The sequence below is a fragment of the Cibotium barometz genome, chromosome 3 (assembly GCF_041138505.1).
Source record: "Cibotium barometz isolate CiBa-2024 chromosome 3, ASM4113850v1, whole genome shotgun sequence".
NCBI classification, from domain to species: Eukaryota; Viridiplantae; Streptophyta; class Polypodiopsida; order Cyatheales; family Cibotiaceae; genus Cibotium; species Cibotium barometz.
In genome coordinates, this window is record NC_141048.1 from 46,638,774 (window position 1) to 46,710,862 (window position 72,089).

General features: G+C 42.3%; 3 protein-coding genes across 3 annotated transcripts; 2 read left to right on the plus strand and 1 right to left on the minus strand.

The window, feature by feature from the left end:
- The first annotated feature begins 5,888 nt into the window (after positions 1-5,888).
- On the plus strand, positions 5,889-32,889 carry LOC147640146 (uncharacterized). Its single transcript, XM_086777690.1, has 9 exons — positions 5,889-6,268; positions 6,710-7,344; positions 7,487-7,530; positions 7,878-7,986; positions 8,074-8,126; positions 8,213-8,256; positions 31,288-31,594; positions 31,875-32,197; positions 32,282-32,889. Exons 1-9 carry the CDS (start codon positions 6,240-6,242, stop codon positions 32,544-32,546), a joined length of 1,809 nt encoding a protein of 602 aa, XP_086633816.1. The 5' UTR covers positions 5,889-6,239; the 3' UTR covers positions 32,547-32,889.
- A 13,265-nt stretch (positions 32,890-46,154) lies between these two features.
- On the minus strand, positions 46,155-46,796 carry LOC147640147 (uncharacterized). The gene is made up of 2 exons (XM_086823206.1): positions 46,666-46,796; positions 46,155-46,520 (listed from the first exon to the last, which is right to left on the minus strand). Exons 1-2 carry the CDS (start codon positions 46,784-46,786, stop codon positions 46,189-46,191), a joined length of 453 nt encoding a protein of 150 aa, XP_086679332.1. The 5' UTR covers positions 46,787-46,796; the 3' UTR covers positions 46,155-46,188.
- A 7,544-nt stretch (positions 46,797-54,340) lies between these two features.
- On the plus strand, positions 54,341-54,982 carry LOC147640148 (uncharacterized). The gene is made up of 2 exons (XM_086823216.1): positions 54,341-54,471; positions 54,617-54,982. Exons 1-2 carry the CDS (start codon positions 54,351-54,353, stop codon positions 54,946-54,948), a joined length of 453 nt encoding a protein of 150 aa, XP_086679342.1. The 5' UTR covers positions 54,341-54,350; the 3' UTR covers positions 54,949-54,982.
- The last annotated feature ends 17,107 nt before the right edge of the window (positions 54,983-72,089 follow it).

Consider the following 72,089-nt stretch of genomic DNA (forward strand, 5'->3'; position numbering starts at 1 on the left):
ATGCTATTCTCAAATGGCCATTGAGGGAACACTGATGGATCTTGAGAAAGTGGATGCTATTCTCAAATGGCCATATTATATCCATTGAGGGAACACAGATGGATCTTGAGAAAGTGGATGCTATTCCCAAACGGCATGAGCCAAAAAACTTTGAAGAACTACAAATTTATCTAGGCTTTTTAGGGTTTTATGGATACTATGTAAAGGACTCCATGAAGATCATAGTCCCATCCATTGGGAGGATCTGCAAGCTATAGTTTTATAAAGGACTATGTAAAGATTGGAGTCTTGTTGACAGATCAACTGAGAACTAAAGGCAAAACTATCCATTGTGGGAGGATCTGCAAACAAGAAACTTAAGAGCTGCATCTACCTTGAGTATAGTGGATCCTAATGAGCCATTTGTCATAGAAACAGATACTATTGGAGAAGCCATTAGGGCAGTTTTAATGCAAGAAGGATGTCCAATTGCATTTGAAAGCAAAAAGCTTGACTTTGCCTAGCATAACTACTCCGCCTATGAGTGAGAGTCAATTGCAAATAGTTCATGCTCTGAAAAAGTGGCAACATTATTCATATGGTGCTACTTTTGAGGTACATATGGACCATGAAATCTTGAAATGTCTTTCAAGTCAAAATGAGTTGAAAGGTAGAAAAGCAAGGTGGGTGGAGATTCTGCAAGAGTTTGACCTTCAATTTTGTTACCAAAAGAGGTAAATTTAACATAATAGCGGATGCACTGAGTCGCATGCCAATGGTTTCAAGAACGCGTCGAGCTTCACCATATTCAAGAATAAATTATTGGATTCACTTCGTGGTTTGTGTGTACCATCATCTACTGGTGACTTTTGACACCAAATTCTTATTAAAAGTCATGATAGTCCAAGTGCTGGTCACCCTGGGCTACAAAAGACCTATGCACTAGTTTGTTCAAGGGCATCCATGACTTTGTGCTGAAACGCAAAAAGTGCTAGGTCAATAACCATGAGTGTCTCAAAGTAGGGGGCTTGCTCCATCCATTGGATATTCCCAAAGGAAAATGGGAGTATTTCCATGGATTCTATCCATTGGGCTACCTAAAACGAATTGAGGATATGATTCAGTATAGGTGGTGGTGGTAGATAGGTTGACTAAAATGGCCAAGTTTTTTCCTACTAGAAAGGAGGTAAAAACTCCTGAGCTAGCTAAATTGTTTATCGAACATCTCTACAGGCTATATGACCTGCTTGTAGATATAGTTTTTGCTGATAGAGATAAGAAGTTTGATAACCACTTTTGGAGGGAAGTCTTCAAAAAGTTGGATACTACTCTGAGTATAAGTACAGTCGACCATCCGCAGTTTGAGTGGTAATTGTTCAAAAAGAGTCAACCAAGTGCTAGAAGACATGCTTTGAGCATATGTCAGTAAAAAGCAATCAAATTGGGAGGAGTACCTGCCAACCAATGTTAGAATTTTCTTATAATAGTTTAGAAAATTATGCCTCCCTGAGACATCATTGTCATACATCTAGGTGGATGTCCAAGAGGCAAGGGAGTGTCACACACAAGAAGTTGGCTATGGAGGGGGTGATTAAGGTTTCTAATCCTAATTAATGGTATTTATACAAGTGAATGGTGTTTTTTTAATTAGTTTTGGTTGATTTTAGATGCTATAGCTATTAATTTCAATAATACATTTAAAAAAATGAAATGCATGAACAAAAGTCACAACTTTCTCACTCTAATCCACAAAATGGAGCTTGTAGCTTCTGTTTACACTTCTCACAAATGGTAAGCTATTTCTTGGGGTAATGAACAAAATCAAAGCCTTTTGGACTTTTCTCACATATGCTAGGCTCATGTCTCCAAAGCCAAGAGATGGTTTGATTGAGTTTTAAAGTTTTTAAATGGTTTCTTAGACTTTTTTGGGGGTGATTAAGATTTCTAATCCTAATTAATGGTGTTTATACAATTGAATACATGTTTTTAATTAATTTTGGTTTATCTTAGATGCCCCTTCTAAGTATGCAAATAGAATGACCTAATGCAAAATCAAATTTTAAACAAAATTAAAAAATAAATAAATCTAACACATCCAAAGATCCAAAACCATATGTTTTTGGAGGGTGACCTCCTAATCAACACCATGTAATATTTATGACCCTAATAGCTTGGAATGGACGGGAAATGGACTCTCCATGCCCACTTCCGCCCCCCCTTCCCCCCCCGATCGTGTTGTTCTTTGGCTTCTACTAAATGTAAGTGTGTGCTTAGGGTGGAAAAGTTAGACGTGTCCATCTCATGCATAGTAGACATGAAGCATGTAGAGAACACACGAGCTTCTCAATAAAGTTGAGCCTCTCCCTCCATGCTACCGCAAAACCAAGGTCTTTTCCTAGCTCTATTGGAGTGTAGAGAAGGACATTCACGTGTTTTTCCCACTAGAGTGTAGAGCGAAACTTCCATGTGATTTTATGGGTAGGCTTTCCGACCGGGTCCACCTTCTCTCTCAGGGATAAGCTTCCTCTCCTTGACTCATTACCACCACAAAATGGGCAGGCTTTCTGATTGGGTCCACCTTCTCTCTTAGGGATGAGCTTCGTCTCCTTGACTCATTACCCACCACAACTAGTAGCTCATTGTCATTGTTGCATTTCCCATAGAAAGCCACCAAGATGAGGGAGGAGAGGAGGGCTCTTATCCACCATCTAGCCATAGAGGTATGTGGATAAGAATCCACACTATCTGGCTTATGTAGTGGCCTACTTGCCCACACCTGCTCGGCTACCCGTGGTCCTCCGACTCGGGTGCTTCACCCGTGAACCCTAGACACCATCACTAATCGCTCTCCGGTGGGCTTCATGTCCAGCCGAGCCCTACATAGCTGGTTAGAAGCTACATGACATTACCTCCCCCTTAAGAAGAGTTTTTGTCCGTGCAAAAACAAATTGAGGATAGTTTTTGGTAAGCGTACTCAAGCATTCCCAAGTGGACGCTTCCTCATCTCTATCCTTTCGCCTCTCGTCGTCGGTACAAAGAATGCCTCATGTTCCGATCCCTAAATCCAAGAATCATCTTGGGTTTATGTTGAAGAGACGGTGGTTCAATAAGTTCTACCAAAATGTCAGGAGTAACTACATTATCCTAATGATCCACTAGTTTTTAAAATTCTACTGACATGAAAAACAGGATGTACTTGAGAGCTCTCTAGAACTTAAGTTTGTATGCTATGCTACTCAACTTCTTAAGGATTTTAAATGAACTGCTTTTGGCACTTTCCTATCTTGAGCGTCTCCGACTTTGCAGAGACTTTGCAGGGACTTTTAAGAAAACAAAGTCACCCTCTTCAAAGGTCACTTCTCGACGGCTCTTATTAGCAACGTTTTTGCACGATCTTGCTATCTCTTGCTTCTTTTAGCATATCTTGCATGTCCTCAAGACAGACTGAATTTTCTCTTTATCTAGCCCTACGGCTATAGGAGATCTCGGCTAGAAACCATACATCAACAGCAAGTCTTGAGTTCAAGTCTAGGTGGGTGTATAGTTGTGAAGATGCAAGTCTTCAGTTCAAATCTTGGTTTTACAATTTTTCTTTTTAAGGTTACCCTAAGGTCTATTAGTAGGGGGTTTTCCTAAAGCATAGGCTACCTTAAATAAATCAAACATTCCTTCCCAAACTCAATTAACCTATAGAAGGGAGCTAGAAATGGAGCCATCACACACACACACACACATCTTTCTACTTGAAGAGTTAGAAGAGAGCTAGAAATGGAGCCATTACACACACATACACACACATCTTTCTACTTGAAGAGTTTTTTGATCTACCACTTAATCTTGTTTATTTTTATGCAAAAAGCATAAAAATAAACCACAGAGCATCCAAGAGAAAAAGGATGTGAAAAAGATAGACGCATCTTCCTCTAGTCGGGAAAAGTTGGATTAATGAAGGAAATTAAATTGTCAAATGACAAAAAAGAGAGGAAAACAACAATGCCAACAAGGTTAGGGTGTATTCGCATGGGTGTGTACACTTAATAATATTCTTTGTGTTCTTTTAACCATGTTGGCTTGACATAAATCATGTAGTAGCCATTGAGAAATCCTAGCTGCCAACATGCTCACCAACAACTGACTCTAGAAAAATGGGGTGCCGACTTCCAAGTATCTATCCACACACAATGGAAAAGGCTATCAAAAAATGATTTATCTCACAATCGCAATAACCTTAATAATATTCAAATTTTGATTTATCTCACAATGGTAATAAATGGGTATATAATCCTTTACTCTCTCTCTTTCAAATAAAAAAACCTGTAATCCTAAAAACCGTAGTATGGTTCTTTAAAGTTTATGTCTCTCTCTCTCTCTCTCTCTCTCTCTCTCACACACACACACACACGCACGCACACGCACACGCACACGCACACGCACACACCCACCCACCCACCCACACACACACACACATTATCAATACTAAGATTTACAAAACCTTAGTATATTTACATAAAAAATTACACTATCCAAGCCTATATTTCCCACATAAATATCAATAATAAGAGGCTCTCAATTTCCCACTCAATTTCTATACATAAAACTCATGCAAAAAACATTACCATAAGCTCTCTAATTACTTTCAGGAGACATATTAAATCATTTGCCCTAGTATAAAGGTCTAATTTCAGCACATGAAATAAGCTATGATACCAAACGAAACACCCCAAAGCAACAAATCACTTACTCTTGTGTGCTCGCCACCAACTCTCTTTACTAAGGCAATCCAAAAACATGTATAATCAAGAATTGTACATGCATAAACATTAAACCAAAGAGCACAATGAAAGGGGTAGGCTAGCTCTTACCACCTAACCACAGGCTCCAACTTATTTTACAATGGGAAGCCACCCAACCATAGGCTCCAACTTATTACAACAAGAAGCCACCCAACAATAGCCTCCAATGGGAAGACATCCCCGAGCAAGAGGCCATGTAGAACCTGCCCATTATTAGCATAGGTCACATACCATCATCATGCACTCCCATCCTTCATGCTTGTCTTGGTCCTCACAACCAATGTAATGATCTAATGGGCTATCTATAGCTAGTAGGCCCTTGGGATGCCCCAATCCTAACTTCCCAAGGTCTAGAGTCCCAACACAAAACTCTTTCTCAAATGAGCCATAAATCCAACTTTATAACACATAACTAAGTTCACACTATGATGAAATATAGGGACATAACACAACCTCTCTTCCCTCATGAATCGATTCAGCCTCACCCCCTAGAAGATGTACCCGATGCTACTCATTAGCCTCCCCCACCCCCACCCCCACCCCCACCACCCCCTCCTCTCCCCCCCCCCCCTTCGGGCCCGTCTCCACCTATGGCTTAGATAGAGGGGAGATCGTCTTGTTTCTTTGAGGGCCAAGTAGCAAGATTATTTTTGGAGCTTTTCTCATCTCGTGGAGACCCTAGAAACCACACTGGCAGCATTAAGTTGTGGAATCCTTGTTAATCATGATAATGTATAGTGGTGTGTGTACCATATTAGTTGGATGAGTTGGTGTAGCCAGTTGGCACTCAAGTAGAGAGCCCGAGTTCAAACGCCACCCCGAACATAAAGAAGTCCTTCAGTGAATTTTTTTTACAAAAAAAATCGAGGAGTCCACAAAAATTAGAAGTGACACACAAGTGCACACCTAATGTACACGAATACAAGTGTGCACACGAATGTATGTGTGCTTTTTTATTCTAAACTAGTTGGAAACTCATGCTTCGCACGTCTTTTGAGGCTTCCAAAATCAAATTCTACCCAAACCTCCTCTTCCCCTTCCAGAACTTCCAAATTCTTGCCACGTGGCAGCTTTGTGGTGAAACTCTTCTTTAGAGAAGAGAAGAAACAGAATTACACCTTTCCCTTTAGTAAATACTCCTCGTTTAAAAACCTCATCTTAAAAAAAAAAAAACATGGAAGCATTCACACTCCGCGTCGTCCAGACAAACAAAGCGGGTAGCAAGAACGGGCCGTAGTTCAGAGATATTTTTCTCTCTCTCTCTCTCTCACACACACACACACACGCGGTCATCTCTCTCTCTCTCTCTCTCTCTCTCTCCCTCCCCCTCTCTCAAGCACGCGCGCGCACTACGCGCACACAATGTTGACAGGAGGATCAAAGGGTGAGAGTAACAGGTGTAGGCCAATGCTGCAATCGCCTTTCGGTCCTTATTGGTAGCAACAGTGGATTAGCGGCTGCACGGAAATGCTTATACCAGCAGCCTCGCAATACAGGTATGTAGCCCTCCCTTTGTGTATGTGTGTGTGTGTTTTGGAAATCTCAATTAGCCTCAAAACAACCATGGTTGTGCTTAAGTATATCGAATTGTGTGAGCATATCAGGGCAAATATCTATAGTTTCCTAAGTTGATATTGCAGAGAAGGCATGAGGCCCTCTTCCCTTGAAACCAAACACTGAGTTGCTACTACTTGCTAGATACCCCACCTTTTGCAGCCCTTTGTTTGGAGCAAATTCATATTGGCCTGAAAACTATCTCTAATTCTCGTCTTTTACTCCTTCTTTTGCAGCTCCCACCCAACATTCACTTGAAGTTTATCATAGATAAATCCTTTGGAAATGCCATCGTTTTAAACGAGTTTTCTTTCGATCATAAATTTGTTATGCCGAGCATCTACAGTTGGCCTCAAATTTTGATTTGTGGTCTTTTTTCGCAGCCCTCATTGTCAATCGGGCCTTTCTCTGAAGCCTACAATTGTTTTAGTGCCCATTAAAGCCTTCCATTTTCAACACTGTGGGGGGCTTTTAAGGCCTTTACATTTGAACTGCAATAAGAAGACAAAGCCATGGATTGAATGGAGATGGGGCAAACTTCTACTATGTGGAAGGAAAATTGAAGGGATGAATAAACAAACAAAATGCATTGTGGCAGCAGTTGCCCTATCAATCATGGAGTTGGGTGCCACTTGCAGCACAAGCAACGCAGTGGACTGTCAAGGTGCAGCTTTCTCAGCAAGCAATTTCGCCAGTAACGACAGTATGTGGGTTGGCATGAGTGCGCCTTCTTCACTCTCTAGTAGTGGCTCATTCAATGTGGCCTTCACTCTATCACCCCAGGAGGAAGGGCCATTACTGAGCTCTCTCAAAAAGCATGATCTTGCATTGCTCATGGGAACAGCCCAAAACAAAGCTTCTTGCACGATTCCAAAGGCAGCGAGAGTTTCCATTGTAATGGGGAAGTTGGTTACAGAGGAAGCTGAGAAGCAGAGACGAGAGGAAATCGAGATGTTGAGAAGGAAGAAAATAAGTGACGCCAATAAGGGAAGAACTCCTTGGAACAAGGGAAGAAAGGGTGAGCTATGATACTTCATCTAATTATTGCTCCTTGTATTGTCAGGTTATGCTCTCTTGATGCTTGAACTTTTGGGTCTTCTCACCATAGTCTGACAGCACTCTTAATGACACATACTACTATGTTGGTCTTAATTACATAGGTGGTCCTAAGGTTCTTGACGGAGGATCTTCCACTCGATTGAAAGTAAGTAATAGTTGGGCAATTCATCTGCACAAGCATTGGATTTTTAGATCTGATTGTGGGTTATATATTATATATTTAGTATATGGCTTGAGATCATGCCCCTGTGGGCAGCATGGAGTGATAGCCACTGGGGTAGCAAGGGCTCGCTAATAGCATTAGAAATATTTTAAGTCGTGTGTGTGTGTGTGTGTGTGTGTGCATGTGTGTGCATGTGTGTGTGCATAATAATAAACAAAAGAAGCCCCGATGTTGGATAGTTTTTAGTCTTGCAATTTTGTTGTCCTGGGGCAACATTGAATATTATTTGAAAACTTTTTCAGTAGCCCTAAATTTGGTTTCTTCTGGAGGATAATGAATTAATCAGCCCCGAGGAAAGAGAACATCTGAGACGGCAGCGGATCAGCAATGCGAATAGGGGAAAAGTTCCTTGGAACAAGGGGAAGCAACACTCTCAAGGTGCTAAATTCATTTTAAAGACCAACTTTTCCGTGCAATGCCGTTTATACAAATTTATGCACTAAAGATCTTCAGGTCTTCTTACAGAGACAAAACAACGCATCCGGGTTAGGGTTATCGAGGCGATGAAAGATCCAAAGGTGAGCACACATGGAAACTTTGGTTTTAACATTATTTGCGAGTAATAACTTGCAGGGGGCTGATTATCCTTCATTGACTTGAATAGATACGTGAGAAGCTACGAATTCAGGCCGAGGTAGTCAAATTTAGGTATGCTTAGTAAAACTCAACTTCTAATAGCATGATGTTTCGTTAGAACATAGGTGCACACGTGTGTGCTATGCATAATGGAGGATTTGAAGTAGATCCTCGCGGGGTCGAGATCCACTTTGCTTTTTGTTAAGTATGGGAAATAACTTGAACTTTCCAGTGGTATATCTTTTTGACATATTAGCGGACATGCAAGCTTCTTTTGAAGTCTTCGTCCAAGTTGCAACCAGCTGGTTGTATTAATTCTTTCTATCCAAGCGGTGCAATTGCCAACCAAGTACGCGTGAGTGTGTGTTCTCACTAATGCTAGCCTTCATATGGCTGAGTGCCCTTCACTTCCGGAGAAGTGATAGAAACTCAGTTCGATGGCTTATCTACTATGAAGATTTGTCTCATACGGTGACATCTTTATGTATGAACCTGCACCAACTCTTGGGCGTTGATGTCTTGAGCAGGGATGTTGTAGCATGTAGTCTATTGGATTCATGACCCTTGCGTCTATCTCTTGCACTTTTGCCCACCCGCCTTTCTTAAAACGCCCTCTCTTGGCCCTTTTTTGTCACTGATGATGTAACATGGAACTGGTATGATCATGTAATGCACAACAAAACCTTCTTTATACCTTTATGTTAGTGAGCATGAAGCAATCCACTTTAATCTTTTATTCACAGGAGGTAGAGCTAAAGAGAGAGAGAATGTAGAGATGACACCAGATTGGGTCCCGATCTACCCACTTAAGGGCCCCCTCCCACAAGCAGCAGTATTTACTTTTATTTTTTTGGAGAACTTCTTTACAATGCAGAAAACTTACTGTAGACGATTGACGAAGGGTTGCCAAACGCAAGGATGATGTGGACCAAGCGTGTGCTGAACTATTGAATGGGTTGAAGACAAGTGTGAAGCCTCTTCGGGGAGCCTTATGCACACCAAGATCTGCCGAGAGAGATGCAATACTGAAGGCTGAATGCTGAAGATAGCTTCGGTCTGCCTTGGAATGAAGCACAAAGAGTGCTTGGCTGAATTGATGTATGCACAAGAACAAAGTCTTAAGCACACATACTTCTGCAATGTATGACTGCTAAATTCTATGAAGAATGAGATGATTTATGCAAGGGCTGAGGGGCTGCTTATATATGCCTAATTGTTGCTAGTCGGTGAGGTTTACTGCTGTCACATGCATGCCCGTGCCATGGCTAATCCTCAACATGAACAGTAGAATCCCTGATTAGGACATTAGTTAGGACAGCATTTAGAGCATCATTAGCATCATCATCATTATTATCAGCAGCATCACCAGCAGCAACATCATAAGCATAGGAGGGCAAGGGAGCCTTGTTGGCAGCCAGCAGGAGACCAAGCAGCAGGCGGCGTAGCATCAGGTGAAGGTCAGTAGGTTTGGTGAAGGCCTTCTTATTTCTGCCGGTCAACTACTGCCCAAGCCCCTGCAGGGCTTCCGATTGGGTCTAAGGCACTTTGTATGCCCCTATTTGGTGTGGCCCATGGTGGCCCACAAGTTGAGGCTCATAGGTTGGCCTATAGCCTTTAATCCCTTTGCTAAACATCTTCTACATGCTTCTAAATGCTTGCTATGCTAGGGTAACCTACATGCACTGACTGTCCTCCAAGTGGGTGAAGTGACATACTCTGATACCTAAGGCTCAAAAGGTGCCTAACATGTCCTTGGACCAGGGCTCACAATGGGGTCACGATGTATGACATTCCTTAAAAAGGTACCACTTTTGTATAAGTATGGCATTGATGATGAACCAATGTGCCACACTGCACCTCAATGCATGGGTGCATGTGACATTCCCTCTTGCTTCGCTTGGCAGTAGTTGCATGGCCTCAAGTAGTCGCCAATATCTGTGGGTACTCTTTGGAAGAATTCCTTGTTGAGCCAAATGGCTTTGTGAGTGCGTAGAACTGTTCGAGACTTTGACCGGAACCATGCTTCTACTTGTGGAGGAGAATTTGCTCAGGCTTGATAATTCTTGATTCGTTGACCACGTCAAGCTGTTGCTCATCCGGAACCGCTCGTAAGGTTGGTCCAACGTAAGGCTTTAACCATGAGATGTGGAAGACATCATGCATAGTTCAATTGTCTAGCAACTTCAACTTCATGGAGACATCTGAAAGAAAGAGCAAACATAGGTTGTAGGCAAAAGCACAAACTGTAGAAGGCTGTGAACAGTTGATTATTGTTGAAAATGAGCACGAGGGAAGCCTGTAGGTGCTTACAAGCATAAGAGACTGTTGCTACAGCCAATGACCTCCAGTAGATATGCAAGAATGAGATCAGAGCTGAAGAGAAGGGAGTGATTCCTTATATATGTCCCATATGAGCTGGTCGGCTAGCTGTAGAGCAGGGCGACAGCTCTCCTGGAGCCTAAATATGCCTAAAAAGGCTCATAAAATGTTGGAAAAATCATAAATAATGTCTGCAAAATATGCTAATGCAGGGCCTCATAAAAATGACCAGTACAAGTACAATCATGAAAAAGTGTAGACCTTCTGGAGATGATATATATTCCAATACCACCTCTTCAGCGCCAGAGGGGCGGTCCAATACCAACACACTGAAGTAACACCTCCAAAGAACTCTCAGAAGTGGGTCGGTGAAGAGATCAACCACATTGTCCTTGGTAGAACAGAAGGCCATCCGAAGAAGTCCCGACTCGATCCAGTCACGTACAGAATGATAATGCACTTCGATATGCTTGGGTCGTTCCCGTATTACAGGATTCTGAGCTAGAGCTATAGCACTCTGAGAATCCAAGAAGATGGTAACCGGGGAAGTGTCGGCAAAGCACAAATGCTCCAGAATCTGATGAATCCAAAGTGTGGAGGATAGAAGGTAGGATTTGTACTCAGCCTTGGTGGAAGAAGCAGAAACAGTCCTCTGCTTTTGAGACTTCCAAGAAACCAATCCAATACCAAGCATGAAGCAATATCTAGATGTAGACCTTCGAGTATCCATGCAGCCTGCCCAATTAGAATCTGTGAAACCAACCAAATCAGCACCACTGGAATAGGTGATGCCATAATTTGAAGTACCTCAAAGATAACGAAGGCTGCTTGCTAATGAGACCTTCGAGTGGTTGATGAGAACTGGCTGAGAACACTCATAGCATAGGAGATATCTGGACGGGTGTTGGTGTTAGCATAGTCATCCCCATATTTTTCCCACATTTGATCCCTTTTATGGCCCTTGGTTGTGGGCTGGCCACCCTATTTTCACCCTATTTTTCCTATTTTTCTTGGTATTTTCCCAAGGTTGGGTGATCATGTTCAGTCGGCCAGCTCCTTGTGCTCCAGTCGGCCAGCCCCATGTGACCTATATATAGGTGGGTTGGCCTCTGCCGCCTCTCCCTTTTTGATTCATTGGTTCATGTGGTGACACACTCTCTCCTTTTGTATCCTTCACTTATGAGACTATTCTGTCTCTTACTCGGGATTTCTTTCATTGCAGTATATTCAGCTTATTACCTTCATCTCTCTCTCTCTCTCTCTCTCTCTCTCTCTCTCTCTCTTGCACTTCTCAGATCAGCACTCTAGTGCTTATCTTACTTCCGCTCTATGCACTCTTTCATGGTATCATCGCTCTAGGTTCAGAGTTTACTCTGCTGCCCCAGTTTCTGCCCTGTTTTCAGCACCTTCTCTCTTGCTTTTTTTCTCAGTTTTGCTGTTGGTCAGTCTGCCCTCTTCTAGGCACTTCAGCATTGCAGATTTGTGGTCAATCTTCATCAGATTTTGACCCTTGGGACTCCTGTACAGCTGTCGGCCTGCTCTGTTTCAGGGCAGCAGTATTGAATGTTCTGCGTTTCATCTTCTACAGGTTTTTTGCAGAAGTTGGTTTGCTAATTTGAGGCTTGGTGGCATCTGGTACCTGTGTGGTGGACACTTTACGTTTTTTGAGATTGTGCGTTTTTTCTTGAGGAGAGCCCGAGTTATCGTGAGGGCTGTCCTAGTTGATGCCTTTTCCTCTTGCACCTTCTTATAGCATATTCCCAGGCCCCCCTGTGTGGCTGTTTTTTCTCTTTATATCAAATCAGCATTTTCTTTTTTTGCTTCCCTTGTCTAGTGGCTTCAAGGTTGTAGGTACAGTCGACAGAAGCTTCTGTGTTTTTTGCTATAGGAGGATTTTTCGGGTGCTGTCTAGCCTGTTAGGGCTGTGTTTTGGCAGGAGGAAGGGACCTACATCAGTATTTTGTTATTTGGGCAGTTTTGAGCTTATGAGGTTTGGTCCTAATGATTGGATCACCAATGACAGTTTCAGATTTGGCTCTCGTACCACTTTCTTGTTATTACCTGGATGAGGCAGACAAGTTGGATGGTGGTAACTTCCAGTCATGGAAGTTGTAGGTTCTTTCTATTCTCAGGGAGTATGGTTTGATGGAGTTTCTCCCTTACAAGAATCGGTGCATACCGGACCTTACCTCCGTGGAGGATGTGTGTTGGTAGAGGAAGATTGACAGACAGATCTATGTCTTTTTTCTCTTGAATTGTCAAGATTCTGTTCTTTGACACTTCATCTATGCTCCTGATGATGCTTCTACTTCTATGTGTGGCAGTTGCTTTGTGACCAGTATGGTGATGCTAGTGATCGGCTAATGGTTTCTGCTTCTGGGTGGTCTGCAGCCAGTGATCTTGTTGAAACTTCTTTTGGAGATGTTCCTGCAGTGGAGGCCAGTGAGCTTGCTTTGCCCACAACTTCTGATGGGGATTTGTCTCTTGTTGCTTTGTCTCCGACTCTTTCTTCGACAACCAGGAGGATGAGGTGTTGGTCCCTTTGCCTGCTATGGAGGAGCCTGCTTCTACGCTGTGTGATGCTATTGAGGAGGCTACTGCTATAGTTACCACTACAGTGAATGCACATGTTTCCCTTTCTCTACGTGAGGAGTCTACTTTCGCTTTGAGTGATGCTATTGATGAGACCACTCGGCTCCATAGATTTGCTTCTTTGATGTTGCAGGATGTTGGATTGGTTTGGAGGTGGTGCTTACAGACTTGGTGGTATTTTGGATTATGGTCAAGTGTGTTTGTGACCGTGCCTAGGGCACAATGGTGCTTCCAGAGTTTGAAGGATTGGGATTTGGATTTGGTTGGGCTTGTGGAGTCCGGACATCAGTTTTTAGAGGGGGCAGTTGAGTAAAGAGTTGCAGAACCCACCGAGGTAGGCCAGCCCTCCTCTCAACGCATGAAGACGAAGAAGATCCAACTGCAGTAGAGGACTCATGCGATGCTGCCGGGAGAGGTGATGAAGTAAGCACTGGTGTGGGTAACCTTGGAGCCAAAGCAGGACTTGTAGAGGGACTAGGAGGTGCAGAAGTTGGTGCAACAGGAACTGGTGGTTGTAAAGTACGAGCTGTCATCGGAGTTGCAGGAGGAGGAGGAGCTGGACATGGAAGAGGTATAAGATTACTAAAATCCGTCGAGAATGGATCATCCAGAAAATTTGTAGATGCATCAGGTGGAGAGGAGTCGATGCCAAACAAGCTCTCATCAAACCAGGCATCACGGGAAATGATGATGTCATCAACCTTTGGATCCTAGAAGCGGTGCCCTTTGGATCTCATACTGTAGTTTGTGAAGATTATCCTCTTTGACTTCTATGCAAGTGTGGTCCTCTTTTGATCCGGGACATGCACATAAGAAACACAACGAAGACACGTAGGTGAGATACAAAAGGCTTGTGTCCTGTAAAAGCCTCCTTCGGAGTCACCCCTCAACTGCTTTTGTGAGAGAGTGGTTAATGAGATAAAATGAGGTAGCCACAGCTTCACCCCAGAAAGCAGGAGGGAGACCTGCATGATGCAACAAAGAACAAGCCATCTCTTTTACGGTCCGGTTCTTTTGTTCCACAACTCCATTCTGCTGAGGAGTGTAAGGAACTGTGTTCTATCGGTGAATGCCCTTCGATGCAAGGAAGTCATCAAATGGTACAAACTCGCCACCGTTATAAGTCTGGAGAAAAGAAACTGTATCCCCAAACTGATTTTCCACCATCGCGATCCTCCTCTGGAAGTGCATCTCAATGATGCTTGCCCATCATGCAGGATGAGCAGATGTGTGAAAGAGACCTGAGCTGAGATAGTCTGCTGACAACTTGCTGAGAATGGAACTTCTAGCAATGGGTACATGACCAAAGCGAGAATGCCACAGAGAAGTATCTGCCTCAAAAACCAAAGCCATTAAGGGGGAGAAAAGCTGATGAATATGTGAGTCAGTGTGAGGGATTGGGGAAAAAAAGTTGGTGATCTTGTCCCTTCTGAGAAGCTTTGTAAACTGAAAAGAGATTTTTGGAAATCCGTGGTACATATAAAACATCATGTAAGCTGGCAGAGGAACCCATAGATACATTACCAACACTAGTGACAGGAAGCCAGGAGTTGTCATCGATGCGAATGGAAGAAGAGAGAGTCGGTAGTCCTCCAAGATATGGGCTTGATTGCTCATGTGGGCAGAAGCACCACTATCACCAACCTATTCCACCGCTTCAGGTGTGTCACTAACCTCTTCTGAAGAAGTCATCTTTGTGATCACGAGGAGTGAATCCTGTGAAGAAGTCGATGAATATGTGACTGCCATGTATGCAACTTTGGTAGATCCCTCCTCTGAAACTTTGTCCTTGCCCTTGTCTTTGGCGTTGTCCTTGTTAGATGCTTTGGAAGCATCCTGGGCTTTATACTTGGCTTTGGCTCCTTGAGAGCTATCGCGACGAGCAAAGCAGCAAGCCTCAATATGACCTATGCTGCCACAGTAATCACATTCATTGCTTTTGTCCTTGGACTCCTTTGAATCCTGTTTACCCTTGCCTTGGCCTTTGTTTTTGTTGTTGTTGTTGGAGGTTCCTTTTCTGCCTTTGCCTTTGCCCTTGTCAGAGGCAACAAAAGCAGACTCTGACTTGCCTTTTCCGTGAAGCATGCACTTGTCATGGAGATAACTCATGACTTCCTTAGAAGGGAGAAGAGGATCACAGAAGTAAATATTATCCTTAAAAGAATCAAAGGAAGTAGGCAATTTACCAAGAAGTTTATGGATAGGATTGTTGATTGTGCTCCCGTACTCCTCAAGCTGCAACTTGATACGGGTGAACTCTCTAATCTTCTCAACCATGTTATCGGACTCATTGATTGTGAGCTTCTCCAGATCTGACTCTAGCTTGGCAATCTTCACTGTCGAAACTCTCCTATACCTCTGGATCTTCGTCCACATCTGATGAGCATTACTCCGTGTAGAGATAAACTATGCTTGGATAGATGGAGTTATGTAATGGATGATGATAAGACGGGCCCGAGCATCCAATATGCTTCTCAAAGCAGGGTCCACCAAGTGAGGTGTGGAGATGGACATCCACACCGGCTCTTTCTAGCAATAACTAAGTGTAGAAAGACCAAGTATGATAGTTGGTTGCTGTAAGCTTCATGGAGTCACTAATTTGGGGAGGATTGTAGGATGGTATATGGGTAGGGGTGGGAGCAAGACCTAGATGAGAGAAACTTAGAGAAGAAGGATTGGGTAGAGGAACCACCTTGGGAGCGGGATAGGGGATCCAGGCAGTGAATGTGCTAGAGTATCAACTCAAGAAGGAGCAGCATAGAGAAATCTCTTGAAGCCATGTCCTCGGACAAGAAACCTTCTCTAAATCAAGATGGCTGTAAAAAAATTAGCAAATAGCCTCCTCTGAAGCTGTGCACAACAAGAGGAGAGAAATAAGAACGGGAGGGAGGGTGGGAAAAGAGAAATAGAGAAAGCAAATCTCTTAGGAACCCTGTTCTCAACACCTAGAATCCTTAACACCTAAAAGAGAGCTTCAGCCTCCAACAGCAAAAACGCAGCAGTCCTCCCAGGGTATTGATGCAGAATACGCAGCAAAGTTGATGAAGCCTTTGCTCCAATCAACACTTTCTTGCCTGTAGATCATCGTTTGGCTCTGATACCATGAAAGAAAGAGCAAACACAGGTTGTAGGCAAAAGCACAAACTGTAGAAGGCTGTGATCATTTGATTATTGCTGAAAATGAGCACGAGGGAAGCCCGTACTGTTGCTACAGCCAATGACCTCCAACAGATATGTAAGAATGAGATGTGAACTGAAGAGCATGGAGTGATCCCTTATATATGTCCCATATGAGCTAGTTGGCCAGCTGTAACAAGCCGACAGCTGTCTTGGTGTCACCATTTGGTCCATCTCCATTTCTGGAGCCTTTTCTATGGGACTGTCACTCCATAGAGCGACCAGATTTGTGCCATGTTCACATGGGGCCAAGCTAGTGTCCCATGTGAAAGGGCCATTCTTTTAGTGTCACATGGACAGGAGCCAGATTAGTGCCACCCTTGTGTGACCAGTGCTGGGTCACATGAACGGAACCAGTTTCATGCCACCCGTGTGTGACTTGCTTCGTGCTGTATGGACGGGAGCCTGTTGGTGCCACCCGTGTATGGCCAGGATGGCGTCTTACCTATGGGATTGTCACTCCATAGGAAGACCAGGACATATCTTTATATTTCTGTCACGCCAGTTTTGTGCCCGACAGGAACTCTTCTTGTAAGAGTACTGAAACCAGCTCATCAAATGCAAGGGCATTTGGATTTCCCTTCATCATTAGTCTAAGAGTAGAGGCAAAACTCTAATAAGAATCCGGCAATGCATTGAGAACTGTGGGCACCAATGTCCTATTAGGATATAAGCAAGCTGCTCCTTAAAATCTTTGATCTTGGTCTAGAAGCTGTCCATTGAGTCTCCCTCATTCATGTGCTCAAACTCCAACTGTTTGCGCAGATATGCAATACGTGCTTCATTGCGCACCTGATATAATGTAGCAAGTGCATCCCATGCCTGTTTTGAAGTCTTACATGACCGAATATGAGGAATAATGTTTCGCTTCAAAGAAAGTGCAAGCAATGCATGTGCCTGTGCATCTCTTCCATCCCATCTCGTTTGAGCAGCAAGGGAGGTAGTGGTGGTGCATGTGGAGGAGCCATATCTGTATCAGATTCTATTTCAGATGTACCTGCAGCACCTGGTTGCTTTGGTAGTTGTGAAACAAGATGAGTTTCACTACCACTGACCACATTCCAAAGGCCTTTAGCAACCAGTACATGCCTTATCATATAGGACCACAATGGGTAGTTAGTCCCATCAAGTTTGTCCTCAGTAGCCAACATGTTGAATACATCACTACTGCCAGCCATGACTTTCTACCAAAAACAAAAAATTTATCAACACACTGCAAGTACTGAGTATTCACTGAATGCAATCCTGGATGGCTGCCAACTGACTGAATTGACTGCAAAGTGTATGAAAAATAACATAGAGTAGAGAATAGAGTGTTACCGGCAAAAGTATGATGGTCGATGTTGTTGAAGACACTGTAGATGCTGTTGCACACCAAATCTTTGCCCAAAATCGAGCAGAACCAGTCCGGAATGATGCCTCTTCAGAATGTTTGCAGAAACCTTGCGGTGCCCAAAACGCGCCCAAATTGCACCGTGGACCCCGAAAACTTTGTATATTGTGTATACATCACAGTACAATATATAACTTCTTCTCCTAAGAAGGTATTTCAATTGGAGACAGAAAAACAGGGTCGTGAGGAGGGAGGCAGACTACTAGATCAAGTGTCAAGGAAGCTAGCTCTGATACTAATTGTTGGAATTAGGGTTAGGGTTGCAACAATGCACACACAAAAGATGGAGAAGCTTGAGAGCACACAAACTCACTAGATTAGAATAAACAAATGTGTGCCAGATACAAAAGATAAAGTACACATTCCAAAATGAGTAGATAAGAGGGTGTACATACGCAAGGGGGAAAAAACCTCCTAGTAAGGGAAAAAGTCACCCGGCAGTCCTAAGTATGTTCACACACATCACTACCATATAATGCTACATTTCTGAACTTGGCTAGTGCCCTAAACCTAATGTTTATCTCTGTAACTCAGGAATTAGCCTTCGATTAGGCATGTCCATGTGCATGCACATGGCATCCCCTCGTGCTAAACTTTGACCTTTGACCCTGGATGACTGTCATCATCCCCTATCTCCACATATGGTCCCCCATACTTGGTCATCCTTCCCTTCTTGGCAACCTTTTCACTGAAAACTGTACCTTATGTCTCTGAATCTACTCCAAATCTGATGTAGAGATGTGTGCACCTGTTCCACTTTGTCCCCTTGCCTTTTTGCCCTGTCCCTAAACACAAACATGAATCCTTTTTCTTGAAACTTATCGTGGCATCCTTGGCTCCATCCCTTGGATGAACTTCATCCTGTGAAGTGTTCCATAAAACCTTTTGGGGCAGCCCCAACTTGCTACCAACTCTCATGAAACCCTCTCCTTGGGTTTGCTTGACACCAACCAGCTTCTGGGGGTCTTGACACATGTTGAGTTTCTCTCCTTGGACTTGTGCACTTCTTCTGGGACACCAACAACACTTAGCATAGCTGAGCCTGATTCTGTTACAATGTTGCATGGTCACCACACCATCTTAAGATCAAGACACGGGCGATGGTTTCATCCATGTGCGATGTAGTAAGGGTGGGTAGAACATGGACAATAACACTATCTTAGTGTCGGTTTCAAGCTCTGATACCAATGTCACATGTGGAAGCTCTGGGAGTCTTCTTTCGGCCCTAAGCAATGCATAGGAACACTTGAACAATCAACATAGATAGACAATAGAGACATGGTTGTATATTCAATATATTCATAGAGTACAAAAAGGCACATCATATGTGGCCTCTGGCCTTCCCAAAAAGGGTAACAAAAAGCCTAATCTATGACCTAACTCCATAGGGGAGTGAGATGTCTCAACAATGAACTCCCAACTGGTGTCGGCTAGCTCCAGTGGACAAATAAATCACATAAATATTTCCAACTTGAGGTAAACCTTTGCAAAGCTTGGCAATGTCAATTGTGTCCAACTTGAGCCTGTCTAGTTCCCTAAACGTAGTGATTATTTTGCTGCAACTCAGGGATTAGCGTTGGATTAGGCATGTCCATGTGCATGCACATGACACAATACTAGATGAATGAGTGTCATTTAGGATAGCTTGCACCCCCATTTCGACTTCTTGTCATGGCAATAGAACATCAAAGGCGAGCTGATTCTATATTTCTGTTTGACCATATATTTGTGGATAAAATACACTAGACAATTGCAACTTAGTCTCAACGTTATCAAATGATACTCTCCAAAAATGGGAAGTAAACTTGGGATTTGTGTCTGAAGTAATTATCCGTGGTAAGCCACAAACGGGGTACCAAAGTCGAATAAACAAGCGAGCGATGTCTTCTAATGTGGCTGTGTGCTTGCATAGAATGAGCATGCAAAACTTATTGAACTGGTGAACAATAATCAAATGCTGTGTATTTGTGGTACCCATAAGTGTTGGAAGAGGGCCTACGAAGTCCATACTAATATCCTAAAAAGGTCCCTCGGGAATAGGCAAAGGCTGTAGCAACTCGCTGCTTTGAGTATGGAACCTTCACTTTCCGGAAAATATGGCATGCATGAACATACTCGTAGATTTTTACCAACAGAACAACTACTCCAACTTCTCCAAGGTACTGTTGATACCTCAATGGTCCCCAACAAGAGAATCATGGGCATCATGAAGAAGTGCCCGTCTTTTCTCCCTTACACACAGCCAGTTCTTGTAGAACAAGTAGCCAGCGTGAACTATATAATGACCTGATCTTGAACTAAGGTTCAAATTGTATGGAGTCCGGAATTCTACCGAATCCGCATATTGTGCCTTCATACTATTGAAACCTTTGCCTAGAATTTCTAGTGGATTTTTGGAATGTTTGTATGGTGGACTTCCGACTAAGAGCATTAGCAACAAGGTTATTCGTGCTAGGGACATATTCAATCATGCCTCCAAACTGTTGGAAGCTTTGACTCCATGTGGCTTGCCTATCACTCCATCGGGCACTAGGCATGGTTTGCAACCATTTAAGTGCCTGGTGATCAATCTTCACTATGAATTTCATCCCATAAAGGAAAAGTTTCCAATGCTTGAGAGCTATGAGCACCCCTAAAAGCTCCTTGTCATACACTGAATAATATTCTTGCTAGTATTAAGCTTGCGGCTCTATAAGCCATTGGTCTACCCCCTTGCTTTAAAATAGCGCCTATGGCAAGGTTGCTAGTGTGGACGATAACCGCAAACGGGTCATCCCATGATGCGAGCTTGTCTTGATTGTGAATTCCCTCTCATAAAGGAAAGGTTTCCAATGCTTTGAGTGTTGTGATCACCCTCAATAGTTCCTTGTTATTTACCAAATAGTTGTTTTCAGCAGCATTCAGCTTACGGCTGTAATAAGCCACTGGTCTTCCATCTTGCTTTAAAAGGGGGTTTTTCTGGCATCTTCACTCCCTTGAGCATAAAACTTGTCCATGTGTGTACTGAAGGCTTGGCAAAGACCCACAAATGGCTTGATTTCGTGAGTAGTCTTGGGAATTTCCTAGTTCTATATAGCTTGCACCTAAGACTTTCTCCACATTTATTCTGCTTTGCAGGGGCAAAATAGTTAAGTATATCATCCAAAGAGACGAATAAGCACTGTCCAATGAGCTTCATGAACACTTGATACATCATCTTATTGAACATTGCCGGTGCATTGGTGAGTCCAAACGGCATCACCACGAACTCATAATGGCCACACTCGGTCCTGACTTTGCAATGTTGGCCTCAAAGATCCAACACTCGTTGATATGGTAGCCATTCTTGAGATCTATCTTGGAAAAATACTTTGCACCATTGAGACGCTCTTGAATGTACTGAACACTGGGCTTTGGGAACTTATTCTTGATAGTAAGCTTAATAAGTGCCCTATAGTCCATATAAATGTGCGGTCTTATCTTTCTACTTTGGACAAATAATATGGCGCAACGAATGGCGAGGATGATTGTAGGATAAATCCACTCTGGAGTAACTGGGACAGTAGGTGTTCCAGCTCGGTGAATGTACTCAATCTTGGGCATTGGGAACTTATTCTTGATAGTAAGCTTAATAAGTGTCTTGTAGTCCACCCATAACGTGCAATCTTATCTTTCTTATGGACAAATAATATGGGTGCAACAAATGGCGAGGATGATGGTAGGATAAATCCAGCCCGCGGAGTAACGGGGACACTAGTTGTTCCAGCTCGCCTTCCAATGCCTCGGACAAGCGATAGGGGAACTTACTGCGAGGCTTTGCCCTAGGGACCAACTCAATCCGACAATTCTTAGGGCAAATGGGTGGAAGCTTGGGCGGGAGGTCGTCCCTTAACATGATGTCTTGAAATCGTGGAATGAGACCTGCCATTCATTGCTCTGAAGGTTTTGTTGTTTGAACAATGGACTATTGAGTGCAAGCATAGATCAGTGCACACTCAACTCCTTTTTTGATTGCTCGTTGAGCCTGGACATGAGAAATGAGTGGGATTCCAGGGAATGCTCCTATTCCGCGAATTGTGACAACCTCACGTAGAGTGTCAATAATAGGGAAGGTGTCCTTCCACCAATCGGGAATGGGCGCAAACTTCGAAACCAATGGATGCTGAGAATCATGTCACACCCAAAAGTGGTGAAACAATGAAATCCCATTGAAATGAACATGGAATTGAAACTGCTGAACTTTGTGAGTGATATGCGTTTGGAGATCTAGTCTAACCTTGTCCACAACTAGATGGTATCTGTATGATACTAAGGCACATCTTAGCAGCCAATAGTGGAGAGATGGCATCAGAGCTTCCCATGTCGAAGAGGACAATAAACTACTATCCCTTTGCTATGCCATAGGCACAAATTTGAGCTTTCGTCTGCCTCTCAGCCTTGCTCTCTTGTTTATCACCAAATACCACTAGGGACATTGTATTCAAAGTGGGCAAAGGCTGAATGGGATTAGAGATTGAGATTGGAGGTGTAGGTGTAGCTGGCAGTGTGTCCACTGTAGAGGATAGTGGCTTGGTGCCCTTCTCGGTCTGCCACTTGGTAGAGTCCTTACCATGCCCCACATGATGGCAGAAGAAACATTAGTTCTCTGCCTGGTATCGCTTGTGCTCGTTTGGTTGGAGATAACCTCCTATAATACCCTCCTTGACCTTCTCCTCAGGCATCTTCTTAGGTTCTGTATCTCTATTTTTCTTACTGCGTGAGTTGCTTTGAGTCTTGGTATTAGGGTGTCAAGGGAGAGACTATGGAGGGTCAAAGAACTCCATGGCTTGTGTTGGGAGAGAGAGAGAGAGAGAGAGAGAGAGAGAGAGAGAGAGAGAGAGATGTGATAACACTTGAGAGATGAGGATTGCACGACTCAATGATGTGTCTCTTGTATTAGCTTCAATAGAGTACAATGCTTTTGTAGCCTTCGAGGCTTATCTTTTGACCCAATCAAACACACTAGGTGAGTGACACATGACATGGCCATTGACATCACTGCTTACTTCACATACACATAATATCTTATCCACCTAAGCGTGGGTTCACACACATAAGTGAGTGTTCACACTCCTTTAGGGCCATAGTTTATATCATACGTTTCGTATTGCCATATGTTAGGGAGAATGATAGGTATGATAAAGTATGATTCAGCTCTTGGTTGAGTTTCATACGTGGCCTTAAATTTGGGGCTATATATGCATGTGGGAGTTGGGACTTAAAAATATTGACAATTTGACACTTGAAACTTGAAAGTTGAAGGCTAAAACTTGAAACTTGAAAGTCGATGGCTGAAAACTTGAATGTACATAGTACACACTATGTACTATATGTGCTAATAAGTATGTGCAATACATTGGTACAGTGTAGGGCTTTTTATAGTATAGTGCCCACTGCCCAACATGAGGCCCATGTTCTGAGCCTAGTAGCTACAGGGTGCAGACCAGCCTCGGTGTCACTTTCAAGAACGATAGGCTAGTTTCATATACCGTTTTACCATACGCTAACAAACGTTTGCTTCACCAATCATATAAGTATGATATGAACTATGAACAAGGCTACATGCACACGTATGCGAGGCCCCGAATACCCAACTAACCCCCCGAAGGTTGAAGTGTGATGAGGAACTTTCACTAGGCAGGAATACACATGCTCCAACTTTGGTAGAACTTGGCTTGTTCTAGTTGCAGGCTTAGAGGCACATGTAACTTGGCTTAGAGGCTGGTGAGCTTGGCCTCAACAGGCTCAGAGGCTCAACACTAGCATGGCTCAAAGGTTCATGTAGCTTGTCCCCAACAGAGACTCAGAAACCAAGGTTACACTGGGAGTTAGTGGTCCATGTCCTATATTGGTTTCGATCACAATATCTTCCCCCCCCTCCTTTGTTTTAAACAGTGGTAAACTGGAATAAAGGAGCATTACAAACATATAAGAGAAAAAACACACATGGGAATTATTCAATTCAGATTTCGGGGACATCTTGGGCAGGGAACCCTTGACATGAAACACACATAGATTAAGGGTCGAGGTAGAATCCCCCTTGATGCCGGTGATGTTACCTTTCTTGCAGCGTCCTTTCCATGGTACTAGGTCTTGCGGCCCGTGCACGGATGATGATGATGATGAAAAGATTGGTGTAGAAGCCTGTGTTGGTGTCGTGGAAGAAAGCATTATAACAATGTATGAAGCCCAAAAATACTTTCCCCATGTGAACAGCCTTTAAATCTAAAAGGCTTTTTACATTGATTTTTAAACCACTAAGGCTAATAACCGTAAGGGTTTAGGAAAGACTGCTCAACTTTTGCCTTAAAAGCACAGGCTGCTCCCTGTCAGATAGCCCTCAACTAGTGAGCTATGGTGATGGCTGCTACTACTCTTATCCGATCTTGTTCACAACCGTATTTCAGCTGATTTTTCTGCTCCAGCTTCAATCAAGATTGATTGACGTGTTAAATCTTTTGATTTTTGGGGCTTTGCCATAAGCTTCAGGCATGGTAGCTTTAGGTGCCAAAGTTTAGGTTGGCAGTCGTGATGGGTGGTGCAGCTGAGCAGGATGCAGGTGGTGCAGCAATCTAGCGTAGCAATATATCTGGCGGAAGCACTTGAGTGGGTGTTGCAAGGTTCCAGCCTGGTTGGCAACTCCAAGATAATGACTATGTAGGAAAGTGCTCAGCTGCAAACATGCCGTCCAGCAAGATCAGAGGGAGGAGTAAGGGTTGGTTCTGATACCGTTTCTTGGTATTAGGATGTACATGGAGAGAGACTATGGAGGGTCAAAGAACTCCATGGCTTGTGTTTGGGGGGGAGAGAGAGAGAGAGAGATGTGATAACGCTCAAGAGAGATAAGGATTGCACGACTCAATGATGTGTCTCTTGTATTAGCATCAATAGAGTACAATGCTTTTGTAGCCTTAGAGGCTTATCTTTTGACTCAATCAAACACTCTAGGTGAGTGACACATGGCATGGCTATTGACATCACTGCTTACTTCACACACATAATATCTTTTTTCTTTTCTTTTTTTTTTTCCAAGAAAAGATCCTTTCATTAGTTATAAAAAACGCCCACTGGGCTACAAAACCCTCTCCTGCTCATAAGAAGGCAGAGCAGAGATCCAATCAAGTCTGCTAGGGAGACTCTCCCTAGGTGCAGAAAAATACAAATGAAGTACAAATAACTGAGAGGCTATATCATACAATAGGAGGGGGGAAAATCCAAACAGGTGGCCTATAGTGCCAGCGGGGGTACCCGCGTGTAGAGTATAGAAAGGGCCGCTGTGCCAAGTGGTGTGGAAGGCCTGGTGCCGCAAGATCGCTCAATCCGAGTCGCCCTGGATGCGGTCATACTGTCCTTGCAGGGTGTGGATCAACTCCTGCCAGATAGCCCGAACAGTCTCTGCTGGTGGCTCCAGTCTCCCCTCAAAGGCCCTGAAACAACGGGCTCTTCGGGTGAACCATATGGTGAGGCTGCTGAGGAGCTCCCATCGTAAATCCCTCTCTTGTGTCCAGCCGGCTGTCGAGAAATCCGGTGAAGGAACAAGGCGAGGCTGGCCCCTAATGAATCTGATGGCGTGGCTGTCGTGCTCCGTCTCGTATCCCAGAGCTGGCCCTGACGAAGTCGACCAAGCAGCGGCTCCCCACGTATACATGCCCTCTGGAGAGAGGGGGGCCAAAATGCGCAGCATCCTCAGCCAAATCTGCTGCGCCTGTGGACAATCCCATAGGCAATGTCTCTGTGTCTCAAATGGGTGGCCGCATCGGACGCAGGCCGGCGGAAGGCCACTGTAGACAAGCTAGGTGCCAACTGCAGAGCCCCTGTGGGCAACCAGCCACTGGAAAGCCGAGATCCTGCTCCGATGCAGCTGAAGAGACCATCCTCCTCGCAGTCAAAATATGCCTCCCCAACCGAACAGTGTACTAGAAAAAGGTGATCTCTGTGGCCTCGGGGGACGCATAAGGATCATGCCACTCGTACTCGCCAGGGTCCCACTGGAGCCGGGCCAAGGGGCGTGCAACATATGCCCATATGCGCCAATCAGAGTCAACATCTGCAGGATCTGGATCAATATGCCACTTCCGAGAAGCGGCGGCCACTACCCGTATCCTCTGAACGATGCACTCTGCAACCAAAGGCGACTCCGCCTCCACTCTCTGAAGTCTGCCCTCATCCTGTATCTCATAGTAGAGGCATCTACCATCCTCAGTGCAAGCTTTGACAGCAATTAGGATCTCCAACTGTGTAAAGGCTCCCATCCAGCGTGGGGCCGCTGGCTCGAAAGGCGTGAACCACTCCTCAATGAGTGCCTCCCGAATGTCATCCCTCATAATCAGCCCCCCTCTAGAGTGACTCAGCCTCTCCGCTTGGATCTCCTCCGGGAGACTGCAAAAGGCCTGCCAATCTCCAAAACTGCGTGCTGGGCCTGTCGCCAATGGTCCCCAGGCTAGACGAGGCCGAGAACCCAGCATATGACCCTGCTCTGTGCGTACCACGGGGCTCCAGATGAGCGGCTGTCTGGCCCGCTCCTCATCACAAGTGGGAGGTCTCTGAGAAAGCCCCGGTCTCAGCAACTCCCAAGCTCGCAAGATGCTCAAGGCAAATCTGTCCTTCCATCCTCTACTAAGGCCTGTCCTCCTCATCTCTATGAAGATCCACCGTATCTCTGGTGCCCAAGTGCCCCCTGCTGGGGGAGCTCTAGCCTGCAGCCGCTGAAAAAGAAGCTCCTTCCAAGGCTCAGCGCCTGGAAGCAGCCCCCGAACAATAAGCTTCCCCAACAAGGCTCTACTCTGATCAGCTGGATCTATAATGCCCAAGCCTCCCTGGGCGAGCAGAAGAGTAATAACTGCCCAAGCAACCTTAGCCCGGGCTGGCTGACCATCCCGCCCAGACCAAAGAAAGTTCTTGATCAACCTATGTACCTGGCTGATGCAAGAGCTCGAGAAGATCCAGCAAGACGTGATGTACCACATAGTCGCTAAAAGCACCTGACCACCCTCCCAGCCAAGGATAGCCGAGCTGTACTCCAATATAAAAGCTTCTTCCGAATGCTCAGAAGAAGCGGGGCGATCTGCTGCTCAGGTGACAAATCAAGTCCAATCTGGCATCCCAGATACCGCACTGCTGTGCCAGGAGGAATCCATCTAAAACCCGGGTTTGGGCTCCATGCCGGAGCGGGAGCGCTACTGATCCAAAAAGCCACTGTCTAGCACCAATTGATCAATGCTCCCGAAGCCACACTAAAAACCTGTAGCGACTGCTCTGCCCTCTGTAGATTGGCCTCCTGGTCATGCAGAAACAATCCCGTGTCATCAGCAAACTCAGAATCGAGCAAGTCCTCACCTCGGACTGGAAGCTGGAGTCCTCTCAAACCAACCTCCTCTGCTGTCAGATACATGCTCATAGCCTCTGCAAAGGAAAGAAAAAGGAACGGGGCGAGAGGGCATCCGTGACGGACTGATCTGGTCAACTCAAAACTCGGCCCCCGTCCTCCTGCCATCAACACCTGGCTACGAGCTGTGGAATATAGAGCCGCCACTCCTCAAATCCAGTCTGGCTCAAAACCCAGGCGAAGCATAGTGCCCTCTAGAAAACCCCAATCGACTCTATCGTATGCCTTCTCAAAATCGAGAAGCATAACGACCAAGTCCTCACCGAGAAATCTAGCTCGGGCCGTCGCTTCCCAGAAGGTGAAAATGTTGTCAAGGATACTGCGCTCCTTGACGGATCCTGTCTGGGTAGCATGAATCAACTCCCCAAGGAAGGGTTGGATCCTCAAACTCAAGGCCTTTGCTAGGACCTTGTAGACAGTATTGAGGATCGTAATAGGCCTCCAATGTTTAATATCATCTGACACTTCCTCCCCCTTGGGGATAGGAAAGATCAAGCCCTCTGAAAAACTTTGTGGCATCACCCCCGTGTCCAAAACATACTGAAAGCCCCTGCGGAGGCCTGGCCCCAAAAGGTCCCAATAGCGCATAAAAAAGGCAGGCGTCAATCCATCCTCCCCAGGGTAATTATGACGCGGAAGGACCCTCAAAGCCTCAACAAGCTCATCCTCTGAAAGGGGCTCACCCAAAACTGTGCGCATACGATCTGTGACCCTCCTTTGCACATGGGCCACACAGTCTGTTTGCAAGCATCACGTGCCTCCGTGGCTGGCTCCACTGAAAGCAGGTCTCTATAGAACTCAGTGGCAATAGCTCTAATCTCCTCGGGCTCAGTGGCTAACGATCCGTCCTGCCTCCTGAGCTGGCGTACTCCTGCTCGAGCATGGCGAGGTCCGGTGATCTCATAAAAATTCCCCAGTCACTCTATCACCAAGCTGCGTCCACTGAGAGGCCTGGCGATGATAGTAGAACTCGTGTCTCTGCTCCTCTGCCTCTCTAACCTCCTGGCGTGCCTGGTTCAGCTGGGACGCCACCCACTCACATGTAGGCAGCTGCTCCTGAAGACGATGGAGCGAAGCAAGGCTACGTCTCAAGCGACGCTCCCGCTCTCGTCTCTCTCCCAGCCGTGTCAAGGCTGTAGCGTGCAAAAAAGAGCTGAGCTCGATGAGTCCCTGGGCACACTGGCCTGCTGCATCCAGGTCAGAGCTCTGGCTATCATGCCGTCCTCAAAAAGACTGGGATCTGTAAGTATCCTCTCTGGGATCCTCAAATGCAAGCTGGTCTCCCGTGTCCTCTCCTCAAGTGTCAAAATAACTAGCGCATGGTCTGAAAAAGAGGTGCTCGAGAATGCCAACGGAGCCACCACGCTCCCCGAACCTGTCGCCCACATAGAAGCGATCGATCCGATATAGATTAGTCCCTCCCTACCGGCGATCCGACCGAGAAAAACTAAGACTGTCCTGAGAACGGGAGAAAGCCTCATGCTGCCATGCATCAGTGATCTGCAGTGTCATACAAAATTGCTACCAAGCTGCAAGCTCCGTGCCGTGCACTGTCACATGACTGCCTCCCACCCTATCGGCCGGGTCCTCAAGCATGTTGAAGTCTCCCCCGACACACCAATGTGGGGCCTCGGGCAATGCATCTGTAACAAGGGTCCTGAACTCTACTGTGGCACTAGCATGGTTGGGCGCATAAACATTGAGCACACCAAAGTGCTCATCGTGCATCCTCAGAATAACATACTGCGCTCGACCAGGCACAATGACCCCACGATCCACAATGGCTTGCTGCCATACATCCGCAATGACCATACATACTCCTCCCTGCCCACCCAAGGGGCCAAAACCTGCAGACCAAAATGTGTCCCATCTACGAGGCATCACCGAACCATATCTCCGAATCCTGCTCTCACTCAAATGGTGCTCCTGCATCATCAGAATATCAATACTGCCCCCAACCAGGCATCTCTGAAGCTCCTGCCTCAAGCAACCACGATAACGTACATAGTGTGCGCCGCCAAGGCCCTGTACATTCCATGAGATGATCCTCATGGATGACCTGCTGAGGTGGAGGTTGTCTTAGCCATACGGCGGGCCTTCGCAAGTGGCTTGGATGGAGAGTAATCCCCATCCGAGCGGCTACGAATCTGCCCACCCGGCGTGCTGCAAGAGTCTCGAACCAGGCGCCAGTGGCTGTGCCCCATAGCGACTGCCTCCCGTTCGGAGAGAGAAACCTCATGTATGCATACATAGCCAGGGTCTCGTGCTAGGTCTGCCACTATGCGAACCACCAAATGTCGATTCCCGGAGGCATCCGCACTCCCGGTATCAAAGAAATGTGCCAACTCCCAGAGTCGGCCTATCACGTCTGTCATCTCCAAATCGCTCACATGGTGAGAAAACTCAACTGCCTGAGTCTTCAAAATACTAAGAGCGAGATCCAGAGTCCACTCCCGGTCGCTAGTGCCGCAAAGAGGGAAGGAGAAGGCCACCGCTGAATCCAGTGCCTCCTCCCCTCGGGCCGGAGGTATCACCACATGAACTCTGATGGGTGCTGGCTCGTGGGGGCCCTCCGCTCCAAAAAGGTGTGTAAAGGAGTAGTCGAAAGCCTCCGAGCGCTGTCTAGTGTCGAGACTACTCAGCCGATTGCGGATAGAGGATATCCGTGAAGCACGAATCGGCATGGTAGGTCTCCTCTGCGGTGCACGAGCAAGGTCGGTGCTCAGTGCCCGCCGGACTGCAGGTGAGCGCCAGGGTATTGCCAGTGCCTTCCGGGGAGTTGAGGCGAGCGGAGGGGGAGGAGGGGGGGGGGGGAGAAGGGGGTGGGGAAGGAGCCGCTGAAAATGCGGGAGCGGGAACGGGAGGAGGCGAAGGTGGAAGCGAGGCGGGAGGGGGGGGGTGTTGGCATCTCCTGATTATCAGTCTGCGCTGGGGTCTCCTCCTGGAGGGGAGCAAAGGTGTTTCTCACTGGAACCCAATGATGCTGAGGCTGTGTCTGCTGCTGCGTCAGTCTCTGGGCATGCTGCTGTGGCTGTCTCCCTCTACGGCGCCCCTGTCCAGGCCGCCAATCCAAGGTCTCTGTGGGCTGAACAGGTGTCCCGGAGGCTGCCTGCCGAGCCGCATCTGTGGGCGGGCCATCGGAGGTCTGCTGCTGCTGTGAGGGTCGGGGTCCTGCGAGGGCAGACCTTAGCCAGGTGGCCGACCTGCCTGCATATAAAACACTGGTTCGGAAGCCCCGAAAACTCCACTCTCTGATCGATCCATCCCCCCCCCTATCCTAGGTAACTGAATGACCTTGAGAAGGGAGGAGATGTCAGGAACCAAAACTCTGACCGAAGGCAGGCCAGCTGCTCTAGCCACCACTGAAGCTGCTGTGGGGCCAGTCTCAAGCACCGAGCCCACCAATGATCCTATCCTAGAAAGGAGCGGAAGGTAAGTCCAGGAAAGCAAACTGTGACATGAAATAGGCGCTCTCCTTGCTCGGCCGTTGCTGGGTCGAAACCATGCTGCCAATGTCTGAAGAAGGCCCGAGCGCCCCTGATGTCAAGGGGACTCATGGCTAGGACCTCGGCCGTGCTCTGGGCTGTCTCGAACTCAATCTGGTAGTGTCTTGAGATCCAGATTCCACATCATTACCTAGGGCACCTAGAATATGCTGTGGAGGCGGGCCTGGTGATCTTGTACAAAGATGATGGCACTTGCCAGATGCTGTGGCTGTCATACTATCGTGTCACTGCCACACCTGCAGCTGAGGTTCCAGCCTTGCTGACCCTCACGGACCAGCATTGGGAGGGTCAGCAAGCTCCATGGACCTTGCTGACCCTCATCAGTAGCATCACCGCCTGGCGCATAATGCATGTGGTGTGGGCTTTGTAGCAAGGTCATCTAGGGCATGATCACCCCTCCGGCAGAGACCGTGTGTTTCATATGAACGGACACCATTCATAGGGCGACTTTTGGTCTTTGCAGAAGCGCCGCATAGCTTTTCTCCATATTTGCAGCCCTGGGCTGCCTAACTCGAGTGGATGGCGTTATCGTTTGGCACTCCAGGCCCCTAGTGTGACTTTTCCCTCCATCCACACAGATGATCTGTCCCCCGAGGGCAGCCAACCATGGGGCATTTGAAGGAATTTATTATACATATTGAGGTTATTTTGTTCTGTTTAAAGTTCTGGTATGTGATTCCCCATATTCAGATTTATGTACATCTTGTATGCAGTCCTGAAATCAGGTTGAGAATAAAGACAGGAATAATAAATGCATGGAATGCAAAGAAGAGGATGAAAGCCAGACAGGAGATTTGTCTCATGGAATGGAAGGAGATGATTGCTGAGGCTGCCAGAAAAGGTGATGAAGGGGATGTGGTTTATCGATGGGATAGTCACGCCACCATAAGAGAGCAGCTACGATCTGCATGGCAGCCTCCACCACGTAAAAGGAGAGGAGAGGTTATCTCTAGGGGTGACCTATCGACCGAACACAGGATGAGAATATCTGAAGCAATCAAAGCCAAATGGACTGATCCTGTAAGGAGGTGTTCAATTTTTTGAGTCTGTGGTGTGTCTGTGGTGTGCATGTGCAAGTTATTATTTTTTCCTTGCATGGCAGCAGAAGTACAGGGCCAATGTTCAACAACCCATGGGAATGGTGGGGCGCATGGCATCTGGTGTGCATTTGTGAGCGTGCTGTGCCGTGTTATGTCTTTTTTTCTTGCCTCACGTTGAACAGTGAGTGGGAATGGTGTGTGCATGTGCATGTGCATTTGTAGTCGTCTAGGTTCTAACTTTTTTTCTTACATGGTGGCAGAATTACAGGATCAGTGTGGAGAAGGGCATACACGAGTCCTTGATGAAACGTGGTGTCGCATCCAATCCAACACCAAAGAAGTCGAATGGTAGCCGTCGAAACAAAAAAAATCCTCTAATTAAAATAAGACATGATAGTGCAGGCAGCCGGAAAAATCCAGTCACATTAGTAAAAGAACAGCCAGTTTCTTCAAAAGCAGCCATGGAACTACCCGCATACAAAGATCCTCAGACTGAGAAGAAGCTTGAGAAGCTCAAATGGATGCGAGATCGTCGCCTCTCTGTGGAAGAGAAAAAGCGGAAAGAAATTACCGAACGGGCCAGGTGAATCCCAAGTCAATTTTTAAGCATGATGTGTGTGTGTTCTGAATCCTATCTGATTGCAAGAGTCTGTTTCTACGCAAACAGGGTCCTAATAGCACAAGCAGAAAAAGCAGCAAAGGCTCTTGAAGCCGCAGCAGTGAAAGATAAGAATGCTCTAGCTCCACTGTTAGAAACACGAAAACTGCTGGCAGAGGCAGTGCGCTCGTTTGAGACGACGAGTCTGGGCAGACATAGCTCCAAGGCAGCAGCAATGTCGGGTGGAGATGGAGACCTGGCGGTTTCTACAGATGTCCTGAGCAGAGCAGCACTTTCTTCCCCATCAGGCATACGGGACGGAAAAGGTTCCTGACAGTCTTATGTTAAAGAACACATGGGAATTGATCTGCAGCTAATTATAGCCCTTGCATAGGATCTGAACCAGGCAACTACAATTGAGTTTTGGAAGAAATTTTGCCTGGGCATGATGGTTCTCAAGAGAGATGCTGATTTTTGGCAGCAATAGTAGGTAAGGATAGGATGGCCGGAGAGGAGTTCCAAGGAAGAGTTAGGAGGCTGGCAACAGTTACCCTCTAATGTAGTGTAGTTGTAAAATAGGGGAAATGGTGAGCAGCCAAATCAGCTACACTTCTGTTTTTGCATAGAATTCCAGTGCCTATTCTTTCTAAATGCACATTGTTTTGCATTTTCTGATATTTTTTCTTGTATTCTATGAGATGGGTTCACTAGCAAAACCATGACCAAGCCCATGTGTTCATTATGTGAGCTATTGAAGACTAGACAATCACAGGGCTGCTTGGACTAATTTTGACAAAAGTTTGCATGAGTCCCACCACTCCAGGGCGGTTTAGGCCAGAATGGCTAGCAGTGACGGGCTGGTGGGAGGTTGCAGAAGCTGCTTGCTCTCCAGAACACCGGCTAGCAAAGAACACATATGTAGACACACACGATACATATATATTGAGAGAGAGAGAGAGAGAGAGAGAGAGACGTCTCTTTAGTAGGGGTTCATGAATTCTGCTATATACATGGAGTGCGTGTGCAATTAAAGCTATAGATTGTGTGTACTTGAAATGTCACCCCAAAAAAGAACTTGATGGGATTGCTTGATAGGATTTGTGTTGAGATTATTATCTTTCAAAGCCTTCTTAGTGTATGCAATTAGTGAAGTTAGAGGTTCACTTTTGCTTTGATTCTTCCTAGCTAGCAAAGATTTTAAACTTGGTGTAAGGTCCAAGGTTTAAATCAAGATTGCCACTAGGATTAGCATTCTCTTTCTTGCTCTTAGTCTTGAGAGAGAGAGAGAGAGAGAGAGTCATTAGTGGGATAGATAGCTTAGATTAATGATTATTATATTATCTATGAATTAATTAGTAGAAGCCTGATTATATTACAGAGTGACTAGCTAGTGCCATTCTCAATTCAATGGCTACTCTTCTTTTTTCACCTTTTGTGAGAGAACTATCTCGAAGGACCATCTCTTCTTGCCTCCATCTAGGCATTGAGAGCTTTCCGTTCATCCCTTTGGTAAGGAGCATTCTAATGTGACAATGGAGTGCCGACGCGTTGGATGAGCTAGCGCACCCATCACCACAATGGGAAGTTTGTTGGAAGATGGTTCACCGATTCACCCATGGTCATACCCACACTCAGTAGAGCAAATTTATTTGATGCATTAGGAAGCTTGACTTTACACATGGGATGGTTTTTTGGACATTTTTTATATTTGGGATATTTGATAGATTCAGCATAAGAAGAGTATGGTTTTATGGATGTTCAACTAGCAAGATTCTCTAGGAAGAAGCAAGTTCCTCAAGTGGGCATAGAAGAGATTCTTATGCCTATATTCTAGCAAGAAGAAATGACCAAATACATGGGCTAGGTGACATCATTGATTATGTACTTAATGTAGAACTTGTGCTTATTTAAGAGGCCCCTCATCTCAATGGAAGATAACACGAGTTCATGCTATTATCTTGCTCTTTATCAACCATGTGAGTAAGTGTATCATTACTATCAATCTCTTCTTTGCTTACTAATCATGTTGCTTAATTACTTCAACTCACCTTTAATCTCTCCATAGCACCATGTAAAACTTTCATGGTATATGAGCCTTCTATTGTCGTTTTGTCCCTTCAATAATAGCTGTCACCTAGTCTATTGTCGCTTCCATCTATTGGTATCGTGTAGAGTTTGCCACCTAGTCTATTGCAACTCTCGTCTATTGCTATTGCATATAGTCTACCACCTAGTCTCTGAGATCAAGTGGTCCGAATCTGTTGACGGAATCCAAACGTGGAATCAGTTGATAGAATCCGAACATGAAATCAGCTGATGAAATCCGAAGGCAAAATCAGCTTACGAGTACATGTTGCGGTCAGTCACCACTTTTGCTGTTGCATGTACGTGTCACACTGACAATCGACGACTTACTGCTGTTGCTACTGGTAGTCCACGACTTGCTACTGACAGTCATCGCCTGTAGTCACACTTGCAGCAATGCCTTGCTTCCGCCTTGTCATCGTCTTCGCTTGCTAATGCTTTTGAAGATTGTAATGTTGTGCTACTGTTGCCGCTTCTACAAAAATCAAGGGTTTTTAAACACTGCCCTTGTGCTTCAAAGCCAAGTGTAAGACCACACTTTAAACGCATAAATTTAATGGCATGAGTTTTTACACATGGCAAGTTAAGATAAAATTCACCTTAATGAGAAAGGGCTTGTGGTCAATTGCAAATGGTAAAGAAAAAAAACCTTTCACTAGAGAAGGACAGGGAGCATGGTTGCCAAAGGATGAAAAAGCTATGGCTATTTTAGCTTTAGGACTTAGTGATAGGTATATACATCATATAGCTGATGCCAAGGATGCCGCTAATGCATGGAACACGCTAGATATAATATTTGGGGCCAAAGGTAAGCACTCTAAGATCGGGTTAAATATCAAATTTTTGAGTTAAAAATGAAGCTTGAAGATAACTTAACCTACACACCTCAACTACATGAAAAGTTTGATGGCACAATTAGCGACAGTCAAAGCTCATGTGGAAGAAGAAGATGCTATTCCAATGCTTCTCAAGAGCATGACTAGTGAGGAATATGGTGACCTTGTTTTAGCCTTGCAAAATCTTCTAGAACCTACCTTGGAAGCCATTGACGTTGCCTTATTTGAAGAGTTCAAGAAAAATCAAGAGAACCATGGTCTTGAAGAAGGAGCTTACTTCATCATCAACAACAATGGTGGTGAAAACACTAGCTGCACTCATTGTGGTAGAACTGTTGATGTAATGAAAGATTGCATGTACAAAAATAAGCCCAAGCTGCAATGAAGCTTGAAGATACTTTTCCTACACACCTCAACTACATGAAAAGTTTGATGGCACAATTAGCGGCAGTCAAAGCTCATGTGGAAGAAGAAGATGCTATTCCAGTGCTTTTCAAGAGCATGCCTAGTGAGGAATATGATGACCTTGTTTCAACCTTGCAAAATATTCCAAAACCTACCGTGGAAGCTATTGAAGTTGCCTTATTTGAAGAGTTAAAGAAAAATCAAGAGAACCATGGTCTTGAAGAAGGAGCTTACTTTATCATCAACAACGGCGGTGGTGAAAACACTAGCTGCACTCATTGTGGTAAAACTGGTCATGTAATGAAAGATTGCATGTACAAAAATAAGCCCAAGCTGCAATGCAAATGTTGTGGAAAACTAGGACACTTGGAAGATAGGTGCTTCATCAACGTCAAAGCCAATAAGGCCAGCATTGTCTCTGAAGGCACACCTCAGAGTGCCCCCAATATGGCGACGAATTTCGTTGATGTAAAATGGGCCCTTTAAGGCTTGGCCACTTTGCTCTTATTTGTTTATTGGCCATAGGGGATGGAATATGGTTCACCCATGGCTATACCTACACTAATTAGAGAAAATTTATTTGGTGCATTAGGAAGCTGGACTTTAGACATGGGATGGTATTTTGGACATTTATTGTAGTTGGGATATTTGATAGCTTTAGCATTAGAAGGGTACACAGGTTTAGATCCATTGAAAACTCCACTTGAAAACAATGGATGGTCATGGATTGGAAAGTTTTTATTGCGGTGATGGTCATTTGTGAATAGTGAAAGTGGTGGGTGCATAACAAGGTCCACATCTCCCATAATAAATAGTGAAAGTGGTGGGTGCATAACAAGGTCCACATCTCCCATAATAAAACATTATAGCTAGCCCTTGATGTCAACCAAGGCTGGCCATCATTTAGGTGGACATTTTAGTGAAATTCTAGCTCAAAGCAAGCATGTGCCAGCTACGTTTTTGTTTTGATTCTTGAATGATGAAGGCAATGCATTTGTTCGTTACCTATATCACAACTATCTCTTAGGCACCTATATTACACCCCAACCCAAACAAACACCCAAAAAGTTGCTAATTTTCTCTTTGAAAATTTTCAAATACATGGCTATTTATGTGGCTATATCCATGTCGATAGTGGCATATATAACCATACCACATTCAATGCCTTCGCTCTCATTGCAGCACCACTCTCTCACTACTTTTCCTCACTACTTGTGCGGCTATGCCCTCATACTCTCGTAGTGTTTTAACTCTCTAGCTTTACATGTATATGGCCCTCTTGCATGCATAGGTATCTCTTTGCTTGCATATAGCTCTTTCATGCATGAATATAGCTCTCTATGCATGCATATGACTCTCTTTGAGGTCTATGCATGCATGTGGGTCTTAATTTATGCATCTCCATGGAGGATAAGAGGGATGATTCACACATGATGGAGAGCTTATATTACATGGTGGATGCTAATGGGAGTGTTCTCTTGGACGCCGTAGGTAACCGTTAAAAAAACCCCTTATAAACCTTGGTTAATCAAACTTTCAAAAACTCATTTATTAAGTAGATCAAGAAAAATACTAGGGATACGTAGTACATAATAGATATACTGAATATAGAGTTTCCAAATCCCATAGCCTAACACTTCGATGAAAGTTAGGCCAAAAAACAAATGAAATTGCATCTCTCATGTTGACCATAGGATGGCGATGGGTAAAGTATCGCGGCCCCTATCCTGGACATTTCACAAGGCCACGGACAAAGAATGGTAGCAACTCAACACCAATTGGTTAGGTTGGTACCCTCACACTAGTTCACGTGGAAAAGCCACTTTTTCTTGTAAAACTTGTAAGTATAGTGTCACTTTTTTTTTCCCGATTCATCTTTCAATCTTATGCATAAAGTTACTAAAGATGATGAATTTGTTATTTATAAAGCACAAGCTAAACACTTGCCAACAAAAGAAGAATATGGTTATCATCAAAGACATAATGAGAAAGACACATGGCAAGGGTTTATATTGTGTAATATAAGCTTTAATGGTAATATGAGCCTTTGATTGAGGAGCTTGAGACACTATGGCATGGTATCCAAGTGCATTATGTGTCCTGGTCTCTTTCACAATGTAGTGTGAAGGTGATCAAGGCAATTTTGATATGGATATGAAGAGTTCTCCGATATGCTTTCTATCATCAATATTCATAGACTTTGAGTGATGTATCAAATATTTCTTTTGCAACATAAGTGTTAGGATAATTGTATGCTCTAGAAAGCAATGTATTTATCTTTTGCAAACAATTAGGACTCTATCACTTTTAGCCACCATGCTTGTCCGATTTGTGGACCATCACTTGTTACATCATGGCCATACCATCTCAAGAAAGTCGTGTTTGAAAACCATCACTAATTTATTTTCATGAGAGGTTTTTTTCATCTAAAAACGAAGTTCCCCCATATCCTCTAAGAGTCGATGATTGTGGGAAGTGGTGTGGAGAGGATCATCCCAGACACCATCGTTGGGAGAATGCGACATCTTCTAGATCCACTACCCATTCAGGACCACTTAATTGGCACGACAGATTCTCTTGTCGTGTTTTGGGAGGACTTGAGGTTGATGGAATGTCCCCCAACCACTTGGCCAAGAGTTTGAGAGAAAGGGAAGATGGTCTTACTCACTGCACCTTGGATATTGACAAAGAAGGAGGAGAAAAGAGTGAAGGAGCAAATTTGCCTCCTTTCATACAGTGATAGGCGTCATGCATTCTTTGAAAGGGTCATTCGCAAAGCAAAGAAGGCTCTCTCTCTCTCTCTCTCTCTCACACACACACACACAAGCTTTTATCATGTGTATACACACGTGCTTCTCTTACCTCTCTCTCGTATGCATGGTTACATATAGACATATATGGATCATACACAAAACGATACACCCAAAACCCAAGACACAAAAACGAGTGTGAGTGGATACAAAGACATCATGTAGGAATATAATCCTAATCTCTTTAAAATATAGTTTCACGGATCTAATCAACTTGAACTTAGTAATGTAGTATAACTAACTTGACACATAAACAAATCACAAGCTAAATTACTCGTTGCCAACAAAAGAAGGTAAATCACTCGCCAACAAAAGAAGACCATGGTTATCATCGATGACATAATGAGAAAGACACATGGCAATGGCTTATATTGTATAATATAAGCTCCTATTGATTTGAATTTATTAGTTACTGTATATCATATTCTTTTCTATCTTTTTTAACAAAATTATATTCCCTGTGTTTTTTTCCCCTTTTCTTTTCTATTTTTATAGGATAAGGATGATGAGGAGCATGATGATGATGATGATGAGCTTGATGATGAAGACGAATAGGACACTCTAGGATAGTTTTTTTTAAGAACACATGGTTGAGGATTCTCTCTCTCTCTCTCTCTCTCTCTCTCTCTCTCTCACACACACACACACACACACACACACACACACACACACACACACACACACACACACACATTGTCACGTAGCCTGTAATAAACGACATGTGTGAGTCGCCCGTAGCAACGGTGGAGCTCGACCGGACATGGAGTCCACATGTTGGAGTGCACGTGGTGAGTGTGTCCAGGGTTCAGGGGTGAGGTGCCCAGGTTGGAGGACCGTGGGTGGTCGGGCTAGTGCGGGTAGGCATGCCACTATATAAGCCGGTAATGTGGATACGTATCCACATTTCTCTATGGTTGGGTGGTGACCATGAGCTCTTGCCCCTCGGCTATGGTGGCAACTACGGCGATGTAACATTGGTATCAGAGCGGCGCTTTGATCCGTCATCCCTCTCTCGCTTCTCCGCATGTGACCGGACTTTTAAAGAGAGAAGCCTTATCTTTGTTTTTCAAATCTTTTTTATATATATATCTCGATGTCTGCTTGCCTGTGTGTGGAAGGGGATAAGGTGGAGAATTGCAAATCCTTAAGCTAGGCCTTAAATGGATTGCCTGCCATGAAATCAGAACTGCGCAGTTCCTCGTGCGTGAGCTCCCATAGCACAGTGGCAATGGTGGGCTCCATTGGGCGGTGCATTACAGTGGTCTGCTAGCCCCTTGTAGTACGCTTGTTGCTTGTAGGTATGGGACCTAGCGCTTATATGTGCTTGCCTTGGTTGCGTACGCTTGCTGCTATGGGTGTGTGATTCTTGTTGCTGGTTGGATGTCATGGCTGATGAGAGTTGATTAAAGGCTTTAATAAGCCTTATGAAAAGACTTCTAAAGGCTTTTAAGACTTGGTGTTAAGTAGGCTAGGTTGTGGTGCTGGCCCAGTTGGCCATTGGATACGCGAGGTGAAGGTTTAGCAGCCTTTTACTGGCAACAGCGAACATGGATGACCTCTGGTGGGCCAAAGGTGGCTAGCAGACCTGCATAGCAAGTGGTGCACCAGCTAGGAGGCAGCAAGCGTAGACACACGAAGTCTTTGCCATGGCCCAGAAGCCGACCAGCACTGAGACAGCCATTCGACCACCTGCATCCAAAGTAAGAGGCCATCGTGGAGAGGCCAACTAGCATCCTACTCACATAGGCTCAAAGCTGCAACCACGGAAGAAGCGCACGCTCTCGTTCCTTGATAGGTGTGTGTAGGTGTATGGTGTATGGTACTCTGGTGAAGTATCTGGCACCATGATACAGTACAATGGACAAGAGAGAACTGAGGGCAAGAACCTCTTCCACATGGGTGGATAAGGTGTGCTACAGGTTGATGATAAGGTGTAATAACCTTAATAAATGTTTTTTTTTCGTTTTGTTAAAAATGTTTAGGGGAGGTTACCACGGTGAAAAAAAACCTCGCACACACCTTATATGTGTGTGTGAGGGGGTGTGTATGAAACACACACACGATGACATAAGTCATATCACATGTAGCCATGTGTAGGGTTTTGTACCGTCATCATAGCATAGATTTGCAAGTGTACGTACTTTAGTTGTCATTGATTGTTCATGTGTGCGTAGTCACAGATGACAACATCATGGAATCTGAGTGCTTTTACCTCTTGTGCATGCCTATGGGCATCAAAGAGGATACGAGTAAGCGAGGTCTTAATTTGGCACAGTTTGGAAATAGTGCGGGCCTCGCAGCTATTGAAAAACTAATGACATGGTCCCGTGTGTTGACCATGAGTATTTGGCATGATACGAGCCTAATTTGACATTTTTAGCTCTAAGTGTCCATAGTCACACATGGCATTATCTATGAGAAGGGTTCTCGCGTAGTCGAAATAAATAATTTTGATTCATGGCTGCAGCTGCCATAAAATTGGTGCCATCGTCGTACGAAGCTATGACCAAACAAATGTGTACATTTAGGAAATGATTGTGCAAGAATGCACATGAGTCATTTTCTTGCTTGTACAATCCAATTGCCGAGTATATATGGATGCACATGCTTTACAAATACATCTTTGCACATCACTTTGTGGGTAGCCGGAGTGCTACTAAACACATCTGCACATGCTCGGATTGGATTTATGGCCGTAGCTGTTGCCATAAACCTTGGTGCCCGTAGTGGTCTTGTGCGTTGTTATATATCTTATCACTAGAACTGAAATAAGCATCTTGAGAATATAACAACTAAAGTGATTTGTTGTTAAACAATTGAAATGTTGTTTGTATGGTCCATAGAGATCAAGTGTTCTAAGATTTGTAGTATCTTAGAGTGAGGTCCATAGTGATCTTTCAATTCAAAGTTTTACCGAAACCTGGATGTTCATGATGCTAATGGTCTAATTGTTCAACGTGGTTTGTAATAGAGTACCGAGCTACTCTACCCACCTTTGGAGTATGTCATTGCTCCTTTCGTTTTGATAGGATGGGAGTGTCCCTGACAGGTCTTGCTATAAAATCTCCCGTGTGGCTAATCTTTAGACCTTCCCTTATTACTTAAAAGATTGGCTTGATCAACAATTTATGTAATGGGCCATTGGCACAGTGTCAAGGATAATTCTCATAAATACTCTAGATTGAGTATCTGAGGCTATGGAACTTGATATATTTCTTAAAGTTATATCCATGCTAAACTTTGGAACAGATTGTGGATGGTTCATCTAGTCAAACACTCATGGGTGTGTAGACATCCATATGCTGGAGCTTTTGTTTCTCAAGGAAAGGAAAAGAGTCTGCTTGTGTGTCATTGGTGAGCTTCATGCACATTTGATGGTATGGGACATCAAGTGTTCATGATGGTCATGGTGGTCTTGGTGGTATGGGACACCAAGGCTTATACGCATAGGGTGACCCTTTGATTGTTTATACTCTTGTTCCATAGTGATCAAGTGTTGGTATACTTATTCTATAGTGTGATCAAGTTTTTGGACAAGATTGAGCTTTGAAACTCACTTGATAGCCTTTGTAGGAAAGAAATCCAATGATAGAGTTCCGAGAAGCTCTGGGTAGCATAACCATGATCAAATACTAGTGCTGACAGAGTGATTTCTAGTTTGAGAATGCTATAGAACCATTGGTAGTATTGTCGGATGATTCTTATACATGGGTGGATGCCCTACAATATTCAGGGAGTGTAATCTTGCCTATATCCAACATTGATGTTTATTTTTGAGCACATGTTTGAGTGCTACCGTACAAAATTATGGAAGTATGGAATGACTTTCATAAATAAAAAAATCAAATTCTTAGTTTTCTTGGGCTATTTAGTGTTCCAAAGTTCATGTCCTTGTAGAACCTACTAGTTGCAAGGCATTGGGAAATGAGTGGATCATTACCAGTATGTGATGGGGTTACTACCTGGTTAAAGTGAGTACTTCACTCCAGATGAGCATGGTTATTTTTTATCATTCGATCCAACATAGTTTTATAAACCATGACTGTGTTTGTTAGAATTAATTTTAAGCCAGAGAGCTTAGCATAGTATTCTAACATGTCTGGCTGGCGAGTTTTGGACTGAACATGGTGGTTCAGAAAAATCTCAAGGTTTGAAGCTAATCCAGAGAGATTAGAGACAAACCACACTAGATTTGGTGTTAATCCGGAGTGATTACACAATCTTGATCTTGATGCTAGTACGAAATGCCTAACAAATATCTTGATCGTTTTTTATACTTTGGCATGGTATTGTTGTATGCGCACACACTTTCCAAGAGCCATTGCCTTCCTCGTTAGAAAGGAGTGCTAATCCGAAGAGATTAGTTGAGGTTTCTACGAGAAGAAGAGTGAGCGTTGATCCGGAGTGATCAGACGAATCTCTCTTGGGTTATGTACTGAGATGGAGCGCTCAGGGGTGGACCCTTCATGCCCGCTTGACCTTGTGTTAAATGGGGGTGATAAATTTATTGGAAGAAAGTGATAGATTCATTTAACCGATATAGGTGTTGACTTCCAAACGATCAAATTTTATGGAAAGTCACAAACCTTAGGTGCTTGTTATTCTAGATAAAGCCCTAACCTTGTCAATTTGGTGCTAAATTAAATTGGTAAGACTGTTCAGTGTGTAGTTGAGTATGTGTGAAATTGTTTTCACGCTATGCTCAGGCATGGTAGATGGCCATAAGGTGGTACCACAAAGTTTTGAGCAACTTCTTTAGGGACTTTCCTATTTATATTCACACTGAAAGTTGACATCTAAGGCTACTATCACGGACTCATATTTAGATATTAAACCGTAGAGTTCAGAGATTGGCATAATTGTTGATTAGATGTTGGATGTCCCATAATTTGTGCCGTAGTGCCAAAGGTTTTGAGTTAATCTAGATGAGCACTTCACAGTAAGTGGCTCGAGCGTCTTGTTAAAGATGGCTTTGTAAATATCCCAACTTCAAAAGGGTATATTTATGGATACAGAGGTACTGTTAGAGGAGTACAGAGTTAACCAAATTGAGAGAAAGAATTTGGTGTTTTGATAGACAGGGTAAAGTGGATGTTGTTCCTCTTTACTTCCCTAGAAAGAATAATCATACACATTTGTGCTTTGTAACATGTTTATGAAGTGCATACAAGGACCCGTTAATTTTTATTGTCATCGGTTATAGTTGGGTAGTATATTACCACCTATAAGGGCATGTAGTGCATTGCCACTGTCATAGGGAGACAACAAAGATTTGTTAGATGCCACACAAATTGGATGTTGTGTTATTCATGTCAAATTAGTCTCAAAGTACAAAGATTGATTTTTGTTTGTCACTGTAAGGTGTATTGGAGGCATACCTAATCCACAAATCGTAGCATATGTATATACAGATTGGGTAAGCGATAAAGAATTTCTCATTTATTGCTTTATAGTAAATCATTTCCCATAATTGAAATGGTTTACGATATTGTTTCACATAGTAGAAGTGTCCAGTGAGACCACACTTGAAGAGGTGTGTCTGGATGGTGCTATTAGCTTTTGGATGTGACCATAGATAGCCCACAAACATGTATGTAGAGACATGGTTGGGTGTAGAGACATAGATATGTATTTTTAAGAAACCAAAGCTGGTTGCAGGGGTAGACATGTGGATAGACATGCATCTACAGTTCATGGGGGCTGGGAGTGGTACTCTCATTGGTGCACGTTATTCTTGATTTTCTAGTAGTGTGTGGAGACTATACATCACATAGATGCGTGGAAATTATCTTCGTTTGCAAGATGTGTAAACGGTTCAAGATAATTTCCACATAGATACTGTGTATGTGGAAATTATCTTCGATGCAAGATGTGTAAACGGTTCTTGAAAGAATGCAAGAACTTTTTGAGAGATGAAAGTGTAGCTTTCCTTAAACTATGTGGTCAATTGAACTTTACCACATTATAGAGCAATTTGCTCTAAAGACCTGTAACAGTTGCACAAAGGTGTTGAATTAAAGTCCATGTGGTTTTCTAACCACAAGAGAAAAACATCTTTGATGTCGTAGGATATGCAAAGGAATTCCTTGAATGTCGGAGCACATTCATATAAAGTTCTTGTGGATTTGAGAACTTCTGGCATATACTAAAGGCATGATGTTATTCGATGCCTTAGTAACAATTTGTGTTTTATTAACATCTTTCATAATTGCAAGTCGCAACTATAGTTTGATGTTCCAAATGAAACACGAGTGTTGCATGTTTCCTTGGTCATAGTGCTTAAGGAAAATATGTGCTGTGTGTCTTGCTTTTCTTGTTATAGTACTTCGAGAAGTTACAAGCATAGATGACCATATGGTCTACGCAGACACTTGTTTACAATTTTTTGAACCATTTTCGCACGAAATCTCTTCATGAAGGGAAGAGTAGAGAGGTTGACAAAGTTTCTTCCAACTAAAAGATGTGAAAAAATCTAAGCTCGCTAGACTCTTGAATATCAAACATCTTTACAAATTATATGGCCTGCCCATAGATATAGTGTTGGATAGAGATAGAAAGTGTGATAGTCATCTTTGAAATCAACCATCCGTAGATTGATGGTGGTCAAACTGAAAACCCAATGAGGTTCTAGAGCATATGCTTGTGCATAGATAAATAATCTAGTGGAGGAGTACTTTTTACCTTTGAAATCTCTTTTTTGTTGTTCATGACTAGATTTGCTCCATTTACGTTGTTTTATGGACTCTAGTCTAGATCTCCTATGGTGGCCGTAGAACTATGCAAGGAGAAGAGTCAACAAGTTGGTAGCATAGCATGGTAGCGTAGTCTACAAATGGTTGGTAGTGTAGTCTCCAAACTTAAGTTGCTGGAGAACTCTTGAGTACACATAGTTTTTCATGTCAATGGCATGTGAAAACAATGTATCACCAAGATAACGTAGTTTGTCTTAAAGTTTAGTTGAGTCTTTGGAGTTACTGCACTTCCACATGAACCGAGGAGAATTCTTAGGTTCAAAGATCGAAACACAAGGTGTACTGTGTACCGATGAGAAATTGTTAAGTGGAAGGATAGGTTGAAAAGGTCCCAACTGAGAACAACTGTATATGCTTACCAACAACTTCCCCCAGTTTGTTTTCGTGGATGAAAACTCTTTAGAAGGGGGGATAATGTCATGTAGCCTGTAAACGACATGCGTGAGTCGCGCGTAGCGACGACGAAGCTCAATTGAACATGGAGTCCACATGCCGGAGTACATATGGCGAGTGTGTCTGGGGTTTAGGGGTGAGACACCCAGGTCGGAGGACCGTGGATGATTGGGCTAGTGTGGGCAGCCAAGCATGCCACTATCTAAGCCAACAATGTGGATACTTATCCACATTCCTCTATGGTTGGGTGGTGACCATGAACTCTTTTCCTTCCTTGGCTATGGTGGCGATTACAGCAATGTAACACACACACACACACACACCTTTCATCATGTACACACACGTATTTCTCTTACATCTCTCTCTCGTATACATGGTTACATATATATAGACACATGGCTCAGACACACACCCAAAACCCAAGACACAAACGAATCTCATTGGATACAAGGACATTATGTACGACTATAATCCTAATCTCTTTAAAAGATGCACTTCACGGATCTAATCAGTAGAACCAACTCGATACATAAACAAAATTAGGAAACGCCCCCACAAGTTGAAACATAAAAAGAAAGACTAGCCAAAATATTGGGACTTCGAGCTACACTGCGAGCCTCTCATCATAGAGGAGCTGCTCCAAACAGATCACGTCCAAAAATTTAATTAATCGCGACCAGGTGTGTTAAGGTTAATTAGGCGGCGGCAGCAGCAGCACACTGGAAGTTGACTTGGAGGACGGGCATGGGAGTCGGGGGGACGTCGATGGGGAGGGTGAAGGTGCGGTGGGGAGGCAAGGGCTGGTCAGCGTTGAGTTGGCAGATGACGGGCTGGCCGCCGCCGCCGCCGTCCAGGTACTGGCAATCCAGGACGATGCTGGTGGCCGTGCACAATCCACAGTGGTTGGTGACGGACAAAATGGAGGAGTTGGGGTCCTGCCCGTTGGGCGTCATGACGGCAGAGATGTCCGACCGGTCACACGACCCGGCCTTGCCGGGACAGCTGCAGAGGTTGTTCCATGTTTCTCCTGCGCAAGCATGCAAGTTGCTCATCATCATCATCATCATCATCATCATCAAGATGCACCCATAAGTAACGCAACAGTACAAGCCAGCATTAATTAGGTACATGAGTCCTCGGCCCCATGAACTAACCACCAAGTTCCAACATACCTTGTGCAGCTGAGCAAACGGACGCCATGTAAAGCAGCAGCAGCGTGCATGCTATCACTGCCGCCTTCGACCATGATAGCTCTGTTGTTGACTGCATGCTCTTGTTCCTTGCCGCCGCCATTCTTTCAAAAGGGTTCTGTGAAATGGTTCGCTTACTGTGGAGCCTTTATATATATATATATATATATCTCTATCACATATAAATAAAGCCTCGTCCGACTACGCGAGACTGTAGCACTTACCACGATAGATAGAGGTGCCTCGTGAAGAGGACATTCAATTTCATTTTTGCCCTCATCATCAAGCCTCATATAAATTACTTACTTAAGCCCCACACACACACGTGATTCATTCCTATGTCACACATCTCAAAAAACCTCACTTCAACTTCGTTATGCATGCATAATTAACACTCCGCATGTTCTTCTTACTAGGTTGTGTTTCAACTGGACCTGAATGTGACAAGAAATGGTAGTATTTCATATAAGTTGATCTTTGTTCAAAGAGTATTTTTCAAGATAAGGAAGTTGAAGAGCTCATGGAGGAGGAGGTGGGAGTTGAAGACGAGCAAGATGCTGAGTGCAAAAGATGCCACGAACTAATCAAGATGAACGTGTCCTTGTCCAAGATTAGGACAATAAAAATCGAATTTGAACGTGCGAATGACTAGGATAATGATGATGATGATGATGATGTGTTCATTAGTAGTGGGATAGATCTCTTTGGTGTTCTTGCAATGGGTGGGGATATTGCTGTGTGGAGCCTTTATATATACTAGTGTCGAGACCCATCTCCCACGGGCAAGAAGCATTTTGCATTTAGGTACATGCAAAAGAAATATGTGTAAAATCACCTTTCCTTTCCTTTTAGAAGCTAGGCACATCGAGTTACACACAAACACGCATAAAGATGTACGTATGTATGTACATGTACGTATGAGTACGTGTACGTGAAATCCATTGAAACCATACATGCCACAACTGAAAGATATGTGTAAGTGTGTGCGCGCCTATGAATGCATGTGTGCATGTCACATACACACATGTAAATATGTATCTGTGTATGCGCACGCACCCATAATATCCATAGATACTGGTCACACTCATACATATATATATACATCGCCCTCAACTTGCCAAACTAATATATAAAAACATCATGATTGCCATATATATCCATATAGAAGCTTCTAGCATTACAAACCCATAAAATGATGAGTATCTTAACACACCTGAATACAACCTCGAAATAATCTTTGGACAACTGGATTCTCTCTCCTTGGTAGCCTATATCCCGCGCCTCCATCTGGCAAAATGTATGCCATAAAAAATATTAGCATTGAAAATATAACTCTCCTTGGTAGCCTATATCCCGCGCCTCCATCTGGCAAAATGTATGCCATAAAAAATATTAGCATTGAAAATATAACTCTCATAGAAAAAAGTTGGATAAGGATAAAAGCTTACAAAACTCATTTGGTGGATCAATATTTGAGGCGAACGACGCTTGAACACCCTTGTAAACAGCAAATCGAAAAATTATGTATTGTCCAGTGCCTATGCACCAAAAATCTAACTTATCAAGTTTTTCATAATCCATAAACATTACACGTACATGAAGCTGATTTGCAACCTTCCACAATCGTAGATTGTAAATTTCTAGGAGCCCAAAGCTCTTGTCGTAACTGTCTCGACCATACAAACTCAACAATAATCTGGGTTCTAAAAAGTGAAGATATTCCCTGTTGCAAATGAATGTTTCAATAAAAATATAAATTAATTAAACAAAACACAAAAGCTACATAAAAAGAAAGTTTGTATATATACCGTAAAACACCAGTGCTCTCTAAACAGTTCGATAATTAGAGAAGCTCTTGCTTGGCCTTTCCAAAATGGAGGGTCTACAATTCAGCCATAAATATTAAATAAATCTTGGAAAATAATAGTACTTAAATCATAGCAAACGTCTAAAACATTTACCTTCAATATCTTGTCCATCACCATAAACGAACGAAAATGATCTTCTTGCCACATCCATCCTAAGCAATATATCCCTGATATCAAATATAACACGCACACACACTCTCTCTCTCTCTCTATATATATATATATATACACACACACACACACACACACACACACACACACACACACACACACAATATAAGGACACTATATATAAAAGCAATCCAAAAGCAAACAAAGACTGCACTTGCACATCTTTAGAAACATTCTCCAATCAAATGCTTCCTTCATTGCCCAAAGATAAGTATAAATGTAGTCTCTTACATTTGCAAACTGCCATTTACATTTAAATACTTTGACATGCCATTTGTAAAACCTCCTTCTTGTAGACAACATTGGTTGTGAAGAGTTCATTTGAACTGTTGTGCCACTTTCATATTCCACAATATCCTTTACACACACTTTCACTGCATTGGATGAGCTAACACAGGTGACATAGCGACGTACAATTTTCCATGTGTGAATACTTGCGTGGCCAGATAAAGTCCCAATATACTCAATGTTTATCCTTGGGACTTATTTATTGACATACCAAAAGCTAACCTGACATGAAATTGCCTCCTTCTCGTGTCAAACGGTAATTGAAGCATAGTAGGCACAAATGTTATCCTGGGAATAAAGACTCTATCTCCAATGTTTATACCTGTAATGATTTTTGCTTCTATCATCTTTGTGTTAAATTGCTTGCATATCAATCTAGTTCCATTACAAAGTCCCCGTCGAGGGTCCAAATTGCAGAGCAAAATGATAGGCGCATTAATCTTTAGAAGTAAGCGGTGAGGAGGGTAACCACCACCTAAGTTCAAATTGTTCAAGTACTCAATTGGATATAGTATTGCATCATTCTCGCAAGAAACAACAGAATCTGCACTAAGGTATTCTCTTTCAAGACCAGGCAACGAACTCAAGGCTAGTTCATTGATCTCATCAACCTCTAAATTTCATGGTGCAAGAATAGCACGGTCTTTGAAGAAGCATGCATAATCCTCAATTGGATATAGTATAGCACGGTCTTTATAAGTGGCATGTTTTCTCGTGTTCTAGAAATCCAGAATAAGCTCATGATGATCTAGACCTTTACCATAGTCTTTTTCGTGCATGAGGCATATGATCGATGCTTCCAAAGGTATGGAGTGAAATTCATGTCACATGTTGGTTATAATCTAACTCCCCCCCCCCCTATATACCATCTCCTTCCAAACCTCCAATCACCCCATTCATTCTATCCATCTAATTTTTCATCTACCTAGGCTACCCCTTTTCCATCAAAACCTCCATCCATGCCCACTCAACCATACCATCTCTTAAAGGTTTTCTAGGGTGCGATGGTACTCAAGCACCCACTCACTATCGCCATTCTAGAGGGTTACATGCTTCTCAAGAACAAACGAGCTCTCAAAGGTGTCATTCTCAAGGATGATTTAGTGCATGCCTTGGTGGTGGAGATGCTAGATCACCCTCCATGGAAGATGAGAGGGATGATTTTTCATGCACGATAGAGAGCTTATATTACATAGTGGATGCTAATAGGTAACCGTTTAAAAGTCTGCTTACAAACCTTGGTCAATAAAACTTTGAAAAACTCATTTATTAAGTAAGTGGAGCAAGCCAAAAACTAGGGACAAGCAATACATAATAGATATACTAAATAAATCCCATAGGCTAGCACGTTCATCTCATGAAAGTTAGGCCAAAGAGCAAATGAAAGTGTATCTCTCCAATAGGAGGTTGACCATACGACAATGATGGGTAAAACATGGTGGCCTGTATCCTAGACATTTCTCAAAAACAAGGAGTGGAGAATTATAGAGAAGCAACTTAGAGAGAACCCATAAGGCCATGCATAACAAAGAGTGGCAACTCAGCATAAATTGGTTAGGATGGGGCCCTCACACTATGGTTCGGGTGAAAAAGCCACCTTTCCTACAAAATTTGTCAGTATATTATCACTTTTTTCTTCAATCCATCTTTCCATATTATGCATAAAGTTACTAAAGATGATTAATTTGTTTTTCTAGAAAGCACAAGCTAATCACTCACCACCAACAAAAGAAGAATATGGTTATCATTGAAGACATAATGAGAAAGGCACATGGCAATGGCTTATATTATGTAATATGAGCTCCTCTCGAGAGGTGAATTTATTATTATATCATATTCTCTTTTATCTTTCTAACAAAATTATATCTCCTTATCTTTTTCTTTTCTTTTCTTTTCTATTTGTATTGGATGAGGATGATGATGATGATGATGATGATGATGATGTGATGATGATGATGATGATGATGATGATGAGGTTGATGATGAAGACGAATAGGATAGTCTTTTTAAAGAATACATGGTTGAGGACACACACACACACGCGTGCATGCAAGCACAAAAGCTTTCATCATGTACATACACACATGCTTCTGCTACCTCACATGCATTGTTTCAATACCATATAGTGCTCTATGATAAACAATTTTTTCCAGCTTGACTAGTTGTTGAAGTGTGCCGATTCTCACCCACTTCCTACCGTGGACACACGATGGAGAGCAAGTTTACCACATGACAAAACCGATTATGAAAACACCATATTGAACATATGTCACAACTTACAAGGAAACAAAAAAAAAGAAAAGAAACGTTCTACCAAAAGCGCGTGGAGACTCACATTCCACGTATGCGTGCTTACATATACACATATATGGCTTAGACACATAATGACTCACACACCCAAAACCCAAGACCCAAACAAGTGGACACAAAGATAAGTTACAGGACTACAATCCTAATCTCTTTAAAATATGCACTTCGCGGATCTAATCGAATTAACTTGGTAATGTAGTATAACTAACTTGGTACATCAACAAATTATGAATGCCATGGCCACAACTTTTTTAATGAAAATGAAAGTTAGGCCAATGAGAAAATAAAACTACATCTCTCCAATAAGAGCTCGACCATACGATGGTGATGGTGGCCCCTATCCTAGACATTTCTCAAATAAGGAGTGGAGATTAATTATAGACAAACAGCTTAGAGAGAACCCACAAGGCCATGCACAACAAAGAGCTGCAACTCAACATTAATTGGTTAGGATGGGGGCCTCACACACTTTGGTTCGAGTTAAAAAGCCACATTTCTTGCAAAATTTATAAGTATAGTATCTCTTTTTTTTAATTCATCTTTCCATCTTATGCATAAAATTACTAAAGATGCTTAATTTATTTATACTAGAAAGCACAAGCTAAATCACTTCACCAACAAAAGAGGAATATGGTTATCATCGAAGACATAATGAGAAAGACACATGGCAATGGCTTATATTGTGTAATATAGGTAATAAGTGTATATCATATTCTTTTTTTATCTTTTGTAACAAACTTGTAGTTCCCTATCTTCTTTTTTTACTTTTCTTTTCTATTTGTATAGAATGAGGATGATGAGGAGCATGATGATGATGTTGTTGATGATGATGATGATGACTCTAGTATATATATATATATATTTTTTAAGAACACATGGTTGAGGATTCTCTCTCTCACACACAGAGGTATACACAAGCTTTCATCATGCACGTACTTCTCTTACCTCTCTCTCGTATGCAAGGTTATGTATAGACACATGGCTCAGACATATAACGACTCACACACCCAAAACCCAAGACACAAACGAGTCTCAGTGGAGTGGATGCAAGGACATCATGTACGACCATAATCCTAATGTCCACCTCAACTTGGTAATGTAGTATAACTAACAAGTTGAAACATTTTTTTTAAAAAGACTAGCTAAATTATGACTTCGAGCTATAATCCGAGTCTCTCATCATAGAGCTGCTCCAAAAAGATGTCCAAAAATTAATTAATCACAACCAATTGTTAAGGTTAATTAGGTGACATAGCAGCAGAATCACACTAGAAGTTGACTTGGAGGACGGGCATGACAGTCGGGGGGGATGTCGATGGGGAGGGGGAAGGTATGGTGGGGAGGCAAGGGTTGGTTAGCGTTGAGTTGGCAGATCATGACGCGCTGGCCACCGTTGGTGTCATCCAAGTACTAGCAATCCAGGGTGGCCGTGCACAATCCACACTGGTGGCCGTGCACAATCCTCCATGGCCACCTCCTCATTTGCATCTTCCATGGCCTCCTCATCATTTGCATCCTCCATAGCCACCTCCTCATTTGCATTGGCTCCATGATGTGCATCATCCCGTACCTCCACCTCCTCTATAAATCCGACGTCGAGATCTTAGAAAATGGCCTTTCCATGAGAAGTAACTTGCACTATATACCACCATCTCGGCTCATTGATATACGGATGGAACACAACCTTCCAAGATTAAAAGAGTTTTCTTAAGGCGCAAGTAAATAGAATTAAATTAAATATTGAAACTCACATATAGATATGTTTGGAAGTTGCAATTAATAGGCAAGACTAGACTGTCCTGATTGGATTGTCAAAGCCTTGTAAAGTCTATCTGCTTAAGCCCACTTGGATGTTGCCTTATTGTTGCAATAGGACCTCTACCTATGGGCTTTGTGAACCACTTAACATTAAAAGAAGACCTCAAACGTTTGGAATCCAAAATTTAAAGATGTTTGTGATGATGCCACAAAATGCCTCCTCTCTTCGTGAAGTGCATCTTTTAAAGAGATTAGGATTATAGTCGTACATGATGTCCTTGCATCCACTGAGCCTCGTTTGTGTCTTGGGTTTTGGGTGTCTGAGAGTCATTATATGTCTGAGCCATGTGTCTATATGTAACCATGTATACAAGAGAGAGAGGTAAGAGAAATATGTGTCTATATGTAACCATGCATACGAGAGAGAGATAGAGAGGTAAGAGAAGTATGTGTGTATACACATGATGAAAACTTATGTATACATGTGTGTGTGTGTGTGTGTGTGTGTGTGTGTGTGTGAGAGAGAGAGAGAGAGAGAGAGAGAGAGAGAGTGCGTGCCATATCCCTACCCATTGCAAGAACGACAAAGAGATCTATCCCACTACGAGTGTGTGTGTGTGTGTGTGTCTATCTCAAGAGCCATATCCCCACCCATTGCAAGAACACCAAAGAGATCTATCCCACTACTAATGAACACATCATCATCATCATCATCATTATCCTAGTCATTCGCACGTTCAAATTCGATTTTTATTGTCCTAATCTTGGACAAGGACACGTTCATCTTGATTAGTTCGTGGCATCTTTTGCACTCAGCATCTTGCTCGTCTTCAACTCCCACCTCCTCCTCCATGAGCTCTTCAACTTCCTTATCTTGAAAAATACTCTTTGAACAAAGATCAACTTATATGAAATACTACCATTTCTTGTCACATTCAGGTCCAGTTGAAACACAACCTAGTAAGAAGAACATGCGGAGTGTTAATTATGCATGCATAACGAAGTTGAAGTGAGGTTTTTTGAGATGTGTGACATAGGAATGAATCACGTGTGTGTGTGGGGCTTAAGTAAGTAATTTATATGAGGCTTGATGATGAGGGCAAAAATGAAATTGAATGTCCTCTTCACGAGGCACCTCTATCTATCGTGGTAAGTGCTACAGTCTCGCGTAGTCGGACGAGGCTTTATTTATATGTGATAGAGATATATATATATATATATATATAAAGGCTCCACAGTAAGCGAACCATTTCACAGAACCCTTTTGAAAGAATGGCGGCGGCAAGGAACAAGAGCATGCAGTCAACAACAGAGCTATCATGGTCGAAGGCGGCAGTGATAGCATGCACGCTGCTGCTGCTTTACATGGCGTCCGTTTGCTCAGCTGCACAAGGTATGTTGGAACTTGGTGGTTAGTTCATGGGGCCGAGGACTCATGTACCTAATTAATGCTGGCTTGTACTGTTGCGTTACTTATGGGTGCATCTTGATGATGATGATGATGATGATGATGATGAGCAACTTGCATGCTTGCGCAGGAGAAACATGGAACAACCTCTGCAGCTGTCCCGGCAAGGCCGGGTCGTGTGACCGGTCGGACATCTCTGCCGTCATGACGCCCAACGGGCAGGACCCCAACTCCTCCATTTTGTCCGTCACCAACCACTGTGGATTGTGCACGGCCACCAGCATCGTCCTGGATTGCCAGTACCTGGACGGCGGCGGCGGCGGCCAGCCCGTCATCTGCCAACTCAACGCTGACCAGCCCTTGCCTCCCCACCGCACCTTCACCCTCCCCATCGACGTCCCCCCGACTCCCATGCCCGTCCTCCAAGTCAACTTCCAGTGTGCTGCTGCTGCCGCCGCCTAATTAACCTTAACACACCTGGTCGCGATTAATTAAATTTTTGGACGTGATCTGTTTGGAGCAGCTCCTCTATGATGAGAGGCTCGCAGTGTAGCTCGAAGTCCCAATATTTTGGCTAGTCTTTCTTTTTATGTTTCAACTTGTGGGGGCGTTTCCTAATTTTGTTTATGTATCGAGTTGGTTCTACTGATTAGATCCGTGAAGTGCATCTTTTAAAGAGATTAGGATTATAGTCGTACATAATGTCCTTGTATCCAATGAGATTCGTTTGTGTCTTGGGTTTTGGGTGTGTGTCTGAGCCATGTGTCTATATATATGTAACCATGTATACGAGAGAGAGATGTAAGAGAAATACGTGTGTGTACATGATGAAAGGTGTGTGTGTGTGTGTGTGTTACATTGCTGTAATCGCCACCATAGCCAAGGAAGGAAAAGAGTTCATGGTCACCACCCAACCATAGAGGAATGTGGATAAGTATCCACATTGTTGGCTTAGATAGTGGCATGCTTGGCTGCCCACACTAGCCCAATCATCCACGGTCCTCCGACCTGGGTGTCTCACCCCTAAACCCCAGACACACTCGCCATATGTACTCCGGCATGTGGACTCCATGTTCAATTGAGCTTCGTCGTCGCTACGCGCGACTCACGCATGTCGTTTACAGGCTACATGACATTATCCCCCCTTCTAAAGAGTTTTCATCCACGAAAACAAACTGGGGGAAGTTGTTGGTAAGCATATACAGTTGTTCTCAGTTGGGACCTTTTCAACCTATCCTTCCACTTAACAATTTCTCATCGGTACACAGTACACCTTGTGTTTCGATCTTTGAACCTAAGAATTCTCCTCGGTTCATGTGGAAGTGCAGTAACTCCAAAGACTCAACTAAACTTTAAGACAAACTACGTTATCTTGGTGATACATTGTTTTCACATGCCATTGACATGAAAAACTATGTGTACTCAAGAGTTCTCCAGCAACTTAAGTTTGGAGACTACACTACCAACCATTTGTAGACTACGCTACCATGCTATGCTACCAACTTGTTGACTCTTCTCCTTGCATAGTTCTACGGCCACCATAGGAGATCTAGACTAGAGTCCATAAAACAACGTAAATGGAGCAAATCTAGTCATGAACAACAAAAAAGAGATTTCAAAGGTAAAAAGTACTCCTCCACTAGATTATTTATCTATGCACAAGCATATGCTCTAGAACCTCATTGGGTTTTCAGTTTGACCACCATCAATCTACGGATGGTTGATTTCAAAGATGACTATCACACTTTCTATCTCTATCCAACACTATATCTATGGGCAGGCCATATAATTTGTAAAGATGTTTGATATTCAAGAGTCTAGCGAGCTTAGATTTTTTCACATCTTTTAGTTGGAAGAAACTTTGTCAACCTCTCTACTCTTCCCTTCATGAAGAGATTTCGTGCGAAAATGGTTCAAAAAATTGTAAACAAGTGTCTGCGTAGACCATATGGTCATCTATGCTTGTAACCTCTACAAAAAACAATTAAGAAAATATACAATTATTTCAAGAAAACAATATAGTACAAAACGAAATGAAAGAAGAGAAGAAATGATTACTTACGAAACAAGCAAGAAAGGAGGATTTCTCGCCAGAGTCGAAGCGCAAAGCCCCTCACTTCTGTAGTCGGGAAGCACTTGCCTTCGTTTGTTGTTGAAAAGCACCTATGTGCTTCCTCACACGAAGCTACGTGCGTGCCTCCACTCCTTGGTTATACACACGCTAGGCTTCTCCAAATTATTCTTTGTTGCTCTCTTGATATTTTCTCTCCTATTAGAGAGCAACAGCTTGATCCCCCTCTTCATCCACTCCTCGGAGAAGCAAAGACCTGCATGTGGCACACGGAACTCCGATTAAGCACATCGATAACATATTGCTTAGAAAGTTCATCTTGTGCTTTCCACTTTTTAAAGGAGTTCACGAACTCTAGGTTCACAAGTACATGTATACGATTCATGACTTGCTTTCCTCGTGCATCCATCACGAGGGCACCATCCGCATCCACGTTGTATGGTAGGAGGCATGGATCGAATGGTGGAATGGGTCTCCTGGGGGCTGGCTCATAATGTGTAGATGAAGAGCCCCCCTGTTGTTGGGGAGACGCATCGAGAGACCTAGTGTTGCTTTTGCCAAATCAAAAGCAGCCTGCTCTCCCCTGCTAGCATGTCTACTACCCCCCATACTCCCTACTACGTTGTCATCGTGGTGGTGAAGACGAACATGAGGGAGTGGGGGTGGGTCTAGTAGAGGAAGTTGGTGTAGGCTCATCACACAACCAAGGAATTATTTCTAATGGAAATGTTAACACTTAAAACTCAGCTTTCGTAGTTATCAAGTGCACACTACGTACTTGTGCATTGGTGGGTTCAAGGTGCAGTCTATCTAAGGCTATCCATGTCTCATATGAGATCACGTTATGACTTGATCCTGTATCTATTAGTGCAATTCTTGTTGCATGGCATTTAGTCGTAGAGAGTTCCACCCTGAGTCGTGCTGGCTCAATGTTCAGTTCCTCTTCGTCCCAAGAGATCCTAGGAAGCCATGTTCACGTGTAACATTCTCTTCTGGAGTAATTGTTTAGCTTTGGCCTCCCTTGCCTTAGCCTCTTCTTAAGCTTGCTGGATTTTTTCCCTTGTAAGCTATTTTTGTTATTTTAAGAGATGTTCTTGCAAGAGTATCTCTCGGGTCAGTGGTCCAAAATATGTTTTGAGATCCTAGGAAGCCATGTTCACGTGTAACATTCTCTTCTGGAGTAATTGTTTAGCTTTGGCCTCCCTTGCCTTAGCCTCTTCTTAAGCTTGCTGGATTTTTTCCCTTGTAAGCTATTTTTGTTGTTTTAAGAGATGTTCTTGCAAGAGCATCTCTCGGGTCAGTGGTCTTTGAGTTTGCTTCCACTGGCGTAACCCTCCATCTGTACACCGTCAATTGTCTCAATTCTAACCGACCCCTGAGGTGTGATCTCAGACACTCGAAAGGGTCCTAGGCCTCTGTATTTGAGTTTCTTTTTCATGGTGCTCCCTACACCATACATGAGGACAAGGTCTCCCATTTCTAGCTCTTTTTGTTTCAAGCTTTTGTCGAACCAATGCTTTCTATGTAGTTTCTTGACCATGAGTCCATGTGCGATGCAATTAGTCTGGTCTCATCAAGCTTCTGTAAATTGATTAGCCTTTCAGCTAATGCATTCTGTGTCAGATGTTCTTGCACTGCAATCCTTAAGCTCAGAACTAGGTATTCCATAGGCATTACTACCTCAACACCATAAGCTAGGCGGAGGGGAGTGTATCCCGTCACTACCTTATATGATGTTCGGTATGCCCATAGGGCCGCTGTCAGCTTATGGTCCCAGTCTATTCGACTTGCTTCCAAGGTCTTTGATAATACATAAAATTTTGTTTGTACTCTCTGCTTGACCATTAGCATGTGGATAATAAGGTGATGATTTCTGATGGATTACTAAGAATCCAACAAGTAAATGATCAATCACCTCATTAATAAAATGTGAGCCACGATCACTAACTAATTCTAATGGTGGGCACCCGAATCTCGAGATAATTTGCTCGTATAAGAATTTTGTTGTTATTCGTGCATCAAGTCGCTTCAAGGCTTTGGCTTCTGTCCATTTGGTGAAATAGTCCGTGGCCCACGATCACATATCAGGCTTGTGATGGATGTGCCGCTGGACTAATAGGTCCAACAAAATCTACCCCCCATTTTTCAAAGGGTTGTCTTACAATAATGGGGGTGAGCAACATCTTGTCCCTTTGTTGTGGGATAGCAAATCGCTGACATTCTTTGCACCTTTTAACAAATTCTATGGCATCTCCAAACAACGTAGGCCACCATAATCCTACTTGAAGTACCTTGCGAGTCGTGAAATGGTCGTATCTACTCCGTTCTTCTCCTTGTCTCCCAATTGGGCTTGGGCTCATGTCAAGACATTGAATGGTGTGATATTTCTAGGCTTCACACTAATGGTTTGGATGGTGGCCTGATTATAAGTGGAAGTGGAGCCACTTGCGTGGTATGGACAATCCTTGATCAAATGATCAATACCACATTTAGTACAAATGAGTCAAGACATTGAATGGTGTGATATTTCTAGGCTTCACACTAATGGTTTGGATGGTGGCCTGATCATAAGTGGAAGTCGAGCCACTTGCGTGGTATGGACAATCCTTGATCAAATGATCAATACCACATTTAGTACAAATGAGTATTGGCATGTCATTGGGCAAAGCAGTCAATTATTGGGGTTGGTGCGTATGAACCACATTCTTATTTGGGCACTCAACAATTCGATGAGGCCCTCCACAACTAAAACATTGTAGCGGTCCTCTCCTCATGTTCGAATTCATGTCCTTACCCTTCCACTGTACTGTCGTTTGAAACACAGGTACTAGCATGCTATTCTGTAGGACATAGAATTCAACTATGATCTCCCCAGCTTTCTTATAGTACTCTCCGCTAAGTTCTACTTCACGTAAGTGTCCTATACCCCAAAACATCCCCCTAGGCAAATAGAAAGAGTTGGGTTGTCTTGCAGCTGCGCACTGATTTGTCTAGGTGGTGTTGATAAAGCCAATGGAGCTCTAGGTGCCGGCAACTGTTTGTTGGAACATTGGATATCTGCACATTAATGTGTCATGATTTCGTAATTTTACACAGTGTGCACAATAGAGTAATGGCCTTGCTCTTAGTTGTGGACATTTGGTGGTAGTGTGATTCAATCTACACATAGAGCACCACATCAATTCCCTGCGAGGGTAAAGATGGTTATGCCCATGCCCAAATGTTTCTCTTCCCTCCTTTACCTTCAATTTCCCTAGTATTGTGTTACTGAGCTCGTCCACAGTCATGCTTCCGACTTGCTTTCTCCGAGTTGTTCCAATCTCTTTGTGACTCAAAACACGTGAAGTCATTGTTTCCGAAGATATTCTCACATCTTTTAGTTGTGACAATTCTAGCATATTATTTTCATATTCAATTGCCAGTTTGCAACAGCATCTAAAGTGGTTGGTCGGGCTAGTATACCAGATAATCATGCATCTTGTGGTCTCTAACTCCTCTCCGGAAGCAAGGCAATAACTGATCATTAGTTAACCTCTCCCGCAGTAGTTTGCACCTTGAATTTAAGTGCTTAAGTCAAGACACAGTCTCTCATCGACTCCATTTCCTTTTGTTTGATATTGTGCAGATGTGCCACAGGGCTCCATCTGTCACCACTTCTGGCAAAGCTAGGCACAAACACATTCTTGAGTCGTGTGAAATTAACCTTATCCTTGGGTTTGAGGGTTCGGAACCATTGATGCGCTTTCCCTTCTAGGGTCAGTGAGAAAGCTTGAATCATTGTCACATCACTGACAGGCCCGTAGGTTTCGCATGTGGATTCAAAAATCTCTACATGTTGGATAGGATCTCCATCCTCCCCATAGAATTTTTGGACGAGTTCGGAAATGATGTGTGGCTTCATCTGGGAGGGTCGGTATTCTAGAGCAATGCCCAATTCCCTGACCATTCCTCAGCCCATTTCTGTAGCCATATTCAATAGATCCATCCTTGTGGCTGCATTAAGATCAATGGTTGGATCCACTCTTGGTCTGTGAGGAATTGCTCCTCCCTACCTAGACCTCGTAATGTAATATGACACCATTTCTTTGACACCCTCCTTGAGAAAGTCACTACAAAGCGATTTGGGACATCCAACAAGATTGTGACCATGTAATCGCCTTGTAGTGATTCTACTTCATTTTTACATAAAAGTTCTCCATAATGTAATATGACACCATTTCTTTGACACCCTTGAGAAAGTCACTACAAAGCGATATGGGATATCCAATAAGATTGTGACCATCTAATTGCCTTGTAATGATTATGCTTTACTTTCACACATAAGTTCTCCATAATGTAATATGAGGACCTTTTCTTTGACAGCCTTGAGAAAGTCACTACAAAGCGATTTGGAACATCCAACAAGATTGTGATCATCTAATCACCTTCTAGTGATTCTATTTTATTTTCACAAATAAGTTCTCCATAATGTAATATGACACCATTTCTTTGACATGAAAGTGGTTTGGAACATCCAACAAGATTGTGACCATCTAATCGCCTTGTAGTGATTCTGCTTTATTTTCACACGTAAGTTCTCCATAATGTAATATAACACCATTTCTTTGACACCCTTGAGAAAGTCACTACAAAGCGATATGGGACATCCAACAAGATTCCATCTAATTACCTTGTAATTATTCTGCTTTATTTTCACACATAAGTTCTCCATAATGTAATATGACACCATTTCTTTAACACCCTTGAAAAAGTCACTATAAAGTGATTTGGGACATCTAACAAGAACGTGCACATCTAATCACCTTGTAGTGATACTACTTTATTTTCACACATAAGTTCTCCATAGTGTAATATGACACCATTTTCTTTGGCATATCTCTAGAATTATTGGATAGAAAGTGCAAATGAGTAAATGAGCTAACAATACTCTAGTGTTCATATATATTAAAGAACTGACAATATGAAGTAACAGTCGGTCATTTGAAAGTACACCTAAACCGCCAAAACTACACCTCATTTTTTATTCTACCAAAAAAACTCCAAAAATGCTAGTTTTTTGCCCAAAAAAGGTAAAATTTAGAATGAACCTCTTAAAAAATACAAAAAAAACTAAAATTTCATACTTAAATACTCAAAATTAACTTTTTGAACTTCAAAAAGTCATGCAAATTTGGACGTATAAAACCATCATTTTTAGTGAAAATAAAATACATTATCAAAAAGTGACATCTAAAGATCTAGCATTCCTTGTTCAAAAGATCCTTCACTTCCTCCCATAAAATTTGTATGGTTTGTTGTCGAAGGTAACTAGATTTCTTTCGAGTGAAGCCATAAATAAGAATTTTCACATCATCTTGATTGATATTATGTGTCATGTAGTGACTGTCTTCTATTTTCTTTCCCTTTGGGGGCTTGCCTTAATTATCTCTAGGTATACTTTCTTGTTAGTGCATCATCTCCGCTTGTTTTGAACTAGTGAACATCAATTGACTATACCCTTTGATTCTCTTCTTGAATTTTGATGATCTTTGTGAATCAAAAGTGATATCCACTCTCATCATTTTCTGCTAAGTCAATAATTATAATCCCCATTGTGAGCTGATTAACATTTTCTTTCCACATTTTGTTCTCTTATTGGAGTCATTTGCTTGTTTTTCTTACACCAATATAAGCTTCTTGAGTCTCTCCATACATAAGTCTCTCTAGCTCTTCAATTAATTCTAGAGATTATTCTCTCTTCTTCGATAGCTCAGTGATGCACATGCCAAAGAAATGCTGCTAATATTTTTATTTCAAATTGCTCTGACACATTTTTCAAGTTCCAAAATCCACTCAAAATTTTACACTTTCATGACATAAAATAAATTTCACCTTAAAAAATCTTAAAAATTTGTTGTAAAACCATCATTTGTTACTACCAAATCAATGGAGGCTTCAATTTACATCAAAATTTCATAAATAAAAATGATTGTTTTTTAAAAACAAAGATTTTCACATCTTTAAATCAAATTCTTAAGATAACTTCTGTAAATTTGAATTGAATACTGAAAAAAAAATATTATAACAAAAAAATCTCTTAAAATAATGTGGGGGGACTAAATGTCATTAATTATACTTTTCACCATGTCCTTTTTATGATTCTTGATTGCTTTTGATGAGATTTATGATGAATTTATAGTAATGAAGACATTTCCATCACACAAATAACCATGCTTTCCAAAAACTAAATGTGGTTTTTGTAATTTTCTCAAAGAGGACAAGATCCTGGTCACAATTCTATTTTTCAAATAAGAAATTTGACTTTGTTAAGTGCTTGCTTTTCACAATTTGAAGATTTGCATGTTTTTTGGTTATTTAAAGAATGAAGGAAAGCAACAATGCTTAATTTGACCAAATTAAGCATGGTTGCTTTCTTACATGCTTTAAATAACAAAAAAAAATACAAATCTTTAATTGTGGAAAACAAGCACTTAAGCAGTGAGATTTCTTTTATGATCTCATCCTCTTTGAGAAAAGCACAAAAAACACATTTGCTTTTTGAAAAGCGCGATTCCTTTTGTGATGAAGATGTCTTTTATAATATAAGTTCATTACGTGTCTCATCAAAAGCAATCATTAAATGATCATAGTCCCCCCCCCGCACCCCTTTTTCCCCTCCCAAATATGTTACTAACCATCTCTTTCCTCCCAAAAGTGCCACATGTGTCACCAACCACCCATCTCCTCCTCTAAATTGAGAAGGTCTAGGGAAGAGTTGTATTCCAGAATAGAGCCCCTCCCCCCTCGCCCAACCCCCGGCCTTGCATCCCCCCCTTTTTCCCTCCAAAATGTGCCATTAACCACCCATTTCCTCCCAAATGTGCCACCAACCACCCATCTCCTCCCAAACGTGCCACCAACCACCCATCTCCTCCTTGCTCCTCCTCTAAATTTTAGGAGGTGCAGGGCAGAGTTGTATTCCAAAATACAGCCCTCACCTTGAGCTCGAAAAAATGCAAGATTTGGAGTCACTATCTCATTTTGAGTTCCGGAAGCCGCCTCCTTCCTGTATTCCAGAATACAGCCCTCTAGAGCTCGTATTTCAGAATACAGGAAGGAGGCGGCTTCCGGAACTCAAAATGAGATAGTGACTCCAAATCTTGCATTTTTTCAAGCTCTAGGGGAGGGCTGTATTCTGGAATACAACTCTGCCCTGCACCTCCTAAAATTTAGAGGAGGAGCAAGGAGGAGATGGGTGGTTGGTGGCACGTTTGGGAGGAGATGGGTGGTTGGTGGCACATTTGAGAGGAAATGGGTGGTTAATGGCACATTTCAGAGGGAAAAGGGGAGGGGGAGGGGGGAGGAGGTGTGGGGATGCTTTTTTTTGTTGGGGGGGGCAGGGGGGGATGGAGGTACAGGCCATAAATGGGAGGGGTGGGGGTGTGGGCGGAAGGGGCGGGGAATGGAGGGGGTGGAGCAGGTTGGGGGGGGGGGATGGCAGGGCACGGTGGGGTTGCATAGCTTTTTTGGGGGGGGGGGGGGGAGGGGAGGGAGGTGGGTTAAGTTGGGGGGGAGGGGTGGGGAATGGAGAGGGTGGGACAAGTGGGGGGGCGAAGGGTCGGGGCGGGGCGGGGCAGGGTGGGAATGCGGGGGTGCCGAGTTTGTGGGGGGGGAGGGGAGGGGAGGTAGTGTAGTGTAGTGTAGTGCGGCAGTGTAGTGCTGGGAGGGAGCCGTGTGAGAGGGGAGCAGGCCGGGGGCAGAGGGGGGTACAAGGAGCAGTTGGGGGGCGCAGGGGGAGAGGAGGTGCAGTGTGGATTGTGGGAGGAGGGGGTAGGGCGGTGGGGGCGATGTGGGGTGGGCGGAGGGAGCACAGGGGGGGGGTTTGGTGTGGTGGGAAGTAGGCAAGACTTTGATTTTTAATGAGTTCATAAATTTATATTACAAAAGATATATTCATCACAAAAGCAACTGATCTTTCCAAAAAGTAAATGTGCTTTTCATGATTTTCTTGAAGAGGATGAGATCAAATAAGAAATCTCATTGTGTTCAGTGCTTGCTTTCCATAATTAGTGATTTGCATGCTTTTTAGTTATTTTTAGCATGCAAAAAAGCAACCATGCTTAATTTGGCATGGTATGCTATAAATAACCAAAAAATATGCAAATCTTTAATTGTGGAAAGCAATCACTTAACAAAGTCAAATTTCTTATCTGAAAATAGATTCTTCATTAGGATCTCGTCCTCTTAGAGAAAAGCAAAGAAAGCACATTTGCTTTTTGAAAAGCACGATTTTTTTGGTGCTCTTCTCTAATATAAATTTATCATAGATCTTGTCAAAAGCGGTCATAAATAAAAAAAACACGTGGTGAAAAGTACAATTGATGACGTTCACCCCCTGTCCCACATTATCTAAAGATATTTTTTTGTTGTAACAATGTTTTTGTAGTATTTATATCTTAAGAAGATGTGAAAATCTTTGTTTTTTAATTTTTAAAAAATAACAATCATTTTAATTCCTAAAATTTTGATTTAAATTGAACTCTCCATTGATTGGTAATAACAAATGATTGTTTTAGACCAAATTTGTAAGCTTTTTTAAGATGAAAATTAATATTTGTCATGAAAGTGACCAATTTTGAGTGGAGTTTGGAACTTAAAAAAGTGTCTGAGCCATTTGAAACAAAAATGTCACTAAAACTGTCTGAAATAAGGTTACTAATTTTTTCCCACATAAATTATTAGTTTTTTTTCACATTTTTAGGTGATTTTAGGTGTTTTTTTGGAGGGACCAAAACTACACCTCACGCCCTGTTGTATTTTGAAACGGTTATATGTTAAGTGTGGCCTAAGTATTTTATCAAGTAATTTGTATTTACTTATTAATATATTATATATGAAATATATCTAATTATCAAAAGTTTCGTTAATGGTGGGTCTCTTGTTGATGCTCCAAACTCTCTCTCTCTGGAGAAAAAAGGCAAGAAATTGAGTCCAATTTTTCCCTAATGCTTCTGCCAGTATTGTAGTGATTTGGAAACTTTGGAGTCTAATTCTCCCATAATGCTTCTGCCCTAGTGTTGTAGTGATTTGGAAACTTTGGAGTCTAATTCTCCCATAATGCTTCTGCCCTAGTGTTGTAGTGATTTGGAAACTTTGGAGTCTAATTCTCCCATAATGCTTCTGCCCTAGTGATTTGGAAACCCTCATCGCATTGTAGTTATTGTGTTTTCCTAGTCTTTTGGCAATGTTATGTACCTAATTCTTTTGCCAGTGTTGTAGTGATTTGAAAACTTTGGAGTCTAATTCTCCTGTAATGCTTCTACTACTGTTGTAGCGATTTGAAAAATTTACCAAATCACTACAATGCGATAGGGGTCGTCATGTCGAATTGTTGGATCCTTATCGTGCTGTAATGATTTGGCAAACATTGCCAAATCACTACAATGCCGATAGGGGTCATCATGTCCAATTGTTGGACCTTTATCGCATTCTAGTGATTTGAAAACTTTACTAAATCACTACAACATGATAAGGGTCATCATGTCCATTCATCGTTGGACACTTATCGTGTTGTAGTGAATTTTTTTTCCTTGGGTTAGTCTAAACTCTTTCTCTCTCTAGAGTCAACTACAACGCAATAGAGGTCGTCATGTCCAATTTATGGATCTTATCGCATTATAGTGATTTTATTTTACTATTCTTTTGGCAACATTACGCACCTAATGCTTCTGCCATTGTTGTAGTGATTGGAAACTTTGGAGTCTAATTCTCCCCTAATTGTTCTGTTAGCGTTGTAGTGATTTAGAAACTCTACCAAATCACTACAATGTGATAGGGGTCTTCATGTCCAATTATTGGACCCTTATCGTTGGCAAACTTTGTTAAATTATTGCAACGCGATAGAGATCGTCATGTCCAATTGTTGGACACTTATTGTGTTCTAGTGATTTGAAAACTTTGTTAAATCACTACAATATGATAGTTGTCATGTCCATTCGTTGGACCCTTATTGTGCTATAGTGAACTTTTTTCCTAGGGCTCACCTCCTATTGGTCTAAACTCTTTCTCTCTCTAGAGAAAAAAGACCCGAAATTGAGTCACCTACAACGTGATGAGGGTCTTCGTGTCCAATTGTTGGATCCTTATCGCGTTATATGATTTTGTTTTACTGTGCAATACATTGATTCTTCCAACTGATGCACTCTACATTCTACCACTCCTACATATTCGATGGATTTAAAGCTGTAAGAAAAAATTAATGCTTAGCTATAGAACACAAAACAATTAGCTATTGAACATAAAAAAAACAAAGACTACTTTATTGAATCTTATTATTTGTCTTAGATCTTATACTTTGATCATTGAGGTGATGTAGCATTATGTCCTTGTGCATATAAACATGCTGCATATAAGGACTTCTATTGCACCATTTGGTTTCCTTGTAGAACTCCATGAGCCTACCTTTCCAATTCTTGTTAGGATCACCAATGTCTTATTGTTTCATCGATGGATGCTCCTCAAGTGCTGGGTCTCTCTCGTGATTATCCAATATAAATTCTTGAACCACCGAGGGATCTAGATGCCATCAGCATCCTTCCTATTGAAAAGCTCCATGTTTTCAATGTTGTAGATATGTTTTCTCCTAGAGCTCATCTACAAAGGGAGAACATAAAATTATTACCATTTCAACGGTCTTAACAATCTAAATAACTAAAATAAAACTCAATAAAAATGTTGTGAACCATACCTTGCACTTAGTTTTCTTTGTAGCTGAGTTGATGTGAATAACCATGTAAGTTTTCATGAATGATATCATGATTAGTATCGTTCCATAACCAAAAAAAAAAAAACAAACAAAATAAAATAACAAACAAAATAAAATAACAAAGAAATTATGATTAGCAAACATAGCTTAAAGAAGTTTACCAGACTACTAAGATGGAAGAAAAAAGAAGCTGAGAGAAAGAAACATAATGTATATTTATGCAAGAGAAGAAGAAGAAATGAAGTAGATATGGCAAAAAATGAGTAATGCACAAGAGAGGCAGGAAAACGAAAAGAACAAAGTCTAAACTGTGGAGAGAGTGAAAATATTTTTTATTTTTCTTAAACACAACTAAAACTCGAGTTTCTTCTAGTCTCTAGATTAGTTTTCAATCAATTTGGCTTCTTTTCCTGAGATTCCTTCTGACATATGTTGTTTTTAAAGTTTGGTAGGTGGTATTTAAGCAGTGGTATTTAAGCATGACATTCTTCTACTTTTTTATTTTTATGCTAATATACTTTATTCCTCTTTTTTAAGCTCGAATTTGTGGGGCCCAATCTGACAAAAAAGATCCATGTCTAGAATCCAAGAGCTCTCACTGGCTGGCCTTATATCTTTTTAATGGGCTCCAAAAGGGCCCATTTGGAGTCCAAATTTTTCCTAATGTAAATACTCAAGCCCAAATTTTGGTTTGTCAAGATGAAGTTCCATTCCAACATCAGTTAGATAAAAGGTAATTAGTATTCACACAATCATAATCTATTAGTATTAAGTGTCATAATCTATTACACAATCATAATCATAGATCTCACAAAGCATGATTTAGCTCACGAGTTTCAAAAGTTATATTTAAGCAATAATTTGTGTATAGTGCTCACCTCGTGAGTGGCTAGAGAGTGTGCCAACCATGAAAGCTAAGAAGGTTGCAAATGAGTTGACAAAGGCACACAGTAGTGTGATGGAAATCGTGGAAACACACTGGTTTTTATAGGCATGGTGTGGGTTTGAGAACAAAAATGTAACCAAAATAGCAGAGAGAATACTGAGATGAAGCTCTCTCTAGTTTGGTATTACCGTAAGCTTATGTGCATATATGCGTGTAGTAAGATCGTGCTTGTGTGTGTGTGTGTGTGTGTGTGTGTGTGTGTGTGTGTGTTAAGAGCACATGCTACCATGATGTTTTCTATTATATGCGCTAACTGCGCTAAGGCCATTATACACAACAAGGAAAAGGTTGTAAATGTTGATAGTTTGTATAAACCTTCACAGAATATAGCAGCAAAAAATAATGTTAAAAAATTATAGTTTAGGAACAAAAAAAATTTAATGTATATATGCATTTTCAAAATCATGCTAAATTGTGTGTGTGTGTGTGTGTGTGTGTGTGTGTGTGTAATGGCAAGAAATAGTGTTAGAAAAATTGCCTTAATATGCTAAGAGGACAATATATGTGTCAAGAGCAAAGCCCCAGTAATTTAAGTCGTTAGCCAAGTTTATATGAGGTGCGTGTGCATGTGCGTGTGTGTGCATGTGCACGTGTACGTGTGCGTGCGTTAGTGTGTGTGTGTGTGCGTGTGTGTGTGTGCACGTGCGTGTCCCACCTAATCATGAGATAAGGATCACCACTTAATGAGTCAATAGGCCATCACCAAGCGATGATCTACCTCTTACCAAGGAGTGATACTAATATCAAAACATCAAATTTATGGTTAGGAAAATCAAGAATATGCTTGGTATTACTAATGATTTTCTCTCTTAAAACCATTATTTGAAAATAATGGTTTTAAGAGAGAAAATCATTAGTAATACCATTATTTAAAACCATTATTAGGAAAATCAAGAATATGCTTGGTATTACTAATGATTTTCTCTCTTAAAACCATTATTTGAAAATAAATTAACCAATTTTAGAATGTCTATGTAAGCACAAGATGAAGAGGATGCCGACTACTATGTTCATGAATGAATGCAATATTTCTAATAGGAAGCTTTTCCTTTTTCCAAACTAAAGAGGACGCTGACTATACTATGTTTATGAATGAATCAGACAACAGGAAGCTTTTCCTTTTCCCAACAATGGATTACTATACTCTGTTTATGAATGACTGAGACATTTTCAATAGGAAGCTTTTCCCTTTTCCAAAAGGAAGAAAGGAATGTCCCTAGATATAGCCTTAGCAATGTGTTTTTAGTAGTAAGAAAAGTACTATCTAGACTTGTTGTCCCAACAAAGTAGTGAGTGGGTTTCAAAGTGGAAATATTAAGAGGATATATCCAAAATGGATTTCCCTTCCTCCTTTCTTCATTACCATCAAGGAAGTTGAAAAATAAAAATGTTATTGATGAAACATAAATCATTAGTAAAATGAAAGTACAAAGCTTTTTAAAAATCAAAATTCATGAAGTGTCATTAATCTTTTAATAAACACACTTTTGTATCTTATAAAATATAAATTATGCCATAAAGGAGAGAGCAAGGGTATCCCATATCTCTAAGGGTTTTTTTAAATTATGTTAGACAATGTTATGTTACATATCTCAAAGGATTGAAATCCAAGAGCCTTAACAATTCTACATAAATAATCAAGAGTGTCAATAAAGCTATCTTCACTAGTGTGAGGAATACCTCCATAGCATGATGTAAAATTAAAGGTGATATAATTGGGGAAATTAAGAAGAAAGTCAAAATGGTTTTAGATAAGCCAAAAAAATTGATTATCTAAATGATAAAAAGTTATTATATCACTATGTAAGTTCTCACTATACATCTTAATTTAATATTTCAATGTAAGTTCTCAGCATACGTCTTAATTTAATCTTTCACAATAAAAGTTAATTCATGAATATAGACTATTACTGATTGGATAAAAAAATACAAGAATGGTATTTTATTATCCATCAAAAAATATTCTTGTGAATTTTTAACATATTCGTGAGATACGGAAGATTGGTTTGGTTGGGATGGCAATATTATGAGTAGTAAAAATTATTTAAATATTTCCAATAATGAATTATTTGATTTCATGAATGTCAATGAATTCACAAGATGTCGAGTGAATTCACAAGAGTTCAGCCTCTTTATTAATGTTGTAAGTCTGATTAACTTTGTACAAATCAAGGTAGAAGTTTGACTAGATTTTTCAAGACCACATATAAAAAGGTAAGCTAAGAAATTTCGTTCTTAATATTATTATTAATAAACCCTAGAGTTTTTTTAATAAAATTAGAAAATAGCCTATCAAAGTCACAATAAAAAATGCCACCAAAAAAGTGCTCGTGATCAAAAGTAGGATGATCTATGAATGAGCATACATTTTCCCATACTTTCCATAATTCATCAATATCAAACAAATTAAGAGGAAGAATGTGATTAAGCTCTCTCTGAAGTTTCCCTCAAAAAAATATGGTGGAACATACCTACATATGTGACATGATAACCATACATATGTTTGAAATTCTTTGAGAAAAGATTTAAATCTATTGAATTGATTACAAAGGAATGCTTCACAAAAATCAATCTTCAAGAAATACTTTTAGGCTCATAGAAATATTTATCAATGTTATTATTATACTAACCAAAATTTAAAGAAGATATCAAGAAATACTTTGTTAGGTTCATATAAATATTTATCAATGTTATCGTTGTACTTAACCAAAATCTAAAGAAGATATAATTATACTACAGTGGGCTCAAATTAGAAATTAGTTTTTTTAAGGAATAAGTGAAAATGAATTATTGACATAAGTAACATGAATAAACCTATCATTAATTGAGTGACATTTATTTAGTTAAAGTAAATCATTGGAACAAACGATAACAAAACAACAGACCTTGTGGGATTCTTCAAAGACAAGTTGCTTAGTACTTTAGCGAATCTCTTCGCGCTGTCCATTGTCTTTTTTGAGACGATCCTCGAGATAAATATGAATCATTGTTGGATGCTATTTTGGAGGTTTGTAGGATTCTTATAGAAGAAAATTTAGCCTTGAATTCAACCGGAGCGGGTGTAATAATTTATGTAGCCATTTATATGGTAGTGATGTGTGGACGTAGAGGCTAATAATGGGCCATGACACTTTTTTCCTCCTTAGGAGGTTATTTCCCACGAGCATGTGTACACACTCTTATGATTAAGTGACCAACCTTATCATGTCACTTCTCTTGTGCTTCATTCGTACTCATCACAGTGGTGTGCTTCTCACTATCTTTGCTTTCTTACTTGTTGCAAAGATAGACTAGGTTACTACCTTCATCTCCATTCTAACAATTGGAGCAGGTTCTCTTGGCCCTCACCATCACCTCCTCGAGCTACTCTTCTGATTGTCTTAGACTAATCTATCCTCCTAGGTGGAGAAGGTACATCTTCTCTACACTGCCATTTTTCATACACTTTACAAGTTCCTTCGCTCAACAGTGATGAGTAAAGCCATCTCAATTGCATTCAGTGGGCATTAATAGTACACCCTTGTTGGGGGATTTAAATTAGTGGTGGCTACAAGTACACAATGGATAATTGTACAAGCTTCTCTTCCCAAGAGAAAAATTCATGGATTTCTCCTTGGGTTAGGGCTTCTCTGGTAGATTTTAGTGTTGGACATCAGTCTCCCACCTCTATCTTCCTGATAGCAAGAGTGCATCGGCCATTGCACAAGGAACCCAATGTTTCATGTTTACACAAAGCATATTGAGGTGCATTATCATTATGTCATATCGAGAGGCTCATTGTAGGAGAGATTATCCTAGCTTATGTCTTTACATATGACAATGTGATACAACAGTGTGGCAGA

What these genes read in the sequence shown, in the direction of transcription:
- LOC147640146 (XM_086777690.1), top strand. Translation starts at nt 6,240, where the DNA reads ATGCTTATACCAGCAGCCTCGCAATACAG. An exon ending in GATCTTCCACTCGATTGAAA is followed by an intron (nt 7,531 to 7,877) that starts GTAAGTAATAGT and finishes TTTCTTCTGGAG; the next exon opens with GATAATGAATTAATCAGCCC. An exon ending in GAAATTACCGAACGGGCCAG is followed by an intron (nt 32,198 to 32,281) that starts GTGAATCCCAAG and finishes CTACGCAAACAG; the next exon opens with GGTCCTAATAGCACAAGCAG.
- LOC147640147 (XM_086823206.1), bottom strand. Translation starts at nt 46,786, where the DNA reads ATGGCGGCGGCAAGGAACAAGAGCATGCAGTCAACAACAGAGCTATCA. An exon ending in CGTTTGCTCAGCTGCACAAG is followed by an intron (nt 46,521 to 46,665) that starts GTATGTTGGAAC and finishes ATGCTTGCGCAG; the next exon opens with GAGAAACATGGAACAACCTC.
- LOC147640148 (XM_086823216.1), top strand. Translation starts at nt 54,351, where the DNA reads ATGGCGGCGGCAAGGAACAAGAGCATGCAGTCAACAACAGAGCTATCA. An exon ending in CGTTTGCTCAGCTGCACAAG is followed by an intron (nt 54,472 to 54,616) that starts GTATGTTGGAAC and finishes ATGCTTGCGCAG; the next exon opens with GAGAAACATGGAACAACCTC.